General features: G+C 38.4%; 1 protein-coding gene, 1 long non-coding RNA gene, 1 other non-coding gene and 1 pseudogene across 3 annotated transcripts; 2 read left to right on the top strand and 2 right to left on the bottom strand.

Moving 5' to 3' along the window:
• Positions 1 to 6,986: 6,986 nt before the first annotated feature.
• Positions 6,987 to 19,123, bottom strand: KLRB1 (killer cell lectin like receptor B1). The gene is made up of 6 exons (XM_054443417.1): positions 18,962 to 19,123; positions 12,843 to 12,941; positions 12,083 to 12,157; positions 10,828 to 10,982; positions 10,373 to 10,488; positions 6,987 to 7,857 (listed from the first exon to the last, which is right to left on the bottom strand). The coding sequence occupies exons 1-6, from the start codon at positions 19,044 to 19,046 to the stop codon at positions 7,710 to 7,712; spliced, it is 678 nt and encodes a 225-aa protein (XP_054299392.1). The 5' UTR covers positions 19,047 to 19,123; the 3' UTR covers positions 6,987 to 7,709.
• On the top strand, positions 18,950 to 33,483 carry LOC129009828 (uncharacterized). The gene is made up of 3 exons (XR_008492856.1): positions 18,950 to 19,009; positions 28,445 to 28,557; positions 33,399 to 33,483. It is a non-coding gene; the product is annotated as an uncharacterized LOC129009828 (long non-coding RNA).
• A 1,719-nt stretch (positions 33,484 to 35,202) lies between these two features.
• Positions 35,203 to 35,309, bottom strand: LOC129011011 (U6 spliceosomal RNA). The gene has a single exon (XR_008493155.1). It is a non-coding gene; the product is annotated as a U6 spliceosomal RNA (small nuclear RNA).
• Positions 35,310 to 53,573: 18,264 nt separating this feature from the next.
• On the top strand, positions 53,574 to 54,950 carry LOC129009824 (aspartate aminotransferase, mitochondrial-like; annotated as a pseudogene).
• Positions 54,951 to 60,948: the final 5,998 nt, after the last annotated feature.

Genomic DNA, 60,948 nt, shown 5'->3' on the forward strand with positions numbered 1-60,948 from the left:
TGGGATGTTTTAATGGTCTGGGTTTAGTTCTGGGTGCCTGGCTTTGTGGTCTATTCCAAGGGCTGAAACAATTGTGCTGGTAGTTTGTCCATGTTGCAGTTGGCTGTTTACATCCTATCCAAAATTTTAGTTGCTCTTTGCACAGCCATTGTCACATCACGTGATTCAACAACTTATCTTGTAACAAAAGCAGCAGAAAGGATTAACTCTAGTCCAACTTCAAACAACATTTTCTGGAAAATCTCCTGATTCACAGAATTTCAGCCATGTATTTTATTGATGGAAATTTCCCTCCTTCATCCCTTCTAGTTTTTGTGGGTGAAATCATAGAATTGTTGAATCCTAATGTTGGAAAATACCTTCAAGGCTATCTAGTACCAACACCCCAATTAATATCAGAAACTTCTCCACAGATACTTTGTGAAGTCTGGTATAAAATGAAATAATTTTAAAAGTTATACGTCATTTGAGTAAAAAATTAGCATGAGTTCTGCTTCTCTACACCTCCCTTGCACCTACGTCCTGTGTAATGTGACTTCACACCTCCTCTCATCAGGACGAGAAGTCTATTTCTCCCACCCCTTGAATCTGAGCTGGCCTTTTGACTTGATTTGTCTAATAGGATGTGGGGGGTGATAGTGTTTAGTTGCAAGTGAAGGCCCCTCTACCTTTTTGAACTCCTCCCAGCCACCATGTGAACAGCCTGGGATAACCTGATGGAGAATTAGAAACACATGGATCTAGCAGCCAAGTGGACAGTGAACTAACTGTCCCAGATGTAACTGAGGTCATCGTAGACCAGCCAGCCCTCAGCTGGCCAGTCAGCTGCCCATAGACGCATGAGTGAACCCAGAACAAATCAGATGAGCAAAGACCAGATCAATAGAAAGTTCCAGCTAACCTGTTATCTCCAGAGCAAAACTAAAGCCTTTTGTTTTAAGCCACTAAACTTTGGAGTAATTTGTTTTTTTTTTTTTTTTTTTTTTTTAGTTTCCACACAACTTTATTATTTTTTTTTCTTTTTTTTTTCTTCTTTTATTATTATTATTATTATTATCATTATTATACTTTAGGTTTTATGGTACATGTGCGCAATGTGCAGGTAAGTTACATATGTATACATGTGCCATGCTGGTGCGCTGCACCCACCAACTTGTCATCTAGCATTAGGTATATCTCCCAATGCTATCCCTCCCCCCTCCCCCCACCCCACAACAGTCCCCAAAGTGTGGTGTTCCCCTTCCTGTGTCCATGTGTTCTCATTGTTCAATTCCCACCTATGAGTGAGAATATGCGGTGTTTGGTTTTTTGTTCTTGCAATAGTTTACTGAGAATGATGATTTCCAGTTTCATCCATGTCCCTACAAAGGACGTGAACTCATCCGACCCAGCCATCCCATTACTGGGTATATACCCAAAGGACTATAAATCATGCTGCTATAAAGACACATGCACACGTATGTTTATTGCTGCATTATTCACAATAGCAAAGACTTGGAACCAACCCAAATGTCCAGCAATGATAGACTGGATTAAGAAAATGTGGCACATATACACCATGGAATACTATGGAGTAATTTGTAACGAAGAAAATCCTAACTGATATAGGCAGCAAACTACAATTATATGTATTTATTCTATTAGAACCCTATTTTAGCATTATATAATTCCATTAATTATATTTGAAATGATTTTGAGTAATTCGTTTGCTCTGACTTGATTGGTTAAAAGATTTTTTTTTTCTTAGAAAGTATTCCTTTGAGTTGTTTTCGTCTGTGTTTAGCTGATAACTGCAGTGATTCCTAATTTAGGAAAGAATATTGAGAAACCAGAAGCAGCTCAGTTATGAGCTAAGCAAGTGCTAAGTAGTGTGAAAATTTTCAAATAAATGCAAAAAAAAAAAAACGGCCCTAAAGACCTACATTTTTCTTAGCATAATAACGAAATTGAGACAGAAAATTGAAAATATATGTAACACAGGCCAGGCTCGGTGGCTTACGCCTGTAATCCCAGCACTTTGGGAGGCCGAGGCGGGCAGATCACCTGAGGTCAGTAGTTGAGACCAGCCTGGTCAACATGGTGAAATCCCATCTCTACTAGAAACACAGAAAAGTTACCCAGGCATGGTGATGCATGCCTATAATCCCAGCTACTGGGGAGGCTGAGGCAGGAGAATTGCTTGAACCCAGGAGGCAGAGATTGCAGTGAGCCAAGATGGCGCCACTCTACTCCATCCTGGGTGACACAGAGAGACTCCGTCTCAAAAAAGAAAAAAGAAAATATGTGAAATACAAAGGGTATGACATAGATTGAAATTGCGATAAGATTTCATAGAAAATAGTATTTACTGCAGTGCAACCTCATAGGAGACAAATGTAATTTGAGTCTTAAAAATATTCATAGTTTTCAACAGGCAAAGTAGAAAATAAGGGTGTTTAATCAGAAGAACAATGTGAACAAAGGCATGCTCACTCCTTATAATATCTCCTGGAAAATGGTTCTCTTCACTGGCTACAATTTCCTAGAGAGTTTATATTGTCTTGGAAAATTTATACTTTTTTTTACACCATCATTTATCCAGTAGCCACTGAGTGCCTACCATGTGGTAGGCATTTCTCTATGTCCTTGGGATACAACAGTGAAGAAGCAGGCCAAAATAATTGTTATTGAGGTGCTTGCATTCTGTACAGGAATCCAGTCCTCCATTGCCATTTAGGCAAAATCACTTAACCTATAAGTTAACCAACAATTTCAGTCATCCTGTACTCTTCATTTTAACACCAAAAAAATTGAAATAAAGTCGTAATAATTGGACATTACTATTTGTGTCTTAAGCCTGAAAATCACTACTGATGAATAAAAATACCTGAACATAAACCTGTGAGCAAAACAAGCTATCTGGGGTTCAATTTCAGTCAAAATTGGAATTACGTTTAGTGATTATGCCTGTTCGACTATTTTTGCCTGGAAATGTCTACTTGTGTAGCAGTTACTAGCTTCCTAAAGTAGGATACTGAAAATTTTTCATGAAGTGCAAAGGACAAATCAAAAGTAAACTCTAGTTTTACAGTGTCCCCATGTTTATTTTGAAAGGGCCCTGGTAGACTGTGTTGAGATACAGAGTGCAATTGGCTTCCCAGATCTGGGAAATCAGACTTGGGTTCCAGCCCTATTAGTGGGTTACCTTGTAAATGTTGAAAAATTATTCTGTGTGCTTGCTTTATTATTTGAAAAATAGTACTTTTGGAAAAACCACCTTGCTGAGCCCAGGTGTTACAGAAAATTTATTATATAATAATTTATTTATTCATAAGAAATATTTTTGAGCATCTACTATGTAACAGAACCGTTTGTTGGTTCACAATACTAAGAAGGTCCTTGCCCTCCTGGGCTCACATTCCCATGGAGAGGGCCTAATAATAGTAGTACTAGTAACAACAATAACAAAATAAGAAAACAAATAAATACATTATTCTGTTTTATTTATTGTGTAGGAAGTAAGATGTTCTGAAGGGGAAAAGTTGGTAAATTTGTTCTGATTGGTACAGAACTGTTTTTTATTTGTTCTGTTTTGCTCAGTTGGGAGGAAACAAGAGCATCATCAAAGGCAAAAACAAAAACAAAACAAAATGAACCAATAAGCCTCTAAGGTAGCAGGTGAAGCTCATCATAAACAGTTGCAGAAGTAAACTTGAATTGCTGCCAAGGAGTAGATTAAAGTCTATCTCCCCCAGACCAAGATAAGTTAGTTGCTTCATGACTCTATAGGTGTTTAAAATCCAAAATTACTTTTAGAATTTTTTTATTTGTATTTTTTTGAATTTTCCCTTTTCCAAGCTGCTTGATACAGAAGGCAAAAGTTACTTTTTCTTATCCATTTCTGCATTGTGAAGGGAAGAATTGATTAGTGGCTGCCTAAACATAAGTGGATTGGAAAGACTGGTTAAACAAACAAACAAAAAACTAGATGGATGCATTAAGAATATTTAAATTTTTAATTTTCCTACCAGAAATGTTTTTCTACTATGCCTGCTTTTTAACCCATGCCATGTGTATTGAAGAAGTCTGTGGAATGGGTGGGGCAGGGAGGTAAAGCAGAGATCAATAGACTTCAAATCCAAGCACTTAGCATGGAAAATACACAGAAGGAATCTCATTGGCCCGGCCTCGCGATCTTTCTACCATAACATAAACAGATTACTCTGCCAAAAGTAATTTCTTAGCCACTATATTAAAATGAAGTCAGAGATGATCTTTTTTTCCCTTTAATTATTCTGTCTTGGTGATTGTCCAACTCCAGCCATGAGAAAAGTGGAACTAGCTTTATAAACATAAAAGCAACTAATTGTAACACAGCAAAGAATTCAGTCATATTTTGGAAAAGTGGGAAGAAATAGATGACAAATTATGAAGAGCAAAAAGATTTGGGGTAAATTTCATCAAGAATTAACATTTAATTCGAGCCTTCGACAACTACTAGGATTTTTCTAGGCAAAGAGCGAAGGAGTTCAGTGTTGTTTGGACAATGGTCCGTGTGCCTGGAGCAAGGGCTTCACAGAGGCACATAGTGGAAGGCAACATCAGAAACGTAGATGGCAGATCTTTTTTCTTTTTAATTTTAAAAGACTTAATTGACAAAAATTGCATATATTTAAGGTGTACAATGTGATGATTTAATGTACATATACATTATGTGACGATTAGCACTATCAACACATGCATCACCACCCATATCATTTGTGTGTGTATGTGTGTGTGAGTGTGATGAGATATGTTTTTAAAATCTGTTCTTTTATCAAATTTTAAGTACACAGTATAGTATTATTAACTACACTCAACATATTGTACATTAGATCTCCAGAATTTATTCATCTTAGGACTGAAATTTCATACCTTTTGACTAACATGCCCCATTTTCCCAACTGTCCGGCACCTAGTAGCCCCTCTTCTATGCTCTGCTTCTATGAGCTGGACTTTTTCAGATTCCACATATAAGTGAAATCATATAGTATTTGTGCATCTGACTCATTTCACTTAGCATAATGCCCTCTAAGTTTATTCATGTTGCTGTGCCAGAATTTTCTTCTTTTTTTGTAGCTGCAAATTATTTCATTATGTTATATACGTACATTGTATTTATTTATATATATATATATATATATATATATAAAATGCATACCACCTTTTCTTTGTTCATTCTTCTACTGATGGACACCCAGAATGATACCATATCTTGGCTATTGTGAATAGTGCTGTAATAAACATGTGGTGTAGATATTTCTATGAGGTGTTGATTTAATTTCCCTTGGATACGTACTCAGAAGTGGCACTCCTGGATTGTATGATGTTCTATTTTTAGTTTTTGAGAAAGCTTATTTTTTTCCATAATGGTCATACCAATTTTTATCTCCACCAATAGCATATAAGATTTTTCTTTTCTCCACACCCTCACCAACACTTACTATCTCTTATCTTTTTGATAATAGGTAGACAGTAGATCCTGAATGCCTTACTAAGTATCATATTTTCACCATGCCTTGGAGTTGCGGTTTATGTCATAAACATTGACTCAAATAATATAACCAAAAATTTCCCCTTAAACCTAATATTTTTTAACCTGCCTGAAATATGGTTAGACATGCTTTCCTCATGGAATTGTGCCTTCACAGTTTGAGATTCAGGGATAACCTCAGAATTATAATATCCAATACATAGTAAATTTATTTAATTATCTAATTTTGCAATAGCACATTACGGTGACAGAAAACCTAACTTCTTGGGGTTAATTTTTCTGCAAAATTTTCTTACAGATGTGTGCTTTAAGGCTGCTTGATTTCAGATCTAACAAGTATAGAAGGAGGAAAAGGTCAATGTTTGGAGTGAATTCTGGACTAACTGGGTGGATATAGCCCTATCCTGAATCACTTTAGAAGATTGCTATCGACATCATTCCAAAAAGGTGGGATTGTGCATTTTCCATCATGGGACAACTTTCATCAGATTTCTGCTCTACTGGTGTCATTACATGTCCTTCCCCAAAAGTATCAAATACTTCCAAACCTCACTTTCATTGTATATTATTTTGTAATGACATATTTGCCTAAAATGTTTCCCTAAGTAATCTATTTTCTAAGTAATTGGCACAAAATGAATTTTGCTTTGATTTTTGATCTCTTCAAAAGTTATTATTTTAACAAATATTGTAATTCCTCATGCATGGGCTATAGGAATTGAGCCATTATTTTAGCCATATCATACGCACTTGAATTTATATAATTCAATTTGGTGATGAATTATTAGGGTAAACAGATGTCTATTTTTCAGAATTTTATTATGATAAGTCTTCTTATCAGGTACATTCACCATTTTCATTTATTTGATTTCCATGGATAATTTGGCGTATTTTTAAGAAAGGTGGACATTCAAGAGATCTATGATAATAAATACTTCTGTTTTTTAACTTTAACTTCACAGTTAAAAGGTATAACTTATTTTCCATCAGAATAACTAAAGATTTAATTACATATTTTCTATAGCTTGTGTGTGTGAGCCGTGGGTAGAAGACGATATGGAAGAAAATGATGTAATAATAAAATTAAAATGAGAAGAACGATGGAATGGCAAGAAGAGTTAAGGTCCCTTCCCAAACTCCTTTAATTATGGGATTCTGGTGTCAGAGTTAAAAGAATGGACTTTAATCAATGTTCTGCCACAACTCAATTGTGTAGTGGTTTAAAAAATGATAGATTATGAAGGATGCACACGGATTTTTAGCAATTATTTAATAAAACTTTCCTGGAGATGAGCCATTACATGGAAGGGATCAATGAAGGCCACACATACACGTCAGGATTAGAATCTAATTCTCTTCAGCAGGTCTGGGGTTCTTCCCATTGAAGGGGAGCCAGAGATCACCTCCAAAGCCCCTTGTTAGCTCGTAGCGGGCTCTTCTATTGGATCTAGAAACTAAATTGGCACCGGGCAGATGAACAAAATAAAAGTATACACATTTTATTCGTTTTGCATGTATGTGAAGAACTCGCAAGAGAGTGAAATCCATAGAAGTGGCTTAAGCAAGATGCTTTTATGCTTTTTAGACCAAGAATGATAAATTTGAAAAGAAATGACAGGATGAAGAAAAGCTGGCTAGGGGCAATAAATTTTCTAGAGGAGTCACTAGGAGATATATTGGTTGTGGGGGGGCTGTAAAATAGGTGAAAGATAGGTGTTTATTAAGTATCTTTATTCAGCTTCATTGCAGCATCCAATTCCAGGTCTCTGGCGATAAGAGCTATTTTCTTGCCCTTGTATGACTCGGGTAGCCCTCCAAGAGGAATCTTTATGGCTTGCCGCATGTGGGAAGAGACAGGTCAGCTCTCCCTTTCTGAATCTACAATTTCTCCACTGTTTTAAACACAAAACAATCAATATACCAATCTGGCATATTCGGGGACATCCGTCACTCCTTCACCATAGAATATCACTGTTTCTTTAAAACGATACATGTTTTTCTCTATGTCTCTGTTTCCTCCTTTAATAGAATGAATATGATAAACATGAACTTCTGTAAGATTCATAACAGTTGTACAATTCTCAGAATTTGTTCACTTTGTGCCACTAAATGTACATTAGGTAGTACCAATAATATGTGCAGCTAAAAGTATAGAGATCAGTGATGGGAAGCAAATAAATTGAGATGGGATTCATAGTCAAGAGTCAGGATACACTTTATTTCTCACAGGTGTTAGTTCTTTTTGGCAGATCCATCTGATTTCTGTACTACAGTACTCAGAATACACAGATGTCTGTGAGATGTAAATACAGCTGTTTTCTTTAGCATCACCTCTAATTTCTAAGCTGTGGAGCAAAAGAAAAGTCTGTCTTAGCATTTATGATTTTCTCAGAGCTATTCTCACTTAGCCATTATTTCCTAGGACTCTCAGGAAGCAGTAGAATGATAAACTATTAAACAAAGAAGGTACACAGTCACAAATATAATGGTATGAACTTTTAAGATAGAGCTAATGTAAACCTCTGGAACTTCCAAGTTCATCTTCATTGGAAAAGAATCCCTCTAACAAGAAACTTCACAATTACATTAAAAAAAGAAAAAAACTTTGGAAACTGGGGATTCAGTCTTCTTATTGTACTACTAACAGGTCACGTTAAAAATGATTCTTAGCTTTACTGAGCCACAGTTTTCTTAAATATTTAGGCTATAGCCACCTAATATTTAGGGGAGGCATGGAGATGAAATATGAAAATGTGGCAATACTTCAAAAATATGTGCTCAGTAAATATGATAAATATCTAGAGGCGTGATGGATATTCAGGGTCTATAGAATTTGGAAGCAGTGAGAAAAAGTGGCTCAGTTCATGGTTATGTAGTCAGAGGTTCCTTTCATTCTCATTCCAAACAGAGGTGAACAGGTGTCTGCAGCAATATAATATTAGTTTCAAACAGGCATGAGTCCCGTGGCTCACTGCAAGTAGGAGGTGATGATATAATTCAAACAAAGGGACAGGCTGTATTGGGGTTGAGTTGCAAGGATGGTGTGAGTTCAAGACTCTCCTATTTGTCTCAAACGGATGAGGTGGTGGCAGCGTGCAGGGCTCCATCACAGCTTTTCTTTAGTCCTTTGTTCCATTTTTTCATGTAGCCTCTTGGGGCTGCTTGTCTGATTTCTTCCTACTGCCCAACCTTCTAGTCAAACCAAGAACTTCTTTCAACTGGGCTATTGCAAAAGTTCCCTATATTTTATCTCTTCCACCCTTTTAATTGTTTCTTCAATTATCAGGGTAATTTTTTAAATGCCAATCTGGCCAAGTCAACAATTCCTTTTCCAAAAGGCCCTCAGTGGTTTTCCAGGCCTTCCTTGATGAGCCATCTGGCTAGCTCTTGAACACTGTCTCCTGTAGCCCCCAAAACAATCCTGTAAAATATATTCCTTTCTTTCCTTGCCTTGCAAATAAAAGCAGAGTCTAACTGGTGCTTTTTCTACTATAACATGATACCTTCCAGGTTTACCTCATCACTACTATCTTTAATCAAAGCATCATCTTTCTCCTCAGAATAAAATGAAAGGTTCAACTGAATTTACTCCATCCACTTTACACATATTTATGTTCACATTTCAATGTTTTCAAATTTTATTTTTTACTCTGAACCACAATAAAATAAACATTTTGCATTATGACCCCATTAAGAAACACACACACAAACTATATTTAATAAATGCTAATTCACCAATACCATGTATGAAAAGATAAAAATAAATTAATAGCAAACATACTTTCATTTATTTGTAAATAAAATATAGAAAATACCCGCAGAAAGCAATATAAAAATCAAGAGAGATGTTTTTAAATATAATGTGTGTGTTTGGCTTTTCATAAATTTATTCTAGTCCAGAACATTTATTTTAAATCATCTTTATTTTAAAATCTTACACTTTATAATTTAGACAAACTTAAACATTCTCCTATGTTTTAGATTTTAACCTCTTGTTTTTTGAGTGACGGAAAATACATTTTAAACGTAAATTCTGCCAATTTGACTAAATCATTTACAGACTCATTAAATATAACTGTTTATATTATCTCTTTTGAAAAACTCATTAAAAGTTCTTTACAGAAATGTGGTTGAAGGCCTATATATTTTTGCTTGTGAGGGAAGAAAACACCCTGCCTTTTTCTGCAAAATTATCCACGAATTCTGCTAAAATATGAAATTTGCCTGTGTTGCATCAACCCTCATAGTACGTTGATAGTAATTTTGACCATCTTATACAAGACAAAAGCATGTAACACTGAAGAGAAAACAGCAAATAGCTCTTTTGTGGGTTAGACATGTTTTCATCACATCGTCTCAAGTACCTCTGTCTTTCACACCACTGGTTCAAATATACTGCAATTTTTGTCACAACGTGGGTGTCTGGGTTCCACACTGTGATATTTACTATTTTTTCTTTTCTTTTAATGCCAGCTGTGACCCACTAAATTGGTCTCTTTACCTACTAATGTATATTTTCCCACAGTTTGAAAAATACAACGTAAGACATTCTGTGTGCCAGTGGTCTCCAGATAATCACTATTTTTAATTGAATGTGTCCATTCCAAATAAGTTAGTCTATTTCCTGTCCCCTAAAACTCCATTGCAGATAAAAATATATTTTCTCATAAAGAGCTGATATCTTTTCATATATAGAACTTTCCAACCAACTTTGAAATCAGCCATCTTCTTAGCCTATTCAGAACCTCTTGAGAGTTTTTAAACCAAATTAAAACTACAAAACTCAATCTTCAGTGTTACCACCTTGCAGTGTAAACCTGATATAAATTGAATATTAAAATTAGCTCATCTAATACTCACTCATTAGAATTTAAAAAAGAGCCATTTATCCACTTCCAGTTCTTCTCTGATAATGAAAAATTTAATCCAATCCAAAACAGAATTGCTTTGTCACGTATCAGGTTCTGTGTGCGTGTCTATAAATGGAACAGAAGAATATTAAATCTGCTTATCTATTCCTGGTTTGATCCCCTAAAACCTAGTTCAAGCATCACCTCATCTCTGAAGTCTTTCCTAACTCCTCGTCAGCATTAATTATTCCTTCTTTGTGATATTTCTCTCCATGTTTTTATTTCTATTATTGTATTCATCACCTTATATTTAATTATTTGTTTACATATCCACTTAGCCATTCAAATTGTGAAGTCAAAGTCATCACTTCCATTGCATAAAACCCCTGGGCTAATGCACAGCCATATTAATATGGTTTAAAGAAAGTGTTAAGTTTTATTAAGGTATTTTATTTAATGATTTACCAATTCATCCTTATCTCGAATAAGCAGCAAGCTGGATTCTTTGGTGGAACAATCAGCTAGACTGTTATTCCAAGGGTTGACAGTGTGAGAAAATAACAAGCATTTCTCTCGGAGTTGCTGCCAATATATTGGGCAGTTTAAGAGGCCTGGTCTCTCTAAAGTAAAAAACAGAAACAAGAAATAAATGTTATATTTCTAACCTATCCCTGACACACCACAACCAATCACACACACACAGGTCATTATAAATGCTCAAAGTTTTTGATTATCACTGTGAGAACAATGAATTTGTTATAAAGTTGAGATTTTTGAGACCTACTGTTCATTCTGGTACAAAGAATTGGGAATTAGTGACCAGTTATCTTGAGCATAAATGGAATCATAAAATATTAAAATAGGAAAATCCCATCAGAATAATTTAAACTGCCGCATCTTACATTTTAAGACAGTGTTTAAGTCCAGCCAGTCAGATGAAATATTTCCGACTATTTCTAAGTTTCGTTAAATTCATCACCAGTGCCTGTTTCACTACACAGGCAACAATATAAAACTCATGTAAAAAGTGCTGACTTTAAATGATGCACAAAATGCATAGCAAATAATTATTTTCACTAAATTAATGAGAAATACCATGGAGAAAAAATTATAAGAAAATTTCTAATTGCTAAATGATGTATTTACCTACTTAATGTGATCTATTGGATAGAATTTTCCAGAAGGACTTTCAGGTTTTCTTAAAACTTCCATTCTGTGAGAATGTGCATACAGATCATATTCCACTACAGTCACTCAATAATAATCACCTTTTTTTATTAACACACACTGGAACAAGACTAATGTGGCTGCATGGTGAGGAAATATAATAAATAGTAAAGAATTCATTCTATGTTTAAGTTCTATCAGTTAACTTCAGACCAAACTTAACAGCTCAGTAAAATAATCAGATATTTCAAATATTTTCCTATCAACAATGGAGTATCCTAGCAGAGGCGCCTCATGAGGCAGCATGCCTTGCTGGTTAAAACCTTAGGCTCATAAGTCAGACCACTTACGTATAATTCCCAGCCTCATCACTTGGTGCTTATGTGACCTCAGCAAGTTGTTGAATCTTTTTATGTCTCAGTTTTCTAATCCAGAAAAGCAGAATGATAAGAATATCTTAACATATGGATTGTTATGAATTGTGCCTAAGGTAACACATGAAATCTACCAAATATTAACTGTTATTCTTAGGAAATTCAAGCCACACAATTACCTGTTGTTTTATTCCTGTTCTGTTGAATGTCCGCACTGCATTTTTCTATTGATGATTTCTGTATTAAGGATGTCACTAGTACATAAGGAAAAACAATTAAGAGTATTAAATGCTGAAATGTGTGGTGGAGTGGATATATTACATTTGTTACTTCAGGAAACTAAATAATCTCAACAAGCTTGAATATGGACAGAAGATAAAAGTATTAGCACTGTGGAAAAAAAAAAAAGGTCTCCCCTACAGGAAGCATACAGAAACAAATAAGAAAAAACAACACAGGTGGACTCACACAGGAATTAGGCTGCCTGTGTCTACTAGGTAAGTCCATCTAAGGGGATTACTTAAGCTCTTAAATTGCCTACAGTCTCACCTGAACTTTATCATCTTCAAAATGAGTCTAATTGTGCCTGTTCCAAGGGAGAGATTGTCTGCTGCAATCTGGAATTTTAGTAAGTACATAATAAACCATAAATAACTGGAAATTTTTCTTTTCTTTGTTATCATCAATTGTGATCTTTTTCAAAAGTTCTTGGGCCACATATATAATACCCCATGATGACTCTCAGGGCAATTAGGAAGACAAATATGAAACGCTGGTATCCAAAGTGGATATGGACTGACTGTTAGAAGCATTGTTTCATGACTTTTTATTCATTGGTCTTACACTAAGATTGGGGTAGCCAAATTATGTTGAGATGCTCTAACATACATAATGGAAGAAGAGTAAGCATTATGAAACAAATGATGGTGCCCCACTTACCTGAAACACTCAACCCAGTAACAACCAAGGCAAGGAGAATAATCCCAGCACAGCTAAGTTTCAGGGCAAATTGATGCCAGGGTGAACCCTGACAGACATCTGAAAAGTTAAAAAGAAAAACACAAAAACAAACAAACAAAACAAAAAACCTCAGTTAACTCAGTGGAGTACATCTGGCACAAAAATGTACTTAGGATAACATAGGGACAATTAGATTCAGCTTGGGGGATGGGGGCAGGGAACAACCTCTATCCATCATTCTAAAAGTAGAGTCCTGCAAGATGGGTTCTCAGATCCAACACAGTTTGCTCATTGATAAAATACGAACACTTATGCATGTGTGTATACAAAGGATTGGTATAAGAATCAAATGAGATAGGTAGAAAGATGTTTTGAAAATTGCAAACTGCTATACAAAAATTAAGTGCATGTCTTAATGTATGAAGTAAGTCAAAGCATTTTGTCCAAGAAGGAAGACCTTCATTTAGTCAAGATATTTTTTGAGGCTCTATTTTGTGCCAAGTACCATGTTAGGTGCTGGTGGTATACAGAAATTCTGTTCTTGGACATGGAATCCTCTGCTTTGCTGTTGACTAGAACAATCATCTCCAAGTTGGGTCAAATGTATAGCCATCAAGGGATAAGGTTTTGTGACTGCATATCTTTTTCAATATTATCACTAGTATAACATAACATGCGCTTATGTCTACAACATCACATAGTCTAAACCAAGTGTCAGATATCTCTGCTTTTCTCTGTAATCATATCAATTACTATATAATGAATCTCCCATGTTCTTCAGAAGTTATGATTATATTGATGAAATGTTATAAATTATCGCAACTTTATCAATATATTTTGCTCTGTATCTTTGAAAGCATGAATTAATAGAAAAAAATAATAAAGAGAGACTTATTTATAAAAATATTCTGGAGAAAAACTGGGATATAGCTTCCAAAATTAAATCAACTCTGATAAGGAATTATTCTGGTAGTATATGCCTCAGTTACACTGCTAGAAGTTGTGCCTTAATAGCTCCCATATCTCTGATTTAATTGTAAGTCTCCCTCTGCTCTCATTTGGTTTTTAACATATTAGACATATTATAATTATAAATTACTTTATAAATTCTATTATTAGAGCCAGGAGCTTTTATGAATAAAGGCTTTCTAATTTATCTGAAGCTATTGATTTATTTGTATTATCTATTCCTTTTTATTTTTTCTAATATTATTCCATGTAAGTGATTACTTGCTATGAGTTACATGTTAAAAAATTTAGCATCAGATATACTATAATATTATCCTTTATTCTCTTTATATGTTTCAGAACGGCCATGAAGCCATTTCTACTTTTAATGGCACATTATCCTTGAGGATTAAGTTGTGCAGTCCAGTTTGCAGACCTGATAATCTCTCACATTAGGATGCTCACACTGATACAAGTGAATCAGCTCTCTCTAAAACGGCCCTGAGCAGATAGAATTTAGTAGTGTTAGATGTGATCAAAGATTATGGGAGGAAACATAATACGCTGGAGTCAGGGTTGTAACATATGGATTATCATCTGGTACTATTTAGGACATGCTGTATCAGTGGAGGGGGGCAGGGAGGATTAGATACCTAGAGGACACTCCAAGGCCCCAGGGATATATCTGAATGTGAGGAAACCAAGCTTGGTAATATTGGCCTAGAACTTCTAATGAGAGCTGGTGTGATACAAGAATGGCTACATGCAGTCAATAAGCCCAAGACAGCACTGGGATGGCTTTTCTTCCAGTTTTATATATGTACATTATTTCACCTTTCTGTCTCTTCTCTTCCCCACCCTTTTCTTCCTTGAAACTCTAAGTTTGTTTATCTAGTGGAGAAAGCTCTGTATAGTCACTATTTTAATTGCTAAATTAATTCTATTTATTTATCTATTTATTTATTTTTGAGACAGAGTTTCACTCTTGTTGCCCAGGCTCATAGCACGATCTCAGCTCACCGCAACCTCTGCCTCCCGGGTTCAAGCAATTCTCTTGCCTCAACCTCCCGAGTAGCTGGAATTACAGGCATGCGCCACCACATCCAGCTAATTTTGTATTTTTTTTTTTTTTTTTTTTTTTTAGTAGAGATGGGTTTCTCCATGTTGGTCAGGCTGGTCTCGAACTCCTGACCTCAGGTGATCCACCCTCCTCGGCCTCCCAAAGTGCTGGGATTACATGCGTGAGCCACTGCGCCCAGCCTAATTCTATTGCTAACATTAATTTAGTAATTTTCATTACTAAAGGCTAACATTGATTAAGAACAGTCTTTCCAATCTAGCAAATCTGAGTGTGAACATGTTGTTTTGGAAAATACGTTCAACTTTCATAACCCACGGATTTCCTCATCTGTGAAACGTGGAATAATATCTATGTCATAATATTTTGGAGAGCATTATATGAAACAATTCTTCTAAATGCTGGGCACAGTGTCTGGCACATGGTAACTGTTCAATGAACAGCAGTTCTTTTTTTCTAAAAGTGTTTTTTTTAAACTATGGTGAAAGGCAACTTGGTAACTTTTAAAAATTGTTATTCATTCATGCTAAAATGTAAGGAGTTGAGTGGAGTGTACTGTGTCTGGGAGAAATGTACTCCTGTACTGTGTTTCTGTGGCACTGCGTGACATTAGAATTAATGAAGTTACAATAAATCACTACGGGGTCAGGCGGACGTTAGTTATCTGGAAATACCTACCTATGGCTATTCTCCATTTGAGTTTAAAAAGTATGTGAAATCATCTCATTTCATTGTTCTAAACCTTCCAATGGCTTTTCATCAGGCAAATCTGAGTCTGTAGAATGGCTCATATGTCCCTATTTAAGCTGGCCCCCACTTCTGTTGGATGTTATCACTCACATCTCTCTTTCTGGTTTTGTTGACTGCCTTAGATACAATCACCATGCTACAGAGTAGCCACAGCCTCAACAGTTTAGCCAGAGTCCAATAGTGGTTTTACATTTTGCCCTCACCCCATCTGGCCTCCATACGCACACTCTCCATGCAGACACCTCCTACAATATCACAGGCATGTTTTCATTTTGAGGTGTTTGCACTTGTTGGTCACCTTCATAGAAGGCTCCTCTCTCAGGGGCTTATGTCTTTGTCCCTCACTTCTGTCAGGTTTTGACTCAATGTTATCTTCTCAGGGAGGCCTTCCTTGATTATTCTGTTTGATATGCTACCCTCCCCAAAAGTTAAATCCTATTTTCAAATTTTTCTCAATAACACTAACACCATCTCTTCTTTCATATCGACTTAGCTATTTGTTTATTTTATTGATGGTGTGCCTCCATTGTTTTTTTTTAATTTTTATTTTTTATTATACTTTAAGTTCCAAGGTACATGTGCACAAAGTGCAGGTTTGTTACGTATGTATACATGTGCCATGTTGGTTTGTTGCACCCGTTAACTCGTCGTTTACATTAGGCATTTCTCCTAATGCTATCCCTTCTCCCTACCCCCACTCCACAACAGGCCCTGGTGTGTGATGTTCCCTGCCCTGTGTGCATGTGTTCTCATTGTTCAATTCCCACTGCGAGTGAGAATATGCAGTGTTTGGTTTTCTGTCCTTGTGATAGTTTGCTCAGAATGATGGTTTCCAGCTTCACCCATGTCCCTACAAAGGACATGAACTCATCCTTTTTTATGACTGCATAGTATTCCATGGTGTATATGTGCCATATTTTCTTAATCCAGTCTATCAATGATGGACATTTGAGTTGGTTCCAAGTCTTTGCAATTGTGAATGCTGCCACAATAAACATACGTGTGCATGTGTCTTTATAGCAGCATGATTTATAATCCTTTGGGTATATACCCAGTAATGGGATCACTGGGTCAAATGGTATTTCTAGCTCTAGATCCTTGAGGAATTGCCATGCTGTCTTCCACAAGTGTGCCTCTATTTTACTATAAACTCTATGAAGAAAAATAATTTTCTCTATTTTGTTCACTGTTGTATTCATAGCATGCCTGGTACAGAGTAGGAGCTTATTTTTGAATAAATGAATAAACTCTAGAGGCATTTTTGCGAACACCTTATCCACTTTTCTAACAGACCATACCCTTGGCCATTTGGCCATAAGCAAGATCGGTTATCACTCACATCTCTCTTTCTGGTTTTGTTGACTGCCTTAGATACAATCACCATGCTACAGAGTGACCACAGCGTCAACAGTTTAGCCAGAGACCCATAGTGGTTTTACAATCATTTAATATCAGACCAGTGTTCTGTAGTCACATATTTTGCTCTGGCTTTATTCTACTTTTATTTTTTCTTCAGGTTTACTCTCAGAATGACATTTTGTAGGATAATTATTACAATCCAAGTAGAAAAAATTTCTGCATCCATTGGTTTGGGATCATAGCAACATTTGGGAAGAGTCTCACTATCTCTATATTCATTTTCTGACAAAGCCCACTTTCCAACTTTTGCTAGATATGAATAGAGGAAAAGAAAGACTTACTCTTTTCTTTAAAAAAAAATCTTGCTCAACCAAATCCTCCCTATAGTTATTAGAATCCTCTGATTTCCTCTACTCTTATATGAAAATTACAGTGAAACTTAATTGACGGCTCTAAGACTTTCTTCTTGACTTGAAACTTTGAGAATTCAATAGTTTAAAACTTAAACAGTCTTAAAACAGCACAAGTCAAATGCTTGGCATGATATGGAATGAATATCAGATTGGTAAACAATTGTAATATTATCAATGATAGTAAATTCAGTTAGATATCAGAAAATAATAATGTGTCATAATAATTTCATGCTAATTTTCTGCCTCAGTTTCTAGTTTCTTCCCATCCATCCACAGGCCATGCTATCCATCATGTATTACCTCACATTGGTGTTCCCCGCTTCTTTCACTCAGAATCCTAACTCTTCAGAGACACAGGAAAGTGCCAGTTTCAACAAATGGTAAGTAGGTTCGTTACTGATATGCTCGAGTATTTTGTGGCTTGTCTCTTTCTAAGCTGTGATACTTTTCAAACTAGAAACTATCAGGTAGTAATGATATTCAAATCTTTGATCTTGAATATGATTTTTTTTCCAGAAAGTGTTCCACTCTCTTGAGAGAGTGAAGTATGTTACTCATTAAGCCTACACTTTATATATATATATATAAAATATATAAAATATATGTATAAAAAGTATATATATATTTTTTTGAGATAAAGTCTTGCTGTGTCACCCAGGCTGGAGTACAGTGGCACAATTACAGCTCACTGCAGCCTTGATCTCTTGGGCTCAAGCAATCCTCTCACCTCAGCCTCCCGAGTAGCTAGGACCGCAGGCACGTGCCACCACACTTGTCTATTTTTTTGTATTGTTTGTAGAGATGAGATTTTGCCACATTGCCCAGGCTGGCCTTAAACTCCTGGACTCAAGCAAACCACCTCAGCCTACCAAAGTGCTGGGATTACAGGCATGAGCCACTGCAACTGGCCTACACGTTGTATTCTGAAAGGAATATTATGGATGAAAATGCACTGGGACTTAATCATAGTATTGATATTTTGTAGAGGAATTTGGAATAATGTAGGTTGTTATTACAGCAAGTTTTCAATGTGTGTCTTAAATATTCCTTAGTTCATACATGTAAAATATTTTTCCTTCCTTCCTTCCTTCCTTCCTTCTTCTCTTTCTCTCTCTTTCTTTCTTTCTTTCTGTCTTTCTTTCCTTTCTCTCTTTCTTTCTTTCTTTTTCTTTCTCTCCTTTCTTTCTCTCTTTCTTTCTCTCTTCTTTCTCTTCTTTCTTTCTTTCTTTCTTTTGATCCCTGTGGAGCAGGGGTAACCAATAGGCAGTGTGCCCAGGGTAGCCTAAAGTGTTCAGTCTTTTAACCAAGGCTCAGTAAGACAAGTGATGTTTGCTTTTCATGCTAACTTGATTGAAAAAAAGAAATGTATGAAGTTTAAAATTTTTTTTCCAAAGTTGTGATTATCTACAAGCAAGCCATGCAACACCCATTAAACATTAATATAAAACTACTGCTCATCTTTAAAGCAATGATTTAAAGCCATAAATGTAACAGGAAGATCTAATTCTGGAAGATATACAAATGCCGAAAGGAAAATTAAAGCCACTTACCCCGAGGAAGAGATGAAGGTGAAGAACTTTCTGGGCCTGAGTCCGTGGGTAAGTTTAACTCAGCATATATCGCTTGTTGGTCCATGGCAGACAGAGGAAGGTGGCATTAAACTTGTGTGTAAAAACAAACTCTCAATTCTATGAGGCAAAATCAGCAAAAGGAAGCTTTCTGCCTGCAGTACTTTGTTGTCTCTCTTTTGTCCCCACCCACATACCCTTCTTGTTGGTGGTTTTCTCCATAAATTACTGAGACAATCCATTTACTGCATATTCATTATACCTAGCTATGTAATATCTACTTTCCTTAATTAACTGGCCTGTTGTTTGAGAAAATTCTGGGAGGCTCATTTGTTCTTGTTTTTCTAACCATCCCTTTTGTGTTCCTCTCTCAGGACGAGGACCAGAGTGAAGCAAATGAGGCATAGCCTGGGGTTCCAATTTGAGGGGCCCCCACAAAGCTCACTAATTAACAGAAATAATATTTAGCACAATTTTGTAAAAGTAAAAATTAATGCAAAAAAGTCCATAATGCTATTCAAAGGCTCTAAAATCTTCCTGAAATACCTGTGCTCCAAAGAAAGTTGTGACATGTGAAAAATGGGAACATAAATGTGAGAAAGCCCCCTGAATAACACAACAGAAAAAGCAACGTGCTAAAGATCACTAGCCTACTGTTAGCTTAGCTCTAAAGGCACTCTTGGATATGATAGCATTTCCACATAAGTAAAAGTATTTGGAAACTTCCAGAATTGTAGGAAGTGGAGTATATGGAATTTTTTTATCTATTTCAAAGACTTTCTCTTTTTTTCAAGGTGGTTATAGTATGTGTCTACTTTTTTTTTTCCTTTTACCTTTTTAAAATTATTATTATACTTTAAGTGCACAACGTGCAGGTTTGTTACATATGTATACATGTGCCATGTTGGTGTGCTGCACTCGTTAACTGGTCATTTACATTAGGTATATCTCCTAATGCTATCCCTCCCCGCTCCCCCCATCCCACAACAGGCCCCAGTGTGTGGTGTTCCACTCCCTGTGTGCAAGTGTTCTCATTGTTCAATTCCAACCTATGAGTGAGAACATGCGGTGTTTGGTTTTCTGTCCTTGCAATAGTTTGCTCAGAATGATGGTTTCCAGCTTCATCCATGTCCCTACAAAGGACATGAACTCATCCTTTTTTATGACTGCATAGTATTCCATGGTGCATATGTGCCATATATTCTTAATCCAGTCTATCATTGATAGACATTTGAGATGGTTCCAAGTCTTTGCTATTGTGAATAGTGCCACAATAAACATATGTGTGCATGTGTCTTTATAGCAGCATGATTTATAATTCTTTGGGTATATACCCAGTAATGGGATGGCTGGGTCAAATTCTAGTTCTAGTCCCTTGAGGAATTGCCACACTGTCTTCCACAATGGTCGAACTAGTTTACAGTCCCACCAACAGTGTAAAAGTGTCCCTATTTCTCCACATCCTCTCCAGCACCTGTTGTTTCCTGACTTTTTAATGATTGTCATTCTAACTGGTGTGAGATGGTATCTCATTGTGGTTTAGATTTGCATTTCTCTGATGGCCAGTGATGATGAGCATTTTTTCATGTGTCTGTTGGCTACATTAATGTTTTCTTTTGAGAAGTGTCTGTTCATATCCTTTGCCCACTTTTTGATGGGGTTGGTTGATTTTTTCTTGTAAATTTGTTGGAGTTCATTGTAGATTCTGGATATTAGCCCTTTGTCAGATGGGTAGATTGTAAAAATTTTCTCCCATTCTGTAGGTTGTCTGTTCACTCTGATGGTAGTTTCCTTTGCTGTGCAGAAGCTCTTTAATTTAATTAGATCCCATTTGTCAATTTTGGCTTTTGTTGCCATTGCTTTTGGTGTTTTAGTCATGAAGTCCTTGCCCATGCCTATGTCCTGAATGGTATTGCCTAGGTTTTCTTCTAGGGTTTTTATGGTTTTAGATCTAACATCTAAGTTTTTAATCCATCTTGAATTAATTTTGTATAAGGTGTAAGGAAGGGATACAGTTTCAGCTTTCTATATATGGCTAGCCAGTTTTCCCAGCACCATTTATTAAATAGGGAATCCTTTCCCCATTTCTCGTTTTTGTCAGATTTGTCAAAGATCAGATGGTTGTAGATATGTGGTATTATTTCTGAGGGCTCTGTTCTGTTCCATTGGTCTATGTCTCTGTTTTGGTACCAGTACCATGTAGTTTTGGTTGCTGTTGCCTTGTAGTATAGTTTGAAGTCAGGTAGCGTGATGCCTCCAGCTTTGTTCTTTTGACTTAGGATTGTCTTGGCAATGCGGGCCCTTTTTTGGTTCCATATGAACTTTAAAGTAGTTTTTTCCAATTCTGTGAAGAAAGTCATTGATAGCTTGATGAGGATGGCATTGAATCTATAAATAACCTTGGGCAGTATGGCCATATTCACAATACTGATTCTTCCTATCCAGGAGCGTGGAATGATCTTCCATTTATTTGTGTCCTCTTTTATTTCATTGAGCAGTGGTTTGTAGTTCTCCTTGAAGAGGTCCTTCACCTCTTTCAAAGATTTTCAGGCATAGAACCTTAGAGCAAGACCTTAGGTGGATTGGGTTCCAAGATGGCCAAATAGGAACAGCTCCAGTCTACAGCTCCCAGCGTGAGCGACACAGAAGATCGGTGATTTCTGCATTTCCAACTGAGGTACTGGGTTCATCTCACTGGGGCTTGGCGGACAGTGGGGACAGCCCATGGTGCAGGGTGTGGCATTGCCTCACCAAGGAAGTGCAAGGGATTGGGGAATTCCCTTTCCTAGCCAAGGGAAGCCGTGACAGACAATACCTGGAAAATCAGGACACTCCCACCCTAATACTGCGCTTTTCCAATGGTCTTAGCAAATGGCACACCAGGAGATTATATCCCACACCTGGCTCGGAGGGTCCTATGCCCACAGAGCCTTGCTCTCTGCTAGCACAGCAGTCTGAGATCAAACTGCAAGGCAGCAGCGAGGCTAAGGGAGGGGCGTCCACCATTGCTGAGGCTTGAGCAGGTAAACAAAGCTGCCAGGAAGCTCGAACTGGGTGGAGCCCACCGCAGCTCAAAGAGGCCTGCCTGCCTCTGTAGACTCCACCTCTGAGGGCAGGGCATAGCTGAACAAAATGCAGAAGAAACTTCTGCAGACTTAAACATCCCTGTCTGACAGCTTTGAAGAGAGTAGTGGTTCTCCGAGCATGGAGTTTGAGATCTGAGAACATACAGACTGCCTCCTCTAGTGGGTCTCTGACCCTGAGTAGCCTAACTGGGAGACACCTCCCAATAGGGGCTGACTGACACCTGATACAGCCAGGTGGCCCTCTGAGACGAAGCTTCCAGAGGAAGGATCAGGCAGCAACATTTGCCATACTGCAATATTTGCTGTTCTGAAGCCTCCACTGGTGATACCCAGGAAAACAGGGACTGGAGGGCACCTCCAGCAAACTCCAGCAGACCTGCAGCTGAGGGTCCTGACCGTTAGAAGGAAAACGAACAAACAGAAAGGACATCCAAACCAAAACACCATCTGTGTGTCACCATCATCAAAGACCAAAGGTAGATAAAATCACAAAGATGGGGAGAAACCAGAGCAGAAAAGCTAAAAATTCTAAAAATCAGAGTGCCTCTTCTCCTCCAAAGGGATGCAGCTCCTCTCCAGCAATAGAACAAAGCTGGACAGAGAATTACTTTGACGAGTTGAGAGAAGAATGCTTCAGACGACTGGTAATAACAAACCTCTCCAAGCTAAAGGAGGATGTTCGAACCCATTGCAAGGAAACTAAAAACCTTGAAAAAAGATTAGATGAATGGCTAACTAGAATAAACAGTGTAAAGAAGACCTTAAATAACCCCTTGGAGCTGAAAACCACAGCACGAGAACTACATGATGCATGCACAAGCTTCAGTAGCCAATTTGATCACGTGGAAGAAAGGGTATCAGGGATTGAAGATCAAATGAATGAAATGAAACAAGAAGAGAAGCTTAGAGAAAAAAGAGTAAAAAGAAATGAACAAAGCCTCCAAGAAATATGGGACTATGTGAAAAGACCAAATCTATGTCTGATTGGTGTACCTGAAAGTGATGGGGAGAATGGAACCAAGTTGGAAAACACTCTTCAGGGTATTATCCAGGAGAATTTCCCCAACATAACAAGGCAGGCCAACATTCAAATTCAGGAAATACAGAGAATACCACAAAGATGCTCCTCGAGAAGAGCAACTCCAAGACACCTAGTTGTCAGATTCACCAAAGTTGAAATGAAGGAAAAAATGTTAAGGGCAGCCAGAGAGAAAGGTCGGGTTACCCTCAAAGGGAAGCCCATCAGGCTAACAGCGGATCTCTCAGCAGAAACTCTACAAGCCAGAAGAGAGTGGGGGCCAATATTCAACATTCTTAAAGAAAAGAATTTCATATCAACCCAGAATTTCAATTCCAGCCAAACTAAGCTTCATAAGTGAAGGAGAAATAAAATCCTTTACAGACAAACAAATGCTGAAAGATTTTGTCACCACCAGGCCTGCCTTACAAGAGCTCCTGAAGGGAGCACTAACCATGGAAAGGAACAACCGGTACAAGCCACTGCAAAAACATGCCAAATTGTAAAGACCGTCGATGCTAGGAAGAAACTGCATCAACTAATGAGCAAAATAACCAGCTAACATCATAATGACAGGATCAATTTCACACATAACAATATTAACCTTAAATGTAAATGGGCTAAGTGCTCCAATTAAAAGACACAGACTGGTAAATTGGATAAAGAGTCAAGCCCCATCAGTGCGCTGTATTCAGGAGACCCATCTCATGTGCAGAGACACACATAGGCTCATAATAAAGGGATGGAGGAAGATCTACCAAGCAAATGGAAAACAGAAAAAAGCAGGGGTTGCAACCCTAGTCTCTGATAAAACAGACTTTAAGCCAACAAAAATCAAAAGAGACAAAAAAGGCCATTACGTAATGGTAAAGGGATCAATTCAACAAGAAGAGCTAACTATGCTAAATATATATATGCACCCAATACAGGAGCACCCAGATTCATAAAGCAAGCCCTTAGAGACCTAGAAAGAGACTTAGACTCCCACACAATAATAATGGGAGAATTTAACACCCCACTGTCAACATTAGACAGATCAATGAGACAGAAAGTTAAAAAGGATATCCAGGAATTGAACTCAGCTCTGCACCAAGCAGACCTAATAGACATCTACAGGACTCTCCACCCCAAATCAACAGAATATACATTCTTCTCAGCACCACATCACACTTATTCCAAAATTGGCCACATAGTTGGAAGTAAAGCTCTCCTCAGCAAATGTAAAAGAACAGAAATTATAACAAACTGTCTCTCAGACCACAGTGCAATCAAACTAGAACTCAGGATTAAGAAACTCACTCAAAACTGCTCAACTACGTGGAAACTGAACAACCTGCTCCTGAATGACCACTGAGTACATAACAAAATGAAGGCAGAAATAAAGATGTTCTTTGAAACCAATGAGAACAAAGACACAACATACCAGAATCTCTGGGACACATTTAAAGCAGTGTGTAGAGGGAAATTTAGCACTAAATGCCCACAAGAGAAAGCAGGAAAGATCTAAAACTGACACCCTAACATCACAATTAAAAGAACTAGAGAAGCAAGAGCAAACACATTCAAAAGCTAACAGAAGGCAAGAAATAACTAAGATCAGAGCAGAACTGAAGGAGATAGAGACACAAAAAAACCCTTCAAAAAATCAATGAATCCAGGAGCTGGTTTTTTGAAAAGATCAACAAAATTGATAGACAGCTAGCAAGACTAATAAAGAAGAAAAGAGAGAAGAATCAAATAGATGCAATAAAAAATGATAAAGGGGATATCACCACCGAGCCCACAGAAATACAAACTACCATCAGAGAATACTATAAACACCTCTATGCAAATAAACTAGAAAATCTAGAAGAAATGGATAAATTCCTGGACACATACACCCTCCCAAGACTAAACCAGGAAGAAGTTGAATCCCTGAATAGACCAATAACAGGCTCTGAAATTGAGGCATTAATTAATAGCCTACCAACCAAAAAAACTCCAGGACCAGACGGATTCACAGCCACATTCTACCAGAGGTAAAAGAGTAGCTGGTACCATTTCTTCTGGAACTATTCCAATCAATAGAAAAAGAGGGAATCCTCCCTAACTCATTTTAGGAGGCCACCATCATCCTGATACCAAAGCCTGGCAGAGACACAACAAAAAAAGAGAATTTTAGACCAATATCCCTGATGAACATCGATGCAAAAATCATCTATAAAATACTGGCACACCAAATCCAGCAGCACATCAAAAAGCCTATCCACCATGATGAAGTTGGCTTCATCCCTGGGATGCAGAGCTGGTTCAACATATGCAAATCAATAAATGTAATCCAGCATATAAACAGAACCAGAGACAAAAACTACACGATTATCTCATTAGATGCAGAAAAGGCCTTCGAGAAAATTCAACAGCCCTTCATGATAAAAACTATCAATAAACTAGGTATTGATGGGACATACCTCAAAATAATAAGAGCTATCTATGACAAACCCACAGCCAATATCATGCTGAATGAGCAAAAACTGGAAGCATTCCCTTTGAAAACTGGCACAAGACAGGGATGCGCTGTCTCACCACACCTATTCAACATAGTGTTGGAAGTTCTGGCCAGGGCAATCAGGCAGAAGAAAGAAATAAAGGGTATTCAATTAGGAAAAGAGGAAGTCAAATTGTCCGTGTTTGCAGATGACATGACTGTATGTTTAGAAAACCCCATCATCTCAGCCCAAAATCTCCTTAAGCTGATAAGCAACTTCAGCAAAGTCTCAGGATACAAAATCAATGTGCAAAAATCACAAGCATTCCTATACACCAATAACAGACAAACATAGAGCCAAATCATGAGTGAACTCCCATTCACAGTTACTTCTAAGAGAATACAATACCTAGGAATCCAACCTACAAGGAATGTGAAGGACCTCTTCAAGGAGAACTACACACCACTGCTCAACGAAATAAAAGAGGACACAAACAAATGGAAGAACATTCCATGCTCATGGATAGGAATAATCAATATTGTGAAAATGGCCATACTTCCCAAGGTAATTTACTGATTCAATGCCATCCCCATCAAGCTACCAATGACTTTCTTCACAGAATTGGAAAAAACTACTTTAAAGTTCATATGGAACCAAAAAACAGCCTGCATTGCCAAGTCAATCCTAAGCCAAAAGAGTGAAGCTGGAGGCATCACACTACCCGACTTCAAACTGTACTACAAGACTACAGTAACTAAAATAACATGGTACTGGTACCAAAAAAGAGCCCTCATTGCCAAGACAATCCTTAGCCTAAAGAACAAAGCTATGGATGAATAAGTGGTTTTTACTGTCACTTTTGCCCACCTTTTCTTCATATCAGGTTAAAAAATGAACAAATAAAATTTACAGCCACAACTAATGGCATTTTTCCCTTTACTTTTTACCAGAGGTAACATCTAATCTGAAGTTGGTACAGAGTATTTGCAGGCATGTTCTCTGTGCTTTTATTATAAATATTTATTGCTAGATGAGACCTATTTCATGTAAATTTTTTCTTTTCATGGAGTTCAAAATCCAAGCTCCTTGACCACTTGTTTTAGAATGTTATTTGCTTCAGAGAAACTCTCTTACTTTACCACCATCCAGAACACCACAACCGTCTTTGCAAAATCAGCAGGAATTTACCACTTCCTTTTTTTCTGAAGACACAGCTTGTATTTTACATTTGTTGTTGCTAGGTTTCTATTATGCATTTGTATTTTATATTTAACATTTTGGTATAACCCTCCAAATAATAATGTGGAGCGTAACATAGTAGATGTTTTCTGAACAGTAACTGGATGACTGAATTGGAGTCTCACATGACTGTCATAATAAGGGAATCATGTTACTTTATACTTTGAGAATTTGACTTCCAGCAGCTGCTTTATCCCACATCCTTAACCTTTGTGTTTGTATTTGATAACACAAAAATGATGGGAGAACTGTGCTATTCTAAAAATAAACACAATTCTTCGATTACAAAAGTGAGCTTTAACAATATGTATCCCTATCTTAGTGAATGGACTTCAGGCTTATGCTTATAGCTCCACTGATAGTTGACATGCTGACTGACGATAGTTTATAAAAATATCTTTCTGTAGAGACTTTTGCGGTAAATATTTCCTGTGCAACTGACCTAATTTTGTTTGCAGTGGAAATTTCTGAAACTTGAACATCAAAAACTTTCATACAATGTCTTTTTTCATCACAATTTTGACAATGTTCTGAATACTAGTATAATGTATTATTGAACAGGTTATAGAAAGTACATTTATTATTGGAAAGAGTTTGTATTTCAAGTCTTGATCAGTAGGTTCAGTTGGTATTTAAAAATCATATATTTTTCTGTATGATTTTCTTACATTAATAACGGTAAATTCAGTTATAATGCCCAACCACACACACACAAAATTATCTTTTGAGGACAAATATAACCATTCGCCTAGCTTAAATGTGGAAAATCTGTTAGGAGGTGTTATGGGCTGAATTGTGTTCCTACTCTTCTCCCCAGAATTCATATATTGACATCTTAGCCCTTAGAAGATGGAGTCCTTAAAGAGGTAAATAAGTTAAAGGTGAGCCCTAATCAAATATGACTGGACTCCTCATAAGAAGAGATTAAGACATAGATACATACAGAGGTAAGACCAGGTGAAGACAAAGACAGAAGATGACCATCTACAAGCCAAGCAGAGAGGCCTTAAAAGAAATCAACTAGTGGCTCATGCCTGTAATCCCAGCACTTTGGGAGGCTGAGGTGGGTGGATCATGAGTTTGGGAGTTCAAGACCAGCCTGGCCAATATGGTGAAACCCTGTCTCTACTAAAAATACAAAAGTTAGCCGGGCGTGGTGGCGCACGCTTGTATAGTCCCAGCTACTCGGGAGGCTGAGGCAGAGTCACTTGAACCTGTGAGGCGGAGGTTGCTGTGAGCCGAGATTGTGCCACTGCACTCCAGCATGGGTGACAAAGCGAGACTCCATCAAAAAAAAAAGAAAAGAAATTAACTTCACCAACACCCTGATCTCAGATTTCTAGACTCTAGAACTCTGAAAAAAAATTATTTTTTATTTAAGCCACCCAGTCTGTGGCATTTCATTATGGAAGCCCTAGAAAACAAATATGGGAGGTTTTCCAGAGCTACACTCCAGTACAAATAGGAAGCACAGGATAAGCACAATAAATACACCACATATCCATTCTTCCTTCAATATACGTTTGTGTCATTCTCTGGCATTACAAAAACAGTCACAGTTCAAGGGAAAATTTTCATTTCCTAGCAAAAATAGACATACATTTATATTACCACATTGCAAATACATTATAAATGTATTTATATGTAAAATCTATAGGAACACAGAAGAAAGAAAGAAGAACTGAGACTTAAAACAAATGAAGCTTAACTGGTACATCTGGACTCTGATGAGTGAGAAGTCCAAGCAAATAGAAAAGCCACAGCCAAATGGTGAGTCCCTTCTATGGTTAGAACACATCTGTCTTAACTCAGAAATCACGCCTAATCTTGTTAATAGCTTACATTTTTCTTAGGTGGCAATAAGCACTTTTTAACTGTTTAAATTTAGCAAGAAACATTTTGTTTATAATTCTGAATTTGAATGGGCTAATTACGGTGCACACAGGCAGTAAATAACAGATGAGGTAGAAGATAAATGGAGTGATAGTTCCACACAGTCTTAATCCTTAGAGGCTTTCACGCACTCTCCCATCTTCATTGTCTTACTGCACTCTTCCGATATGATTGACCATCTTCCAATTATGTGGGTGGAGAGAGAGAGGATATTTCATTGAAAACACTGTCCTTACATTCTCAATCTTCTCAGAGAATATGCTTCTCTTCTTTTATTTGTCATCACTGAACACTAGAGCTCCCCCAATGACACAACTTTTCTTGTGTATTTTTTTTACTGTGGTTAAAAAAACACACACAACATAAAATGTGCCAGCATAATCGTTTCTAAGTGTAGAGTTCACTAATGTTAAGTTATTGACATTGTTATAAAACAGATCTTCAGAACTTTTTTCATCTTACAAAACTGAATCAGTGTACCCTTTAAACAATAACCCCTCATTCCTTGCTCCTTTCAGCTCCTGGAAATCACCGCTTTACTTTTTTTCTCTATGAATTTGACTTCCCTAGGTACTTCATGTAAGTGGAATCATACATTATCTGTCTTTTTTTTTTTTTTTTTTTTTTGAGACAGAGTCTTGCTCTGTCTCCCAGGCTGAAGTGCAGTGGTGCAATCTGGGCTCACTACAACCTGTGCCTCCCGGGTTCAAGCGATTCTCCTGCCTCAGCCTCCCAAGTAGCTGGGATTACAGGTGCCACCACTAATTTTTGTATTTTTAGTAGAGACAGGGTTTCGCCATGTTAGTCAGGCTGGTCTGGAACTCCTGACCTCAGGTGATCTGCCCACCTCGGCTTCCCAAAGTGCTGGGATTACAGGTGTGAGCCACAGCGCCCGGCCCATTATTTGTCTTTTTTATAACTGGCTTATTTCACTTGGCATAATGTTCTCAAGGTTCATCCATGTTGCAACATGTGTCAGAATTTCCTCCCTTCTTAAGGCTGAATAATATTCCACTGTATGAATATACCACGTCTTAGACCCTCACCTGCTAGTGGACACTTGACATGCTTCTACCTTCTGGCTCCTGTAACTAGTACTGCTACGAATATGAGTGTAAAAATATCTCCTTGTGACTGGTTTAGTCCATTTGTGCTGGTATAACAAAATACCAAGACTGAGTAATTTATAAAGAATAGAAAGTTATTTATTACAGTTCTGGAGGCTAGAAAGTCCACGATGAAGGTGCTGGCACTTGCTGTCTGGCAAGGACATTCTTGCTGCATCCTCACATGGTGGAGGGGGTGAAAAATGCAAAAAGCATGAATGCTGAGTCTTCACATGGCAAAAGGCAGAAGAGCAAAAGGGTCTAAAGCTAGTTCCCTCTCCATCCCTTATAAAAGGCACTAATCCATTTATAAGGCTGGAGCCCTCATGACTCAAACACTTCCCCAAAGACCCCACCTCTTAATACCACCACAATGCAGATAGTTTCAACATGAATTTGGAGGGGGCACATTCAAACCGTAGCAGAGACTTCTTTTCTTTTCCTTTTTCTTTTTCTTTCTTTCTTTCTTTCTTTTCTTTTCTTTCTTTCTTTCTCACTCTCTCTCTCTCTCTCTCTTTCTTTCTTTAAATATACCTAGAAGGGGGATTACTGGGTCATATGGTAATTCTATTTTTAGAGTTCTGAGGAATCATCACATTATTTTTCATAGTGGTGGCACCATTTTACAATCCCACCAACAATGCATAAGGTTTCCAATTTCTCCGCCTCCTTACCAACACTTATTTTCTGTTTTATTTCATTTTGTTTAATAGTAGCCATCCTAATAGGTTTGAAGTGATACCTCATTTTGTTTTTAATTCTAACATCCCTTCTATGCCTGGTTCTGATGCTTGCTCTGTCCTTTCATTTAATTTTTGCCTTTTAAAATGGCTTTTTTCCCCCCTTGAGAGCCTGATAATATACCAAGAAAAAAGGAACTGCTGCAATTTGATCTTTAGTATTGTGGTGAGGTGTGGGGAGAGGGAAGTAAGATTAGATCTCAGATTTGTAGTGAGGCCTCTGGACTGCGAGCTTCACAAATGTTTCTATTTTCTTTTCCATCCCACTTAGGCTGGAAAGGATGGCTACAGTGGTCTGAAGTTGGATATTTCTCTTCTCCCATGTGGAAAGCTAGAGCTGACTAGAGTTGTATAACGCTTCTTCTAGGTCAGTTAGACTCTTAATAATGCCCCAGCAGTGTAGGTCCTGGTTTACTATTTTCTCCTCAGGGCAGAACCTTTTTAAGAAGTACACAGTGTAAGAAGAAAAAAATGAAGAAGAAGAAGAAGAAAGAAGAAAGAAGAAGAACACAGTGCTCTGGCATATTTTAAAATTATTCCTTTCTCCCCCTACTGGAAACATGAGAGGGTTTTTCTCTAATATTTTCTGTGAGAACCTGGTCAAGTTCCTGGAGGTAAATCTCACAAAATTGTGGGATCCTCATATGACTGGGTCCCCCTGGAGTTTTTAACTCTCAAAGTTGCCTGCACTGGGCCTCCAGCACCTCATCAATTATAGTCCAGGTTTTCCTCTCCCAGCGCTCGCTCTCATGATAGTTTCTCTTCCTGTATTTTCCCATCTGCCTCTTGAAACCTGGGTGCAGCCATTTGCTATTTCTTCACTGCTCTTATGTATCCTAGAAGAGTTGTTGATTTGTCAGTCTGTTCAACTTTTTCTTGTATTTAATCTGAAGTGGCAACTTCCAAGCACCTTACAGGCAGAACTGGAAACTGGAGGTTTTTTCTCATTGTGGTTTTGACTTAAATTTTCGTGATGATTAGTGAAGTTGAGCAACTTTTTATATTCTTGTTGGCCACTTACATGTTATCTTTGAAGAAACGTCTGTTCAATTTCTTTGCCCATTTTTTAATCAGGCTATTTGATTTTTGCTTATGAGACGTAAGAGTCCTTTGTATATTCTGGATATTAATCTCATCAAATTTTAGAAATGAAAATCTTTTCTTCTATTCCACAGATTGCCTTTTCGCTCTGTTTTTTTAGGCGGAGTCTCACCCTGTCATCCAGGTTGGAGTGCAATGGCGCCATCTTGGCTCACTGCAACCTCTGCTTCCCGGGTTCAAGCGATTCTCCTGCCTCAGCATCCCAAGTAGCTAGGATTACAAGCACATGCCACCACATCTGGCTAATTTTTTGTATCTTTAGTAGAGACAGGGTTTCACCATGTTGGCCAGGCTGGTCTCCAACTCCTGACCTCAGGTGATCTGCCCACCTTGGCCTCCCAAAGTGCTGGGATTACAGGCCTGAGCCACTGTACCTGGCCTCTTTTCACTCTGTTGATTGTGTCCTTTGTTGCACAAAAGTTTTTAAGATTCATATAGTCTCATTTATCTATTTTTGTTTTTATTGCCTGTGTTTTTAGTGTCATATCCAATAAATCATTGTCGAGTCCAGTGTCATGAAGCTTTCCCTATATGTTTTCTTATAGGAATTTTATAAATTTAGGTTTTATGTTTAGGTCATTAATATATTTTGAGTTAATGGTGTAAAATAAAGACGCAACTTCATTCTTTTGCATGTAGATATCCAGTTTTTTCAATACCAGTTGTTGAAGAGACTGTTTTTCCCCAGAGTGGTCTTGGTATCCTTGTCAAAGATCATTTGACCACATGCATGAAAATTTAATTTATAGGCTGTGTATTCTATTCAACTGGTCTATTTGTCTGTTTTTGTGCCAGTACCACACTACTTTGATTATCATAGATTTGTAATATGTTTTGAAATCAGGAAATGTAAGTCCTCCATTTACATCAGGAAATGTAAGTTCTTTCTCAAAATTGTTTTGACTATTCAGAGTCCTTTGATATACCAAATGAATTTCAGGATACATTTTTCTATTTCTCCAAAAGATCCCATAAGGATTTTGATAAGGATTGTGTTGACTCTGTAGGTCACTTTGGACATTATGAACAATGTAACAATATTAAGTTATCTAATCCATGAACACAGGATATCTTTCATTTATTAGTGTCTGCTTTAATTTCATTCAGCAACGTTTTGTGGTTTTCAGTGTACAAGCTTCTCATCTCCTTGGTTAGGTTTATTCCTAAGCTTTTTATTGTTTTGAGTGAAATTGTAAATTGATTTGTTTTCCTAATTTCCTTTTTGGATTGTTCATTATTCGTGTATAGAAATGCAACTGATTTCTGTGTGTTGGTTTTGTACCTTGCAACTTTGCTTAATTCATTTATTAGTTCTAACAGATTTTTATTGTGTATGGAATCATTAGAGTTTTCTATGTATATGATTTTGTCCTCTGTAAACAGAGATTATTTACTTCTTCTTTTCCCATATGGATGCCTTTTATTTCTTTTTATTGCTTAATTGTTCTGGCTATAATTTTCAGTTCTATGTTGAATAGAAATAGTTAAGAGTGAGCATCTTTGCCTTGTTTCTGATATTAGAGAAAAAGCTTTTAGTCTTTTATCCTTGTGTATGATGTTATCTGTGGCCTCTTTATAAATGGTCTTAATTGTGTTCATGGAGTGGCCTTCTCTTCCCATTTTATTAAGTGTTTTAACATGAAAGAGTGTTTAATCTTGTCAAATGATATTTCTCCACTGATTGAGATAATCGTGGTTTTTGTCCTTTATTCTGTTAATGTGTTATATTACATTGTTTTTTTCTTTTCTTTTTTCTTTTTCAATGAGACAGGGTCTTACTGTGTCACCCAGGCTGGAGTGGAATGGCACTATCTTGACTCACTACAGCCTTAATCTCCTAAGCTCAAGCAATCCTCTCACCTCAGGCTCCCGAGTAGCTGGGACTACAGGTATGTGCCACCACACCTGGCAAGTTTTCGTATTTTTTTATAGAGATGGGGTTTTGCCATGTTGCCCAGGCTGGTCTTGAACTCTTGAGCTCAAGCAATCCACCCACCTCCGCCTCACAAAGTGCTGGGATCACAGGCATGAGCCATTGCACCCATAGATTGATTTTCATATGCTAAACTCTCCTTGCATTCCTGGAGTAAATCCCATTTGGTTATCATATATGATTCTTTTAATATGCTATTGAATTTGGTTTGCTAGTATTTTGTTGAGGATTTTTGCATTCACATTCATCAGAGATATTGGTTTGTAGTTTTCTTTTCTTGCAGTGTCTTTGCCTAGCTTTGGTATTAGGGCAATTTTGGCCTGATACAAGGAACTTAGAAGCACTCCCTCCTCTTGAATTCTATGAAAGAGTTTCAGGAAAACTCGTGTTAATTCTTTTGTAAATGTTTAGTAGAATTCTCCAGCGAAGCCATCTGGAATTTCTTTTCAGGGGGATTTTTGATTACTAATTCAATCTTCATACTAGTTATTGATCTTTTCAGATTTTTTATATCTACATGATTCAGTCTTGCTAGATTGTATGTTTCTAGGAATTTGTACATTTCTTTTAGGTTATTCAATTTGTTGGCATGCCATTGTTCACAGTATTCTCATGATCATTTTTATTTCTGTGGTATCAATTGTAATATCTCTTTTTTTCACTTCTGATTTTATTTACTTGCATCTTCTCTTTTTTTTAATCTAGCTAAGGGTTTATCAATTTTATTGGTTTTTTGTCCATTATTTTTAGTTTTTATTTTGTTTATCACTGCTCTAATCTTTATTATTTCCATTCTGCTAAATTTGAGTTTAGTTTGTTCTTATTTTTTGGTTTCCTAAGGTGTAAAGTTAGGTCATGAAAATTTCTTTATCATTGCTTTTACTCCATCCCACAAGTTTTGGTATGTTGTGTTTTCACTCTCATTTGTCTCAATGTATTTCCTAATTTCCATTGTGACTTGTTTTGTGACCCCATTGATCATTTAAGAGTTGTTTAATTTCTAAATATTTGTAGATTTTTCAGTTTCTCTTGTGTTAGTGATTTCTAGTTCACTATATGGTGATTGGAAAAGATACTTTCTATGATTTAAATGTTTTTTGAATTTCTTAAGACATGTTTTGTGACCTAACATGTGATGTATCCTGGAGAATGTTCCATGTGCACTCAAAACGAATGCATACCCTGGTGCCATTGGTTGGAATGTTCTGTATATATCTGTTGGGTCCAATTGGTTTATAGTGTTGTTCAAGTCTTCTATTTCCTTATTAATCTTCTGTCTGGTTCTTTGTCAACTATTAAATGTAACTTATTGAAGTCTACTACAATTGTGTTTCCGTATTTTTCTCCCTTCAATTCTTTCAAAGCTTGATTTATATATTTAGGAGCTATTAGGTTTGGTGCATAAGTATTCATAATTGTAATATATTCATGGTGAATTGAACGTTTTTCATTATATGTTGTCCTTCTTTGTCTTCTGTAAGTTTTTCATTTAAAGTCTATTTGTTTGCTATTAGTATAGCCACTCTTGCTCTATTTTAGTTATTATTTGCCCAGAATATGGTTTTTTTCCATTTTTTCACTTTTAGCCTATATATGTCCTGATATTAAGATTTACTTTGTAATTTTCTTAATTGATTTTTGTTAAGAAATAAAACACTTCACAAATTTGCATGTCATCCTTGCTCAAGGGCCACAAAAGTCTTCTCTGTCTTGTTCCGACTTTAGTTTATGTACTGCTGAAGCAAGCACTGTCAATTTTTTTTGCATGTCTTGTGACTTTTTTATCCCTCACTTTCTCTGCCTTCCTTTGTATTACACTGATTTTTTGGAGTGACATACTTTGATTCTTTTTGCATTTTCTTTTTTCCTGTATTCTATAGATATTTTCTTTGTGGTCACCATGGTAATTATGTAAAGCATCTTAAAGTTATAGTAGTCTATTTTAAACTGTTAACAACTTCAATCATACACAAACATTGTACTACTTTGCAGCTTTGCCCCGCCCTGCAACACTTTATGTTATTGATGTCACAAGTTACATATTTATATACTGTATACCAGTTAACAAGCAATTATACTTATTTGTTGTGCAATTTTATCATTTAAAATCTATGCACCAAAATTAAGATAGTATATGTTACTCTATTTGCCCATAAATTTACCTTTGATTCTTTTTGATCAAGTCTGCTATTGAACCCCTCTAATAAGCTTTTCAGTTCAGTTATTGTATTTTTCACTCCATAATTTCCATTTGGTTCTTTGTTATAGTGTTTTGTATATTTGTTAATAACCTCATCGTGTTGATGCACCATTTTTCTTATTTCCTTTAGCTGAATATCTGTGCCCTTTTTGAGCTCATTGAGTGTATTTATGACAATTTTAAAAATTCTTTGTCAAGTAGCTCTTAGATCTGTGTTGCTTTAGTTTTAGGACAGGTTTTATTTTGGTCCTTTGATTGGGCCACGTTTCTCTGTTTCTTTGTATGCCTTGTGAGATATATATACTTTTTTTCTGGGTTTTGGGCCTTTGGAAAAACAACCACCTCTCCTAGCTTTACCAATCAACCCAGTTTGAGGTTCTGGGACCTTTGAAACCTTTTCTCATGTCTTACTTTTCTTGGTGTTGTCCTACAAAACTGCAACTCTAACATGCTGCTTGCCTTTGATTTCAGTGCCTTCCACACTCTACTACCAGTCCTACCAGCACTGTGAGTCAGGGAAGACAGAAACCAGTTCCTCAGGCAGCCCTCAGACAAGCCAGAGCATTAGATGCATGGTACACTTTTTTGTTTCCATCAGTAGAGAGAATCCGCTGTATGGGGTGGTTCCTCCCAGTTGCTTCACAGTATAATGCATAAAGGAGGGACATGAATGGGCGTGTCAAATGTCACAAATTTTTTCTATCCTTTTTCTGGGGGGGAATCCTTTCTTGGTTTTATAATGGGCTGGTGCTTCAGCTTCTCCAGTAGTCTCTAAAGTTGCCACAGCAATGGGCGTGTGGGTAAGGGAGTCCCATAATTTCCTATTCTGCTCTCTTGCCAATGTCATCCTTTCCTTTTTTCATTTTTAAGCCTAAAGTAGATTCTCTTAGCTCGTGATTAACACTTGCTGACTTTTGTATCTTTACCTTCTTGCACAAAATTATCCTCTTAATCACTTCTTTTTGTGGCCACCTTCTGGCCTCTATTGTGGCTCTTCATTTTCAACAGTTACATTTTTTTATTTTACTGTATTTTCCTGTCCACCCCAACGCCCACAGCTGACCTGGCAAAGTTCAATGGCAAAAATAGGTAATCTAGTCAAAAACTTGTCTTCATTGTTCCTTGAGCTGCTCAATTATTACCTCTAGGATTACTACTTAGTATCACATATAATCATTAATTCTTTGAATTTTTTAGCTCTCATATTATATTGTGTGTGTATGTGTGTGGGTGTTTTGACAATTCTGTCTCATCTATTTATATTTTCTCATGATAAGATATTCATAAATTCTGATATGCTTTGCTGTAAAGTGTAATTTGCATAATTAGATCATCAAATGGATTCACTAGCATAAATAGAAAAAAATTATAGGTCTGAATTTTCATGAGGTTTTTATGTATGTGTGTGTATATATACAGAGAGAGATAGAACATATATGTTTATAGGCACATTATAATAATATATAATATATATTACATATGTATATACAATATATACACACATTAATAATTGTATAACAAGGATCTGTTGTGATAGAAGAAAATTGTGCAGCTGATTTGTTGTTGCTTTTCATACTCTGTGACAAGCAAAATGATCAATCAATATGTTTCATGCCATGTATGGACAAGTGGAGCCTCTTCTTTGGTTGATATTTCTAGCTAGTTTATACTTTTGCACCTTATAGGCTTTTGCAAGCATCTGTTTGAAGAGAACAGCTTAACTCAAATCAGTTGTTTTTGGTATGGCCATTGTAGATTCCTAGTAGTCACAGTCATGCTTCAGAACTTGAAGTTATACTTGAGTGCACTAAACCACAGTTTTAATCCCCTAATTACATCATCAGACTTCTAGTCACTCTATTGACCTTTCTAAGATATTCCAACACTTTTCATTTACTTGATGAATGTTTCTTTAAATGTGGTCCATGAACCACCTGAAATAATTTTTAGCACATTCTCCATTCTAGCTAACTGTACTTTGGGAAGAAAAAGGGGTTTATGTGGCAAGAATCTGCATTATTAACAAGTTTTCAAGTTATTCTTATACATACTATAGTTTGAGATCTTTATATGCACTAAAGCATTATATACTAAAGCTTGAGAATAATGCTATAAATATATCGAATTATTCAATGCAAATGACCCAGGATACCCTTCCATAATTGTGGCAGACTCTGTGTATCCTAAAAATTTAGATAAGATGTATGGCAGAACCAAATACCCTAGTACCAATAAAATGACTGTTAGTTATCAAATAGTCACATGGTTAAGAACATTTTCACTGAATCACTAAAGAGTGGATTGTGAAACTCACACACACTTACATTTCACTTCATAATTATCAGTGATCTTTAAGAAATAAGTGTGTGCTCTCATGATAGACACATAATGAAAATGTTCTTCGATGGATAAACACTTCCTGTCTTTTGAGTTCAAAGCCAGAAGACTGTTTCCACTGTCAAGTAATTTGAGCACCTGGTATAATTCTGCTCCAATAATAGAAAGTGACTTTTAGGAAATCTCAGATTTTGCTGTTTTTTTAAACTGTAATGTGAAAATGTCAGTCTTGGAGACACACAAGCTCTTTTTTTTAAATTTTATATACTTATTTATTATACTTTAAGTTTTAGGGTACATATGCACAACATGCAGGTTTGTTACATATGTATACATGTGCCATGTTGGTGTGCTCCACCTGTTTACTCGTCATTTACATTAGGTATATCTCCTAATGCTATCGCTCCCCACTCCCCCCACCTCACAGCAGGTCCTGGTGTATGATGTTCCCCACCTTGTGTCCAAGTGTTCTCAGTGCTCAATTCCAACCTATGAGTGAGCACATGCGATGTTTGATTTTCTGTCCTTGCAATAGTTTGCTCAGAATGATGGTTTCTAGCTTCATCCATGTCCCTACAAAGGACATGAAATCAACCTTTTTTATGGCTGCATAGTATTCCAAGGTGAATATGTGCCACATTTTCTTAATCCAGTCTACCATTGATGGACATTTGGGTTGGTTCCAAGTCTTTGCTCTTGTGCATAGTGCCACAATAAACATATGTGTGCATGTGTCTTTATAGCATCATGATTTATAATCCTTTGGGTATATACCCAGTAATGGGATGGCATTCTAGTTCTAGATCCATGAGCAATCGCCACACTGTCTTCCACAATGGTCGAACTAGTTTACAGTCCCCCAACAGTGTAAAAGTGTTCCTATTTCTCCACATCCTCTCCAGCACCTGTTGTTTCCTGACTTTTTAATGATCGCCATTCTAACTGGTGTGACATGGTACCTCATTGTGGTTTAGATTTGCATTTCTCTGATTGCCAGTGATGATGAGCATTTTTTTTTCTTTATTATTATTATTATTATTATACTTTAGGCTCTATGGTACATGTGCGCAATGTGCAGGTAAGTTACATATGTATACATGTGCCATGCTGGTGTGCTGCACCCACCAACTCGTCATCTAGCATTAGGTATATCTCCCAATGCTATCCCTCCCCCCTCCCCCCACCCCACAACAGTCCCCGAAGTGTGATGTTCCCCTTCCTGTGTCCATGTGTTCTCATTGTTCAATTCCCACCTATGAGTGAGAATATGCGTTGTTTGGTTTTTTGTTCTTGCGATAGTTTACTGAGAATGATGATTTCCAATTTCATCCATGTCCCTACAAAGGACATGAACTCATCATTTTTTATGGCTGCATAGTATTCCATGGTGTATATGTGCCACATTTTCTTAATCCAGTCTATCATTGTTGGACATTTGGGTTGGTTCCAAGTCTTTGCTATTGTGAATAATGCTGCAATAAACATACGTGTGCATGTGTCTTTATAGCAGCATGATTTATAGTCCTTTGGGTATATACCCAGTAATTGGATGGCTGGGTCAAATGGAATTTCTAGTTCTAGATCCCTGAGGAATCGCCACACTGACTTCCACAAGGGTTGAACTAGTTTACAGTCCCACCAACAGTGTAAAAGTGTTCCTATTTCTCCACATCCTCTCCAGCACCTGTTGTTTCCTGACTTTTTAATGATTGCCATTCTAACTGGTGTGAGATGGTATCTCATTGTGGTTTTGATTTGCATTTCTCTGATGGCCAGTGATGGTGAGCATTTTTTCATGTGTTTTTTGGCTGCATAAATGTCTTCTTTTGAGAAGTGTCTGTTCATGTCCTTCGCCCACTTTTTGATGGGGTTGTTTGTTTTTTTCTTGTAAATTTGTTGGAGTTCATTGTAGATTCTGGATATTAGCCCTTTGTCAGATGGGTAGATTGTGAAACTTTTCTCCCATTCTGTAGGTTGCCTGTATACTCTGATGGTAGTTTCTTTTGCTGTGCAGAAGCTCTTTAGTTTAAATAGATCCCATTTGTCAATTTTGGCTTTTGTTGCCATTGCTTTTGGTGTTTTAGTCATGAAGTCCTTGCTCAGGCCTATGTCCTGAATGGTATTGCCTAGGTTTTCTTCTAGGGATTTTATTGTTTTAGGTCTAACATTTAAGTCTTTAATCCATCTTCAATTAATTTTTGTATAAGGTGTAAGGAAGGGATCCAGTTTCAGCTTTCTATATATGGCTAGCCAGTTTTCCCAGCACCATTTGTTAAATAGGGAACCATTTCTTGTTTTTGTCAGGTTTGTCAAACATCAGATGGTTGTAGATGTGTGGTATTATTTCTGAGGGCTCTGTTCTGTTCCATTGGTCTATATCTCTGTTTTGGTACCAGTGCCATGCTGTTTTGGTTGCTGTTGCCTTGTAGTATAGTTTGAAGTCAGGTAGCATGATGCCTCCAGCTTTGTTCTTTTGGGTTAAGATTGACTTGGCAATGTGGGCTCTTTTTTGGTTCCATATGAACTTTAAAGTAGTTTCTTCCAATTCTGTGAAGAAAGTCATTGGTGGCTTGATGGGGATGGCACTGAATCTGTAAATTACCTTGGGCAGTATGGCCATTTTCACAATATTGATTCTTCCTATCCCTGAGCATGGAATGTTCTTCCATTTGTTTGTATCCTGTTTTATTTCATTGAGCAGTGGTTTGTAGTTCTCCTTGAAGAGGTCCTTCAGATTCCTTGTAAGTTGGATTCCTGGGTATTTTATTCTCTTTAAAGCAATTGTGAATGGGAATTCACTCATGATTTGGCTCTCTGTTTGTCTGTTATTGGTGTATAGGAATGCTTGTGATTTTTGCACATTGATTTTATATCCTGAGACTTTGCTGAAGTTGCTTATCAGCTTAAGGAGATTTTGGGCTGAGATGATGGGGTTTTCTAAATATACAATCATGTCATCTGCAAACACGGACAATTTGACTTCCTCTTTTCCTAATTGAATACACTTTATTTCTTTCTCCTGCCTGATTGCCCTGGCCAGAACTTCCAACACTATGTTGAATAGGAGTGGTGAGACAGCACATCCCTGTCTTGTGCCAGTTTTCAAAGGGAATGCTTCCAGTTTTTGCTCATTCAGCATGATATTGGCTGTGGGTTTGTCATAGATAGCTCTTATTATTTTGAGGTATGTCCCATCAATACCTAGTTTATTGATAGTTTTTATCATGAAGGGCTGTTGAATTTTGTCGAAGGCCTTTTCTGCATCTAATGAGATAATCATGTGGTTTTTGTCTTTGTTTCTGTTTATATGCTGGATTACATTTATTGATTTGCATATGTTGAACCAGCTCTGCATCCCAGGGATGAAGCCAACTTGATTGTGGTGGATAAGCTTTTTGATGTGCTGCTGGATTTGGTGTTCCAGTATTTTATAGATGATTTTTGCATCGATGTTCATCAGGGATATTGGTCTAAAATTCTCTTTTTTTGTTGTGTCTCTGCCAGGCTTTGGTATCAGGATGATGCTGGCCTCCTAAAATGAGTTAGGGAGGATTCCCTCTTTTTCTATTGATTGGAATAGTTCCAGAAGGAATGGTACCAACTCCTCCTTTACCTCTGGTAGAGTGTGGCTGTGAATCCGTCTGGTCCTGGAGTTTTTTTGGTTGGTAGGCTATTAATTAATGCCTCAATTTCAGAGCCTGTTATTGGTCTATTCAGGGATTCAACTTCTTCCTGGTTTAGTCTTGGGAGGGTGTATGTGTCCAGGAATTTATCCATTTCTTCTAGATTTTCTAGTTTATTTGCATAGAGGTGTTTATAGTATTCTCTGATGGTAATTTGTATTTCTGTGGGTTCGGTGGTGATATCCCCTTTATCATTTTTTATTGCATCTATTTGATTCTTCTCTCTTTTCTTCTTTATTAGTCTTGCTAGCTGTCTATCAATTTTGTTGATCTTTTCAAAAAACCAGCTCCTGGATTCATTGATTATTTGAAGGTTTTGTTGTGTCTCTATCTCCTTCAGTTCTGCTCTGATCTTAGTTATTTCTTGCCTTCTGTTAGCTTTTGAATGTGTTTGCTCTTGCTTCTCTAGTTCTTTTAATTGTGATGTTAGGGTGTCAGTTTTAGATCTTTCCTGCTTTCTCTTGTGGGCATTTAGTGCTAAAATTTCCCTCTACACACTGCTTTAAATGTGTCCCAGAGATTCTGGTATGTTGTGTCTTTGTTTTCATTGGTTTCAAAGAACATCTTTATTTCTGCCTTCATTTTGTTATGTACTCAGTAGTCATTCAGGAGCAGGTTGTTCAGTTTCCATGTAGTTGAGCGGTTTTGAGTGAGTTTCTTAATCCTGAGTTCTAGTTTGATTGCACTGTGGTCTGAGAGACAGTTTGTTATAATTTCTGTTCTTTTACATTTGCTGAGGGGTGCTTTACTTCCAACTATGTGGCCAATTTTGGAATAAGTGTGATGTGGTACTGAGAAGAATGTATATTCTGTTGATTTGGGGTGGAGAGTTCTGTAGATGTCTATTAGGTCTGCTTGGTGCAGAGCTGAGTTCAGTTCCTGGATATCCTTGTTAACTTTCTGTCTCATTGATCTGTCTAATGTTGACAGTCGGGTGTTAAATTCTCCCATTATTATTGTGTGGGAATCTAAGTCTCTTTCTAGGTCTCTAAGGACTTGCTTTATGAATCTGGGTGCTCCTGTATCGGGTGCATATATATATTCAGGATAGTTAGCTCTTCTTGTTGAATTGATCCCTTTACCATTATGTAACGGCCTTCTTTGTCTCTTTTGATCTTTGTTGGTTTAAAGTCTGTTTTATCAGAGACTAGGATTGCAACCCCTGCTTTTTTCTGTTTTCCATTTGCTTGGTAGATCTTCCTCCATCCCTTTATTATGAGCCTATGTGTGTCTCTGCAGATGAGATGGGTCTCCTGAATACAGCACACTGATGGGGCTTGACTCTTTATCCAATTTGCCAGTCTGCATCTTTTAATTGGAGCACTTAGCCCATTTACGTTTAAGGTTAATATTGTTATGTGTGAAATTGATCCTGTCATTATGATGTTAGCTGGTTATTTTGCTCGTTAGTTGATGCAGTTTCTTCCTCGCATCGATGGTCTTTACAATTTGGCATGTTTTTTGCAGTGGCTTGTACCGGTTGTTCCTTTCCATGGTTAGTGCTTCCTTCAGGAACTCTTGTAAGGCAGGCCTGGTGGTGACAAAATCTTTCAGCATTTGTTTGTCTGTAAAGGATTTTATTTCTCCTTCACTTATGAAGCTTAGTTTGGCCGGAATTGAAATTCTGGGTTGATATGAAATTCTTTTCTTTAAGAATGTTGAATATTGGCCCCCACTCTCTTCTGGCTTGTGGAGTTTCTGCTGAGAGATCCACTGTTAGCCTGATGGGCTTCCCTTTGTGGGTAACCTGACCTTTCTCTCTGGCTGCTCTTAACATTTTTTCCTTCATTTCAACTTTGGTGAATCTGACAATTAGGTGTCTTGGAGTTGCTCTTCTCAAGGAGCATCTTTGTGGTATTCCCTGTAATTCCTCAATTTGAATGTTGGCCTGCCTTGCTATGTTGGGGAAGTTCTCCTGGATAATATCCTGAAGAGTGTTTTCCAACTTGGTTCCATTCTCCCCGTCACTTTCAGGTACACCAATCGGACATAGATTTGGTCTTTTCATATAGTCCCATATTTCCTGGAGGCTTTGTTCATTTCTTTGTACTCTTTTTTCTCTAAACTTCTCTTCTTGTTTCATTTCATTCATTTGATCTTCAATCCCTGATACCCTTTCTTCCACTTGATCAAATCGGCTACCGAAGCTTGTGCATGCATCATGTAGTTCTCGTGCTATGGTTTTCAGCTCCATCGGGTCATTTATGGTCTTCTTTACACTGTTTATTCTAGTTAGCCATTCATCTGATCTTTTTTCAAGGTTTTTAGCTTCCTTGCAATGGGTTCGAACATCCTCCTTTAGCTTGGAGAAGTTTGTTATTACCAGTCGTCTGAAGCCTTCTTCTCTCAACTCGTCAAAGTAATTCTCTGTCCAGCTTTGTTCTATTGCTGGAGAGGAGCTGCATCCCTTTGGAGGAGAAGAGGCACTCTGATTTTTAGAATTTTTAGCTTTTCTGCTCTGGTTTCTCCCCATCTTTGTGATTTTATCTACCTTTGGTCTTTGATGATGGTGACACACAGATGGTGTTTCAGTGTGGATGTCCTTTCTGTTTGTTCGTTTTCCTTCTAACAGTCCGGACCCTCAGCTGCAGGTCTGTTGGAGTTTGCTGGAGGTCCACTCCAGATGCTGTTTGCCTGGGTATCACCAGCAGGGGCTGCTGAACAGCAAATATTGCAGAACAGCAAATGTTGCTGCCTGATCCTTCCTCTGGAAGCTGCATCTCAGAGGGCCACCTGGTTGTATGAGGTGTCAGTTGGCCCCTACTTGCAGATGTCTCCTAGTTAGGCTACTTGGGGGTCAGGGACCCACTAGAGGAGGCAGTCTGTCCATTCTCAGATCTCAAACTCCATGCTGGGAGAACCACTACTCTATTCAAATCTGTCAGACACCTTTGAAGTCTGCAGAAGTTTCTGCTGCCTTTTGTTCAGCTATGCCCTGCCCTTAGAGGTGGAGTCTACAGAGGCAGGCAGGCCTCCTTGAGCTGTGGTGGGCTCCACCCAGTTCAAGCTTCCCAGCTGGTTTGTTTATGTACTCAAGCCTCAGCAATTGCGGATGCCCCTTCCGTAGCCTCACTGCCGCCTTGCAGTTTGATCTCAGACTGCTGTGCTATCAGTGAGCGAGGCTCCTTGGGCATGGGGCCCTCCAAACCAGGCGCAGGATATAATCTCCTGGTGTGCCATTTGCTTAGACCATTGGAAAAGTGCAGTATTAGGGTGGGAGTGTCCCGATTTTCCAGGTGCCATCTGTTACGGCTTCCCTTGGCTAGGAAAGGGAATTCCCTGACACCTTGCGCTTCCTGGGTGAGGTGATGCCCCTCCCTTCTCTGTGGGCTGCACCCACTGTCCGACAAGCCCCAGTGAGATGAACCCATTACCTAAGTTGGAAATGCAGAAACCATCCGTCTTCTGCATTGCTCACACCGGAAGCTGTGGACTGGAGCTGTTCTTATTCGGCCATCTTAGAACCTCACGCCGACTGTCCTCCCTAATCTTTTATTATGCAGATGGGTTCTCTACCTGGCCTGTGCCTTGTTGCCTGTTCCTTTACTGTACATGTGATGACAGAAAAGAAGATAGAGCCTCCATGTTGAACATGCCTGGCTCTCAGGTAGCCCTTTTCTATTGGCACAGCTGCTGGCATTCATCTGTGCAAGCTTCCAGCTTGCTCATCTATGTCTGCAGCTCGATTTCTCAGGCTGCTCTTTGTTAGAAAAGAAATGATTTTTTGGGCTGCTTTTTGTTAAAACGGAAAATTCTGCGTATGACTCTGTTTTCCCTACTATCTGCCTAAATAATTTATTTCTATGTCCTGTATCACTGGTTTCCCCCCACCTACCAAGTTGTTCTTAAAAACTGCTCCCTGAATGCTCTAAGAGACTGATTTGAGTTTTGAATAAAACTCTGGACTCCCACACAGCTGCCTCTGTATGAGTTACTGTTTCTCTATTGCAGTTTCCGTGTCTTGATGAATTGGCTCTGTCTAGGCATTTGGCAAGGTGAACCTGTTGGGTGGCTACATTCTCACTGTTATAATTTTTCAAAGGTGATTTCAGTCATGCCACCATCAGTGTAGGCCTCACCTGGGAGATTGTTAGAAATGTAGAATCCTGGACCCAGTGAATATGAATCTGCAGTTTTGAAAGATCTCCAGTTAATACATAGATGAATTAAAGTTTTAGAACTACTGCTATAAGTGACATGGCTTTTTGATAAGTTATTTTCCGATTTTCAATCTGAGGTCCCCTGGGCTGCCTACATGGATGTGTGGATAGGGGTTGAGGAAAGGGATGAACATTGGTGTTTCTCTTCAAGAGTTTGAATTTGATGTTTGTTTGCACACTTCAATGTATTTGTATATTTTAAAAAGTAGAGCAGTTATTACTAGAGTGAAATTTTGTATTCACCCAGAAAATCCATTTCAACTATCTGAGTTAGTTTACCAACAGTTCCCAGAAGAGGGCACTGCAATGCCTTTCCTTTTTTGTCCTTACACCTGTGTACTGAAGTCAGAAAGTAATTGATAAAATGTTTAAATCCACATTATTTCATTGGAGGTACCAATACTTGTATTTGCTAAGTAGGTATTCTTTTCTTTACTTTGTAGATGAGTAAACAGGAAGACTGAACTCTTTCTCAACTCCCAAATTCAGGCTTCTTTCAAAATCTACAGTACCATTGGGGGCTGTTATACCAGGACACATGGAGATGAAGAACTAAAGCAAAATACTGTCTACTTCACAGTTTTGCCTAAGGCTGGGCTTAATTCTTAAAAATGTAGCTCTGCTCTTAGTTGAGTGGTCTGGCTAAATTCAAGTAGATTAAACCAGTGTTTATTGTGTTGCTTTGCTAAGAGCCTTTTAGCTGCTTTCAACACAAAATGTTATCCATATTGCTTAGACTTTGCAAACGTAAATAAAATATTCTGTTACGTGTTTTGCAAGAATTTTGAGGGTGAGTTAATGTCAAGGTAGCTCTGAACAAGATTTTATACATGTATAGGATGAACAGGACTGCCTTGATGTTCCCCTCAACTTGACTAAACTTTAGACAGATTTCTCCCTGACTTATCACTCTTTTACTTCTCTTTTCTTAGATTGTTTACTTTAGAAAACTTCCCGCTATAAATTCTTTCTCTCTTCTTATTTGAGATTTAAATTTTTCTCTAGCCTTTTATCGGTTTTGCAACCCAGGAATATCTTTCTCGAAGACCTGGGAGCCATTTCTTTGAAAAATAATCATCAAGAAAAATAGTCCCCTTATCGTCCCATCTCTGTGGGAGGGTAGTACTCTAACTTCCATATGTGCCAGTTAGCAAATACAGATGGCCTAATCATGTTGACCCACCTTCCCCACTAACATTCTCCAGAACTTTTTCACTAGCATATTCCAGCCTTTACAAACTCTCCTGCTTTTTGTTCAACAGATTTGACTACAGTCTCTCTTTCCTATTGGAACAGGCTTGACACCTATTGCAACAATTTTGAATAAAGTCTTCCTTGCCTATTTAACTTTGTCCAATGCAATTTTTCTTTGAGAATAGCCTAGAGAGATTCAAATACAATAAGGTTATTGTATTAGCTACTTGCATACTACTAGCATTCTTTATGACTCATTATTAGAAAATAATAAGTGTAATTGAGGAATATGGGTATTTTTCCTCTACACTTGAAACCACTGAAAAGTAATCCTATAAACAAAGTAGCCCCTGTCCAATGTCTTTCCCTTATATCTTCCTAAAATACATTATTCTACTGTTCTTCCCACTTTAAGGGCCACAGTTTCTCATTTGCTGACTTTTCTTGTTTTTTCCTCTAAATGCAAAATTAAGATTTTATTCTTGGCTCACTTCACTTCTGTATTTACACAGGTACAGATGTGTAGATTAACAGATCTCATTGTCGCTTCCACAGTTACCCTTCTGCAAACCTGTTCCACCTAGCAGTCAGAGGTATCTTCTAAAACATAAAAATGCAAAAGTATCTTTTCTCTCCTTGAAGTCCTTCAATAGCTCCTTATTGTAGTTAGAGAAAAAAATGATACCCAAATCCTTCTCACTGTTTTACAAGGTCCAATACAATCTAGCATCTTTATATGTCCTCAACCTCAACCTTCACCACTCATCCTTCTCCACTTCTGCCTCCACTGCCATGCTGATCATATTAGATCCACAAGAACTTCTTTCCCTTCCTAGCACATGCCAGATTCCCCTTCCTTAGGCCCTTTGCTCCTGCTGTTCCCAAGGTAGGGAATGCTCATTCCTCAGATCTATTTTGGTTATGACAGCTGAAAGCTTTTTCCCAAAGATCTGGAACAAAACATGGATGGCTACTCTCATCACTCTTATTCAACGTAGTACTAGAAGCCCAGCCCAAGCAATTAGACAAGAGGTAAAAATACGGAAAACCTAAATTAGAAAGGAGGAAGTCAAATTGTCCCTGTTTTCTGATGACATAATCTTATATATAGAAAACTGGAAAGTCCACCAAAAAACTCTCAGAAGGGTTACAAGAACTTAGTAAATTTTCAAGATACAAAGTTAAGACAGAAAAAATCTGTAATATTTCTATACACACACAATGAACTAGCCGAAAACAAAATCAAGAAGGCAATCCCATTTGCAATAGCTACACACACAAAAAATACCTAGGAATAAATTTAACCAAGGAAGTGAAAGATCTCTATGTTGTAGGAAAATCCAGGTTCTTGTCACATGACTAAGATAATTTAGGCATGAAGACACATTGTAGGGTGAGTATGGCAGAGTTTATTGGGTGAAAAAGAAAAAAAAAGGGGAAACAGGGACTCTCAGCAAAGTGACAGTCCTGCTACAAAGTTTCCCGCCTTGCAGATTGAATCCTTGGTTATCACCCAGGAACAGGAGAGGCTAGGCTACTCCGCCTTGTAAACAGTGCTAACATCCCACTGCTCCACCCCATCCTCCCAGCGCACAGGATGGTCAGAGGTTCTCAGGAGACCCCTTTTGAGGTGGCTGTCTCATTCCCCCCTCTGAAGTACATCTAACTGCCCTTAGAATAAGGATAAGGATAAGGGTAAAGAAGACCAATCTTAACTGCCTCCTGCTGACAGGGGGCGCTGTTTTGGGGGGAAATGGCAGTCAGATCTCCCTCAAAGGCCTCTCTAAGGGTCCCTGGCAGAAGGCGCCATTGTCCGAGGCTCCAGTTGCATGACTGTTTGGAGTTTGATTGCCTGAAGGAGAGAAGAAACAAACCAGGTTAATAGAAAACATGTATCAAAACGAAACAAAGGGGTGGGTGAAGACAGCTCAAAAATCCTGAGGCCTTTTACCAGTTCACAAAGGGAGATGGAGGGGGTGGCGGACAAAAGCTGGACTGGTAAGGAAACTTACTTTTTTGCAGGCATGTCATGCTTCTGGGCCTCCTTCCCCTGAGCCCAATCTGAAGCCAACCAGTCTAAGGTTTGGGAAATTAACTCTTCCCAGTTTGGAGGATGCATCTGAGGGGAGTGTCCCATAGTATGGAGACGCAATTACTTATCATTGAAGAGACGACAGAGGAGGAAAAAGCAAAAAAGGAAGGTGTTTTTTCAAAGGAGTCTCAGGGATTCAAGATGCATTTGAAAGGGGTACAGACTGAAGATGAATGGCTACTTATCTAGAAAGAGGGGAGCCAGTGCCTCTGATTCCTTTCTCTTCCTAGTAAATACACAGGATACATGAGGGAGGAAAAGTGAGGTGTTCCTCCTTCTTTCCTCCATCCTTGCATACCTGAGTCTTGGCAACAGTGACCAGTGGCCATGGGTGTTAAAGTGGCTTTCATCCATGTTAACAGGGGGGCCTAAGAGGTGGGAGTATCCATTCTTACCCATGTATGCTCTATCTCCCCTTTTGTCAGTAGCCTTTGGATTCCCTAGACCTCATTTATGCCATGGATACTAGTGTAGCCTTTATCCATGAAACTGGAAGCTTGGCTTAATTGGCAGGAATCAGCCACACTCACCTGCACTATGCCTTTTAACTTCTGTTATTATCTGCCTCTGGATCCCTCAGATCCAGTTTTCTTTCCTAGGGCTTTGACTCAAAACTTGGAATTGAGTTTGGGACAAAAATGCATCTTGGAGTGGGTTGCATGGACTCCTTATCATAAACCAAATGCTAAAGTGAAGCTGTGGAATTGAGTCCTCTTCCAACAAGGGAGAGAAAAGGATGTCTAGTGACATGCCTAGATAACTGGTGGCTATAGTTATGCTTCCTAGGATTTGGGTGCATGGTGTTTGGCTTTGGTTAGCTCCCTTGGTCTTACTTTCCCCCACCTCCCCCCAAAAAAACTCTCTGAGTGATGGGCAACCTATTTATTCCCATCACCTGGTAGGATTTGCAGGATAATTGCTCAGAACTAGAATATTGATCCAGATTTCTACATTACCCATCCCATTTGTTCTTTCTGAGCTGCACACAGAGATCACTGGTTGGTTCACAGGAATGAGCAGAGTTAGTCTGAAAATGTAGGCAAAAACTGAAAAACTGATGAGTTTAGAATTTTAAAACAAATGTACGATAAATTTTGAAACATAATTTCTCTCTCTCCAGTCTCATTTTTGTTAAAAACACAAATCATGATAGGACTGAGTTGTTTGCAAAATTGAACTTAGTCTTATACTTGGCCTGATTATTTGCATAAAGTACAGCAAAAATAATTATTTCTACATAGGACTTTTAGATTGGCTTTGATAGAATGCTGTTCCACAAGTAATCTCAAATAAGATCTTTTAAAGCCAAGCCCAGACATGGATTTGTATCCTCAAATACCTGTGACTTGGGTAATCCTCTTGTCTTAAGGTTCCAAGATAAACTTGGAGCTCCTGGGCCTGTTAGAAAGTGACATTCTTTACTGATCACAGGTCATGAACCCTGTACAGGAACTGCACAGACAAGGCTATGAGACCAGTTTCCTCAAGGGACTTTTTTTTTTTTTTTGAGAGAGTCTCACTCTTGTTGTCCAGGCTGGAGTGCAATGGCACAATCTTGGCTCACCGCAACCGCTGCCTCCCGGCTTCAAGCAATTCTCCTGCCTCAGCCTCCCGAGTAGCTGGGACTACAGGCATGTGCCACCATACATGGCCAGTTTTGTATTTTTAGTGGCGATGGGGTTTCTCCATGTTTGTCAGGCTGGTCTCAAACTCCCAACCTCAGGTGATCCACCTGCCTTGGCCTCCCAGAGTGCTGGGATTACAGGTGTGAGCCACCATGCCCGGCCTTCCCCAAGGGACTTTTATTGGCTCTGCAAGTTGAGCTTGACTCCTTAAAGAGAAGCATACCCTTCTAGTCAAAGCCTTGGTAAAACAACCAGTTACTCCAATTGCATCCTGTTGCAAAAGAAAATGGATTTTTATTGCAGTGATGCAAAAAGTATATTTCCATAAGTTAAGAATACTCACAGATAATTTCCAAATTCTACAGGAACCAGGCAGAGAGAAGCAAATATACTCCAAATTTTGTTCACAGGAGTATACTCTACTTAATGATTAAAGGCTATAAATAGTTCAAAATATGTTTTCTTGACTAAAAAACAAAACAACGATCAGCAATATCCAAGCAAAAGTGAAAAAGATTGCTTCTTTTTTTGAGTTCACTCAGTTAACCCTTATTTTGCTTGATATTCATGAACATTTTAGCTCTTCATGAGTTCTGTACATTTTTCCTTTATTCCAATGTCACAATCCCCAAAGGTATCAGAAATCTGTATCTGAGAGCACTTGTAAAAGTTCTCTAGCTTATTATAAACCATCTTTTGAAAAAGATTAAAACAACAATTGTCTCTGAATAACAATATGTCCAGGGTAGTTACAGTTAGAAACACAATTGACAAAGTTTTGTTATCTCTGTGGTTTACAATAACTTAACAACTTTAATTATGATTGATAGCATATACTTTAGACATTAGAATTTTAGAAATTCCATAAAATTTTGGAAAATATATTAGTATTAGTCATCAAAATATGACCTAAAGAAGATTGAATAGCATTTTGGCAATCCCATGTACCTAAACATGTCACATAATCCTGTTTACCTTTCTTTTCTGAACATTCCAGGGGCCCTCTGAAGTATCTGAAAAGCCAGGTGTCAGAAAAGACAATTTTGAAACTGAAGTTTGATTTTGGAAAGCCTGTTAAATATATTAGAGGTTTAAAATACTTGCTGTTATGAAATAGAATTCCAGATTACCATAAGTTATTTATTTTGCTGAAGTAATGACTAAGAAATTTTTTTAAAGAAAAAACCTTGTACAGCCCTTTTATACAAATTTTGCTGAAGAGCGGATTAATGCCTTAAGGATACCTTGCTGTGCTTTTATTTGAATGCTCAATTTACAGAAAAATCATATAACACTTTTTGAAGTTAGTGAATATGTTCACACAGAGAAACTGTTGAAAGATTAATTTTTACAATCCTTCCACCAGTTGTTTGAACTTTTATCTTTATCTTATCTAATTTAAAACAAATCTTCAACCCTAGGCAGGAATTTACATTTTTATGATTTTTTATAATCTCTTATTAAAAACACATGTCACTGTTCTTATGCACCTTGCATGTTAAATCTATTTCCAATAGTCTCAATTACGTGTCATAATGGTAACTTTTAGCAATTTTTAACTTTAATGTAAAACCCGGTAAGTTGTTTTGATTATGTGCTAGGTGCAGCCAAGGTTTGACTCCTTCCAGCATAATTAAGGGAGTGTTTAGTTCCATATGTCCCCAGGCCTTACCAATTGTGAAGGCAGCAAATTGAAAAGTTCTCAAAAACCAAAAAAGCAGTTTATGACCTTAAAATATTTAGCCAACCCAGTATCTGACCTGCATAATTTAGTCCACCTATTTACATTTTGATGACATCTGCTTTTTACCAATAATCTTTAAGGCTGTTTTTATTTCTCCAAGATTAAAGTCACGGGAACTGAAAGGTATCACAGCTTTTTATCTTCTCTTTCATAAAATATATGATCCAAGTGCTTGTCTTCCTTTAGGCAAAATTAATTAGAGCTCTTTTTTTTATGTAAACATCACACACACAACACATATAGAATTACACAGACAGGTAGAAGATAACCCAGTCCCCATAAGATCTTTCATTTGCCCATCTCCTAATTGGATTATTGGCCTCTGGGTGCTTTTAATTTCTGGAGTCCATGAGAAAAACAGATGTCTCTCCTCTCTCGTGCGTGCATTAAAATGGCAGAGCAAAATGAAGAAAAAATAATTCAGTTGACCAAGAAAAACCTTTTCCCAGCAAAACAAGGTCCAAGAAAAGGGAAACTGAAAGGCCTTTTAAATATGACTCTAACTTGGATATCCACTTTTAGTTAACCTGAGCACTCCTTAAGAAAATCCTCTTAACTCCCTTATTATCTGAATTTAGCCACACCAAGAGGCCAATATTTCTGGCTTTCAAACATTACTAAAGGCTCAGAGAAAGGAAAATCCAAGGCAGTTTGTGGAGAGAAATGGAATCAACAAATAGCAAAAGGTCATGCAGATATCAAACTAGGCAAGACTCATTCCCTAAGCCAGGATTGAATCCAAGCTACACAGAGGCTACACAAAACCTTGCCAAGTGGTTACAGGTCTTGCTCCCAAGGATGTTAAACAAGATGGAGGTCCTCAGCAAATTTGCTATGGACCATACAGAAAGACATGCAAAGCAGACCAGATTGGCTACAGCTTAAGATCAGCCTCACAAATCCTCTCTCACAATTAAAACTCTACAGAGAGCCCTCTGCTCAGTCCTGCAGCTGCCCACTGCCCTCCTACTGTCCACCATGGCCCGGCTGCACTCTGGCCACGTCCTCTCTGGGATCGCCGCCACCTTCCACCTGGGCCTCGCAGCTGCGGCCTCTGCCAGAGCCAGCTCCTGATGGACCCCTGTGGAAATGTGACCTCCAGATATCATCCTGGGAGTCATTGAAGCCTTTAAGAGGGACACCAATAGCAAAAAGATGAATCTGGGAGTTGGTGCCTACCGGGATGATAATGGAAAGCCTTGGACGTGCTGCCTAGTGTCCCCAAGGCAGAGGCCCAGATTGCCACAAAAAGTTTGGACAAGGAATACCTGTCCATTGGGGGGCTGGCTGAATTTTGCAAGGCATCTGCAGAACTAGCCTTTGGTGAGAACAACGAAGTCTTGGAAAGTGGCCATCCATTGGGGGACTGCCTGAATTTTGCAAGGCATCTGCAGAACTAGCCCTTGGTGAGAACAGCGAAGTCTTGGAAAGTGGCCAGTTTGTCACTGTGCAGACCATTTCTGGAACTGGAGCCTTAAGGATTGGAGCCAGCTTTCTGCAAAGATTTTTTAAGTTCAGCTGAGATGTCTTTCTGCCCAAACCAAGCTGGGGAAATCACACACCCATCTTCAGGGACAATGGCATGCAACTGCAAGGTTATCGGCTTTATGACCCCAAGACTTGTGGTTTTGACTTCACAGGCACTGTGGAGGACCTTTCAAAAATACCAGAGCAAAATGTTCTTCTTCTGCATGCCTGCACCCACAATCCCACGGGAGTGGACCCACGTCTGGAACAGTGGAAGGATATAGCAACAGTGGTGAAGAAGAAGAGTCTCTTTGCCTTCTTTGACATGGCCTACCAAGGCTTTACCAGTGGTGATGGTGATAAGGACGCCCGGGCTGGGCACCACTTCATTGAACAGGGCATTAATGTTTGTCTCTGCCAATCATATTCCAAGAACATGGGCTTATATGGTGAGCATGTAGGAGCCTTCACTGTAGTATGCAAAGATGAGATGAAACCAAAAGGGTGGAGTCACAGTTGAAGATCTTGATCCGTCCCATGTATGCCAACCGTCCCCACAATGGGGCCCAGATTGCTTCTACCATTCTGAACACCCCAGACTCATGAAAACAATGGTTGCAAGAAGTGAAAGGCATGGCCGACCACATCATTAGCATGCGGACTCAGCTTGTCTCCAACATCAAGAAGAAGTGTTCCACCCACAACTGGCCATATATCACTGCCCAAATTGGCATGTTTTGTTTCACAGGGCTAAAGCCTGAACAGGTGGAGTGGCTAATCAAAGAGTTCTCCATCTATATGACAAAGGACGGCCGCATCTCTGTGGCAGGGGTCACCTCCGGCAACGTGGGCTACCTTGCCCACGCCATTCACTAGGTCACCAAGTAATGTACCTGGTGCAAGGAAACAGAGACGACCTTTCTGTCTTCAGCCTCTGCTATTGGGAGCTTCACACAGAGGATGAGAGGGAGTGGATGGTGGTGAGTGGATCATTTTCTTCAACCACAGTGTGTAACACTCAGCAATTGAATGTTTCTCAGAAAAGAACGTGTAGTGACACAGGGCAGAGGGATCCGTGACTGGCGTCTGGAACATTGTGGCTCTAAACCAAACTCTCCCTTGTCCTTTTATCCCCAACTTTTCTCAAAGAGTTTACATGTACAAGAAAGTCATCACACCATAAAACCTGTCAATTAGCCATTGCAATATTTCAGAAGCTTTAACTGAAGTGTCATATAGTGTCGGTTTCTCATGAGAAATAGCACACATTAGAGGCTTTGAGAGAAGACCTAGTTCTGTCATGAACACTTGGCCTCATGTCTGTCCTCCCATCATGGAGCAGCCTTATCAACAGACTGCATTGCAGAAATTATGTTTTATGAAAACCAATAAGTCTGCTGCCACTACAGCAAGGAAAACAATGCAGTTTCCTGTCGTATTCAAGAAAAAGAGAAGGCTCTCTTTTCTCTCTTGCCATTGCTGTTCTTTTCCTTATGCACAAAGATTTTTAATGAATGCAGATTTTTATCTCATTCTACTGCCTGACTATCAACCCCATCCTATTGGGATTTATTTAAGAATAAACATAATTTTCTGCTGATGCCATACCCTCACTTTTCTCAGCAAAGAATAATGGAGAGTAGGTAACTGTACTTTATCTCAGCATCCTCTTGAATGATTTTGTAATCTTCTCTGGTTGTGATGTTGTCTCTGCCCAGTTGTACCTCCTCCTTTGTTGAATGTGGTTGTGCAGTCACTCATCTCACACTGTGAGTCCAGTGGCACAGGGTGGTACAAGGAAAGAGGATATTCTAGGCTTTGTGTGCTGCCAGTTGGGTTCAGGCTTCACCTCCTGGAAACCATGTAGACTTATTGCAGCCTACAGACTTGTGGAACTTCGAACTTGAGGGAGATGATTTAGGGTATCTGGCAAAAGAAACTTCTAAGCATTGAAGCAGTCAAGAGGTGACTTGGGTGCTGTTAAAATATTCAGTTTTAAAAGGGAAACAGGGGATAAAAGTTTAGAAAATGTTCAGCCTGATGATGTGATAGAAAAAAAACAAAACATTTTCTGTTTCTCCATTGTGCAGGAGATAGGTGGAATACCTCCTAGCATTCCATAGCACTGTAGGATTACTACAGTTAACAATAATATGTTATATTGTTTCAGAAACCTAGAAAGAGGATATTAAATGTTTCCAACATAAAGAAATGATAAATGTTTGAGATGATAGATATGCTAATTACCCTAATAGAATTGTTGTACATCATGTGTATCAAAACATCACTACATACTTTATGAATATGTAGTTACTATTTGTCAATTAAGAAACAAAATGGAAGAAAGGAAAAAAAAACTGTAACTAATCCCAAGTTTAATATGAAATTGTATTTCCTATATTAAATGCCTACAACCACACTGTAAAATAAATTTTATTTATATTAATATGTAAAGTTGTAATGTGAGAAATGAGCTTACGAGGTTGCATTTATGACAAGATTCTGTTCACTGAAGAGCAAGAGTACCTCAAGTATTTCTATTTACCATTAAAAGTAGAACTGATTTCAAAGATCTGTATTCAAGAGAACAGAGAAAGAAATTTTAAGATAATTTCTGCAAGTTAAGGTTATTTGTTTTTAAATCTTACCCCAAATAATGCAAATGATGCCTTGTTTTCCAATTTTATTTTCAATAAATCATCAATAACTATTTCCAACAAGTTATCCTGTAAATTTCATAATTATTTGTTGTTATTTTGCAAGAAGGTAATATGTGAATTTCAGATTTTTATGCACAGTTGGATTGTAGTTGAGAAAATAACCTTAAGATACCAAACTTTTTAATGTACAGTTTCTTGTGACTCATACACATTCATGTCAGAAGTGACTCACCACTGAGTCTGATGGTACCACACTTGTCTATTTCCTGTCCAACAAAGTGGATTCACCCACTTGGTTATTAAGGAAATATCAAATTGCTATATGAGTTTTTAAATGCTTACTCTCAATGTCTGTGATATGGTTTGGCTGTGTCACCACCCAAATCTCATCTTGAATTCCCATGTGTTGTGGGAGGCACCCAGTGAGAGGTAATTGCATCATGGGGGCAGGTCTTTCCCAAGCTGTTCTTGTGATAGTGAGTAAGTCTCATGAGGTTTAATGTTTATTATAAGGGGAAATTTTCCTGCACAAGCTCTCTCTGCTTGCTGCCATCCATGTAAGACATGACTTGCTCCTCCTTGCCTTCTGCCATGATTGTGAGGCTGCCCCAGCCACACGGAACTGTAAGTCCAATTAAAGCTCTTTATTTGTAAATTGCCCAGTCTTGGGTATGTCTTTATCAGCAGCGGGAAAACAGACTAATAAAGTCTGTGTTTACCTCACCATGGACTGGTAACACATAGTTCATGAACTGCCACTGATCCATGATATACACTTTGAGTAATAACACTCTAAGGCAAAATAAGAGATAGATATATTGTAACTGCTATGATGATGATGTCAGCAGGGGAACTGGGGATGTTACTATAGGCAGATCTAAAAAATCCAATAAAGGTTTTCTCATTTCAATTTTAAAAACTCTACATTTTTTACTGGTAGGTCCTTTTATTAACATGCCACCATCTAGCACTTCACGTAATGTATGACTCTCCACACAAATGTTTGTCATTTGTTTATTTAACTAGGTAATAATAAGGAGGAAAGATTTGAGTCAGCTTCAGTAAGCATTTCTAACTGCAACAGACTTTGCAAGTAATTATTTTATTCAAAAGCCAAATAACTTACATTATATGTGTGTGTCCTAAAAGAATCCTGGCTGTGTACTTATTTACATAACCTTAACTTATTGTCCTTTATATACAAAGGACAATAATGCATGAGGTAGAACATTTCCTTTCTTCTGACGACAGGAGAATTCTGAACGCAATTCCAGAAATTAACAGTCTTGTGCTTATGTATTAACTTTTTTTCATACATAATAGACATGGGCTTACATTCCATTTACTGTGATGACACATTTGAGAAACCTAGTCAAATTTAAGGCCCTGCAATCAGATCCTTTTATGCCTGTCTTTTAGAGTTTGAAAAAATAAAGAAAGAAAAAAAAATGTAAACCCAATGATGCACTCAAACTCACTCATTTTTCATAGACACTTTTCTTTATAAGGGTTATATTAGGATAGTTATAGCTATATAGTATTATTATTTTTATTATCTGTATGCATACATAGCAAGATATTTGTTACACAAGCAATAAACTTAGATATTAACTTCATATCTCCTTTTCCATACTTCCCCAGAGATAGTCAAAAGGTGGAAGGACTTATTAAGGCACTACTTCTGAAATGTGATCGAGGTTGTTTCATTATCATGTAAAAAAATTCTAATCTTACTGTATCCTGTGGTGCAAAGTACATATATATATATCAACAAATTATAAGTTAAATTGAAGGATGATTATAGCTTTCTATGTCACAGCTAAAAACAATCATAACTGACAAAAAGTCATCTGCTTTTTAAAAATAATTAATACATGTTATTTTAGAATAGTTTTAGGGTTGTGGAAAAATTGAGTGGCAAGTGTAGAATTCTCATTTATCACTTCTTCCTCCCGCACAATTTCCCTTATTATTAACATCGCCCATTAATGTACGATTTGCCTTGATGAACAAATATTGATACATTATAAGTAAGTCCATTGTTCAGGGTTCCCTCTTTCTGTTGCACATTCTGTGGGTTTGACAAACGTATGAGATATATCTGAAGCAGCCTTGTTGTCTGGGGTAAATACCAAGATTCTTAGTCTCATGGCCAAGGAGATTCAGGTCTCAGACACACAGACAGAGTGAGTTTGGAGCAGGAGTTTAATAGGCAAAAAGAAAGAACAGGTCTCTGTTAGAGAGGGATCCTGAGCAGATTGCCAAGTTGTAGTAAAAATGTCAGAGTTTTTATAAATGGGCTCTTGAGGAGGGGGCTCGTGAGGAAGGGGCTCGTGAGGAGGGGATGTCTTATCTTCCTAGGGCCGCAGGGTTTAGTTGGGACCAGGTGTGCTATCTGTACAGAGCAGAATTTTTTTATCATCTCTTAACCCATTCCGTGACCACACAGGCCAACTCTTAGTCTGTGTTTCTTTGTCCTGCTTATCTGGTAGGGAAAGTTTCTGTGTCGGTTCCCATACATCTTCTTGCAGCTGCAGGCATCTTGGTGCGCCTAAAGAGAAAGGAATGTGCTTATTAAGGCCCACTGTTTTACTGGGGCCCATTGTGTAAGTGTGAAGCTTGGTGATTACCCGGGAGACTCCCCGCTATCCACCCCAGTCCTTCTGTGTCCCAGCTGTCTTTTCTGTGTTTTACTGTCTGCTCTTTCAGGCCTCTTGTTAGAAAAGTGATTTCTTTCAACTGCATGAGGTTAGCAAGGGAGCTATTTTTGAGCTGCTTTTTGTTAAAAGGAAAGTTTTCTACCGGGGATTTGCTTTACCCTGTCTACCCAAATAATTTGTTTCTGCCTCCTATAACATATCCACCATTACACATAGAATAGTTTCACTGCCGAAAAAGCTCCTGTGGCCCAGGGTGGGAATCGGCCCTGGGTCGAGGCCTCCATTGGGTTCCCCCTAATCCCGGGGACAAGGGCATCCTCTGGGTCCTTATCACAGGGTAAGGGGTCCACCAGACCCGGACAAGCGCTCCTAGCTGGAGGAGGGTCGCGTCCCTGCCGGAAGTGGAAAGGAAGTCCAGGAATCCCCTTCCTGTTTTCCTGGTTTCTCTCTGGGCTTCCTGCTCGGGTCACAAGCGCCACAAGCGCCACAAGCGCCGGCGGCTGCGGGGAAACGGTAGGCGGGGGATCCAGCCCCAAGCAAATCTCCCGCGGGCGCGTGGGAGGTGGGGCCAGTGCTGGGCGCAGCCTCGCCTCCCGCCCCCCGGGGCTGCGGCGGGGAGGCTTCTCTGGAGGGTGTGGCAGAAACTTGAGGCTTGGAGTCCGCGGGACCGGAAGGGGCTCCGTAGGGTCGGGGCAGGGTGGGTGCGAGAGAGCCTAGAAGCCCATGTAGCAGCGAATCCCGCAGCCCCAATACACCTCCCTCCGTCCCTCCCCGCCTTTTCTGCAGAGCTCCGCCCTGGAGTGAGTGAAGGAGGAGCCGTCACCTGGGGCTCCGAAAAAGCAGAAGAAGGCGCTTTTTATTTAGCCAGTGTGACCCCGCCAGGGCCTTCTCAGTTGGGTGAGCACCCTCTCTGACCAGGCCATAAAAAGAAAAATCTGTCCGATGCCTCCCCACAAGTCACGGGACTCTGACTTGCCTTTGTCGTCAGAGTTTGCAGAACTTTGGGGGACCTGAGAGGGGAGTGCCCCCTGGACGGGCCACGGCTGTCTGTGGCTTAAGGGCTTTTGGAAGGGCGGAGAGAGGGAAACAGGGCGTCCTAGTGGCCTGCTTCGGGGTCACCCACAGGCCCTCCCCCAACCTCTCTCTGATCCAACTTGTTTTTCCAGCCCAGGTTGGAAACTTGGGGATGCTGTGACCTCAAGAAGACTTGGCATTTTATTTGGAAGATAGGCATCTATTTGCAACTGTCCTGAGCCCCTATTTTCCTCCCACCTTTCTTGGGGAAACTTGTTTTTAAGGGGTGCCACTGTTTTTGTAACATGTTGCTCCTAGCTCTTAGCATTCATGGTACTGTTGTAGCCGCCCAGTGGGTTCACTTTGCCTGCTAGATAGAGCCGATTTATGAAGACAGAGGGTTTACAATGGAGAAAGAGTAATTCACGCAGAGCCAGCTGTGCAGGAGATGGGAGTTTTATTATTACTCAAATCGGTCTTCTTAAATCTGTCTCCTGGAGCAGTACGTTCTAACATTTTTTAGATGTTACAAATGTAACTTTTGGCTAAATT

The sequence above is a fragment of the Pongo pygmaeus genome, chromosome 10 (assembly GCF_028885625.2).
Source record: "Pongo pygmaeus isolate AG05252 chromosome 10, NHGRI_mPonPyg2-v2.0_pri, whole genome shotgun sequence".
NCBI lineage: Eukaryota > Metazoa > Chordata > Mammalia > Primates > Hominidae > Pongo > Pongo pygmaeus.

Bases quoted from the DNA above. Each gene is read 5' to 3' on its own strand.
- KLRB1 (XM_054443417.1), bottom strand. From the start codon at position 19,046: ATGGACCAACAAGCGATATATGCTGAGTTAAACTTACCCACGGACTCA. The intron at 12,158-12,842 runs GTAAGTGGGGCA...CTTATGTACTAG, and splicing joins TACTGGGTTGAGTGTTTCAG to TGACATCCTTAATACAGAAA. The intron at 7,858-10,372 runs GTGAGTATTAGA...TTTGCTCCACAG, and splicing joins TCTTTTTTAAATTCTAATGA to CTTAGAAATTAGAGGTGATG.